The 72,089-nt window shown below is 47.2% G+C and overlaps 2 protein-coding genes across 2 annotated transcripts; one reads left to right on the forward strand and one right to left on the reverse strand.

The window, feature by feature from the left end:
• Positions 1-16,164: 16,164 nt before the first annotated feature.
• On the forward strand, positions 16,165-17,130 carry LOC309546045 (olfactory receptor 52Z1P-like; the record flags this gene model as incomplete). Its single annotated transcript, XM_082245523.1, has 1 exon — positions 16,165-17,130. The coding sequence occupies one exon, from the start codon at positions 16,165-16,167 to the stop codon at positions 17,128-17,130; it is 966 nt and encodes a 321-aa protein (XP_082101649.1).
• A 12,870-nt stretch (positions 17,131-30,000) lies between these two features.
• LOC309547885 (olfactory receptor 51D1-like) lies at positions 30,001-55,474 on the reverse strand (the record flags this gene model as incomplete). Its single annotated transcript, XM_082247887.1, has 2 exons — positions 30,001-30,974; positions 54,577-55,474. The coding sequence occupies 2 exons, from the start codon at positions 55,472-55,474 to the stop codon at positions 30,001-30,003; spliced, it is 1,872 nt and encodes a 623-aa protein (XP_082104013.1).
• Between the last annotated feature and the right edge of the window lie 16,615 nt (positions 55,475-72,089).

The following is a 72,089-nucleotide window of genomic DNA, read 5'->3' on the forward strand; positions in this document are numbered from 1 at the left end:
AACTACAATCGATATTGCTGTGTGGGGTCTGCACTTAATCCCGATCTATGATCTCTTCTCAATCCTGTTAGGGAGAGGCTGCTGCTGAATTTTAGGGAAACTGTGTTCTACAAACTACAATCGATATTGCTGTGTGGTGTGGGATAGGAGATAGGCAGGTGTCAGTGATCCACATCCATTTTTCTGTGTGTGGGCTGCAGTGAACACAATCTTTTTGGGGTGCAGTGAACGCAATCCTTTTGGGGTGCAGTGAACAAAATCTTTGTGGGGTACAGTGAACACAATCTTTGTGGGGTGCAGTGAAGACAATCCTTGTGGGGTGCAGTGAAGACAATCCTTGTGGGGTGCAGTGAACAAAATCTTTGGGGGGTACAGTGAACACAATCTTTGTGGGGTGCAGTGAAGACAATCCTTGTGGGGTGCAGTGAAGACAATCCTTGTGGGGTGCAGTGAACAAAATCTTTGGGGGGTACAGTGAACACAATCTTTGTGGGGTACAGTGAACACAATCTTTGTGGGGTGCAGTGAAGACAATCCTTTTGGGGTGCAGTGAACAAAATCTTTGGGGGGTACAGTGAACACAATCTTTGTGGGGTACAGTGAACACAATCTTTGTGGGGTGCAGTGAAGACAATCCTTTTGGGGTGCAGTGAACACAATCTTTGTGGGGTGCAGTGAACAAAATCTTTGTGGGGTACAGTGAACACAATCTTTGTGGGGTACAGTGAACACAATCTTTGTGGGGTGCAGTGAAGACAATCCTTGTGGGGTGCAGTGAACAAAATCTTTGGGGGGTACAGTGAACACAATCTTTGTGGGGTACAGTGAACACAATCTTTGTGGGGTGCAGTGAAGACAATCCTTGTGGGGTACAGTGAACACAATCTTTGTGGGGTGCAGTGAAGACAATCGTTTTGGGGTGCAGTGAACACAATCTTTGTGGGGTGCAGTTAACAAAATCTTTGTGGGGTACAGTGAACACAATCTTTGTGGGGTACAGTGAACACAATCTTTGTGGGGTGCAGTGAAGACAATCCTTGTGGGGTGCAGTGAACAAAATCTTTGCGGGGTACAGTGAACACAATCTTTGTGGGGTACAGTGAACACAATCTTTGTGGGGTGCAGTGAAGACAATCCTTTTGGGGTGCAGTGAACACAATCTTTGTGGGGTACAGTGAACACAATCTTTGTGGGGTGCAGTGAAGACAATCCTTGTGGGGTGCAGTGAACAAAATATTTGTGGGGTACAGTGAACACAATCTTTGTGGGGTACAGTGAACACAATCTTTGTGGATTACAGTGAACACAATCTTTGTGGGGTGCAGTGAAGACAATCCTTTTGGGGTGCAGTGAACACAATCTTTGTGGGGTACAGTGAACACAATCTCATACTTCTGAAGATTTGAGGGTGCTGCCTGTTTCATCCTCCTCCTCCTCATCCATCCTTTTAGGGGTACAAACAATAGTAATTGGGGCCTAGTGTGCTTCTGTATGTGTGAGATACATACACTTTTTTTGATCATATTTCCCATTCCGCTATTCAATAAAAACCTTTGGGGATCAATTAAATTGCGGAATAGTCTGTGTCGGTACGTGTGAGATCCACCTTTCCAAGTTTTAGGGGTTCATCTCATACTTCTGAAGATTTGAGGGTGCTGCCTGTTCCATACTCCTCTTCCTCATCCTCCCTTTAGGGTAGGAAAAAATTTAATCGGGGCCTAGTCTGTGTTTGTACGTGTGAGATACACAGTTTTTTATCCTATTCCGCTATTCAATACACACCCTTTTGGTGTAAAAAACATTAAATTGCGGCATAGTTTGCATATTTGACTGTGAGATACACCCGTGGGATACTGTTGTTCTTTTGTTCCGCTATTCAATAAACACCTTTCTAGGGCAAGATCTTAAATTTCAGAAATATGAGGAGAGCGTCAAATAGGGGCCGTGGCCTGGGTCGTGGTGGTGCTGCTGCTAGAGCTCCTGTTGCAAGGAGAGGACGTGGTCGATCTGTGCCAGCTACACGCACAAGTGAAACACCTTCCTCAAGTGTGAGTAGGCGACAGAACCTGCATCAGTATTTGGTAGGGCATCATACGCCTCTAGAAGTGATGAGGCCAGAACACAGAGAGGCGATAGTAGATTGGTTTGCTGCTGACAGTGCCTCCAGTTCCTTCACATTGTCTCCCACCCAGTCTACTGCAGAAAGGTCAGAGTTGGCACCTGCAGCCAATGTCCAACCGTCTTTCACCTCACCCCCTTGCAAATCAGGCAAGCAGTCTGAGCCCCAAGCCATAGAGCAGTCTCTTATTCTTTTTGAGGACTCTGTCAGCAGGGTTTCCCAGGGCCATCCACCTAGCCCTGCCCCAGAAGTGGAAGAGATTGAGTGCAGCGATGCCCAACCACTTATTTCTCAAGATGAGTACATGGAAGGACCATCACAGCACGTCTCCGATGATGACGAAACGCAGGTGCCAACTGCTGCGGCGTTCAGCATTGTGGAGACCGACAGGGAGGGCAGGGGTGAAGACTGGGTGGAAGATGATGTGGAGGACGATGAGGTCCTCGACCCCACATGGAATGAAGGTCATGCAGGTGACCTGAGTATTTTGGAGGAAGAGGCGGTGGTCGCACAGAGCCACCAGCACAGCAGAAGAGGGAGCAGGGTGCAGAAGCGGAGCGGCCGTGCCCTAGACACTACGCCTGCTACTGCCCAACGCAGCAAGGGAACGAGCGCACCAAAGTCAGCTCAAAAGAGTTCTCTAGCGTGGAAGTTCTTTAGAAAATGTGCTGATGACAGGACACGAGTGGTTTGCACCCTGTGCAATCAGAGCCTGAAGCGAGGCATAAACCTTCTCAACCTGAGCACAACCTGCATGATCAGGCATCTAAGTGCAAAGCACGAGCTGCAGTGGAGTACACACCTTCAAAACCAAGAAACGTCTCTGGCTCATCCTGCTTCCTCTTCTGCTGCAGTCTCGGCCGCTCCAGCCACCTCTGTAGTCATACCGGCACCTGCCACCCCGCAAACAGACGATCTGTCAGCAACACCACCACCTGGGTCACCAACAACCATCTCCACAATGTCCCGTGGAAGTGTTCAGCTTTCCATCTCCCAAACACTTGAGAGGAAGAGGAAGTACCCCCCTACCCACCCGTGATCCCTGGCCCTGAATGCCAGCATTTCACAATTATTGGCCTTTGAAATGCTGTCATTCCGTCTGGTGGAGACGCCCAGTTTTAAAAAGCTTATGTCGGTGGCTGTCCCACAGTACGTCGTGCCCAGCCGCCACTACTTTTCCAGGCAAGCCATCCCTTCCCTGCACAACCAAGTGGGGGAAAAAATCAGGTGTGCACTGCGCAACGCCATCTGTGCCAAGGTCCACCTAACTACCGATACGTGGACCAGTAAGCACGGTCAGGGGCATTATATCTCCCTAACGGCACACTGGGTAAATGCAGTGGCGGATGGGCCTGAGGCGGATAGCAATTTGGCGCATGTCCTTCCACCACCGAGGATTGCAGGGCGCTTGAGTTTGCCTCCTGTTCCTAACTCATCCTACTCCGCTACCTCATCCTCTACCGCCTCCTCATCCGGACAGCGTAATACCTTCACCACCAACTTCAGCACGGCCAGGGCTAAACGACAGCAGGCAGTTTTACAATTTGCCTGTTTGGGGGACAAACCACACACCGCGCAGGAATTGTGGAGGAGCATGGAACAGCAGACAAATGAGTGGTTGCTGCCAGCGAGCCTCAAGCCCGGCCTGGTGGTGTGCGATAACGGGCGAAATCTCATAGAAGCTCTGGGCCTAGCCGGTTTGACGCACATCCCTTGCCTGGCGCATGTGCTGAATTTGGTGGTGCAGAGGTTCCTTAAAAACTACCCCGATATGTCAGAGCTGCTGCAGAAAGTGCGGGCCGTCTGTGCGCACTTTCGGCGTTCTCACCCTGCTGCTGCTCGCCTGGCAGCGCTGCAGCGTAACTTCGGCCTTCCCGCTCACCGCCTCATATGTGACGTGCCCACAAGGTGGAACTCCACCTTGCACATGCTGCAAAGACTGTGCGAGCAGCAGCAGGCCATAGTGGAGTTTCAGCTGCAGCACGCACGCGTGAGTCGCTCTGCGGAACAGCACCACTTCACCACCAATAACTGGGCCTCCATGCGAGACCTGTGTGCCTTGTTGCGCTGTTTTGAGTACTCCACCAACATGGCCAGTGGCAATGACGCCGTTCTCAGCTTAACTATCCCACTTCTATGCCTCCTTGAAAAAACAATTCGGGCGATGATGGAAGAGGATGTGGCACAGGATGAGGAGGAGGAGGAGGAGGAGGATGAAGAGGTAACATTTCAAAGGCTTTCAGGGCAGTCATTCGCAAGGGGCTCCGAGGGTGGGTTCCTGCACACACAAATGCCAGGGACACAATTGTCCAGCAGGGGCACAGTTCTGGAGGATGAGGAGGAGGAGGAGCTGGAGGAGGAGCTGGAGGAGGAGATGGAACCATGTTCACAGCAGGGTGGCACCCAGGCCAGCTCATGGCCATCACTGGTGCGTGGCTGGGGGGATACAGAGGACACAGACAATACACCTCCCACAGAGGACAGCCTTTCGTCGCCTCTGGGCAGCCTGGCACACATGAGCGATTACATGCTGCAGTGTCTCCACAACGACCGCCGAGTTGCCCACATTCTAACTTGTGCTGATTACTGGGTGGCCACGCTGCTGGATCCCCGTTACAAGGACAACGTACCGTCCTTAATTCACTCACTGGAGCGCGATCGCAAGATGCGCGAGTACAAGCGCACGCTGGTAGATGCGATGCTGCTGGCATTCCCATCTGACAGCGGGGCCACAGTGGAAGCACAAGGCAGAGGAGGAGGAGGAGGTCGCCAACGCAACCAGGGCACCGCCAGCACCTCAGAAGGCAGGGTTAGCATGGCCGAAATGTGGAAAAGCTTTGTCAGCACGCCACAACAAACAGCAGCACCAGCAGCTCAGATGGAACGTCTTAGCAGGAGGCAGCATTTTACCAACATGGTGGAGCAGTATGTGTGCACACGCCTACATGTAGTGAATGAGGGGTCTGCCCCCTTCAACTTCTGGGTCTCCAAATTGGGCACATGGCCTGAGCTTGCCCTTTACGCCTTGGAGGTGCTGGCGTGCCCTGCAGCCAGTGTATTATCTGAACGGGTATTTAGCACGGCTGGGGGCGTTATAACAGACAAGCGCAGCCGCCTGTCCAGAGACAATGTGGACAAGCTCACGTTCATTTAAATGAACCAGGCATGGATCCCACGGGACTTTTCCGTACCTTGTGCAGAATAGCAATGGATACCGACCTTACCCACCCATTGTTCCATTTTTGCTCTTTCTCACTCTTTTGGGGTGTACCCTCATTTAAAATTTGTGAAAAGAAGCAGTGTTGGCTACCTCGTCCTCCTCCTCAGGGCCAGATTAACGTAGGGGCTATTGGAGCTGCAGCTCCATGCAGGCCCCTACCTTTTATATAGGCCCCGGGTTGGCCATATTCACTGTGACCGCTCTTCTGTCACTTGTAAACACAGAAGTCTGGCTTCTATGCTCGCTCTCCCAGGCAGCACCCTCAGAACCTCCCCACACAGCGCGAAGGCCTGACAAGGAGGGACAGTTGCCGATGCATGGATGTGTTTATGGGCTTCAGAGACAGCATCCCATGTTGAATTAGGCATGCATGGCTGCACCCTTCCTCCTCTGGGTGCATGCCAAGGCACGGCCCTTAAGGCCCTTCAAAATCCTCAGCACCAAGACCATGATGCTCTTAATCCGGCCCTGGTCCTCCTCCACCGCCGCTTCCACCTACACCGCCCATAGGTGTGCGCAGCCTATTGCATTAGGGTGTGCACCCCAAAGTTGAAATACACATGCATGTGTTTGCCTACATGTACATGGCCCCGATACATTACTCTCCCTGCTGGCAAAGAGAAATAGAGCAGAGCAGGTCCGAGGGAGATCTTTCCCATCTCCTCACTGGCAAACAGAGCGATAATGCTATGTGCCCTAGGTGATTAGGGTGTGCCCAGGTACACCCGGCACACCCTGTGCGCACGCCTATGACACCGCCACATCCACCACCACCTCAACCTCCCTCCTACTCCATATGGGCCTCGTCCTTCAGAGATGAAGAACATTGTTTTATTTTTCTGTTTTTTTTTGTTGTTTTAAGTTATTTCCCTATCCACATTTGTTTGCAGAGCACTTGCCATGCTCTTAACTACGTTTTGCTGCCATTTGCAGCACACTAGCCCTTTCCATTGGTGTTTTAGAGCCATTTTAGTGCCTTAAAGTTCGGGTCCCCATTGACTTCAATGGGGTTCGGTGTCCGGGAAAAGTTCGGTAAAAGTCCGGGACACGGACCCGGACTTTTTTTTAAAGTTCGGCCGAACCCGTCGAACACGGACATCTAGGTGTCCACTCAACCCTAATCATAACCCATTCCCATACCAGTATAGATCCTAACACATTACCCAGTCCATACCAGTATAGATCCTAACACATTACCCAGTCCATACCAGTATAGATCCTAACCCATTACCCAGTCCATACCAATATAGATCCTAACACATTACCCAGTCCAAACCAGTATAGGTCCTAACACATTACCCAGTCCATACCAGTATGGATCCTAATACATTACCCAGTCCATACCAGTATAGATCCTAACACATTACCCAGTCCTTACCAGTATAGATCCTTACACATTACCCAGTCCAAACCAGTATAGGTCCTAACACATTACCCAGTCCATACCAATATAGATCCTAACCCATTCCCCAGTCCATACCAGTATGGATCCTAATACATTACCCAGTCCATACCAGTATAGATCCTAACACATTACCCAGTCCTTACCAGTATAGATCCTAACACATTACCCAGTCCATACCAGTATAGATCCTAACACATTACCCAGTCCATACCAGTATAGATCCTAACACATTACCCAGTCCATACCAGTATAGATCCTAACACATTACCCAGTCCTTACCAGTATAGATCCTAACACATTACCCAGTCCATACCAGTATAGATCCTAACACATTACCCAGTCCATACCAGTATAGATCCTAACACATTACCCAGTCCATACCAGTATAGATCCTAACACATTACCCAGTCCATACCAGTATAGATCCTAACACATTACCCAGTCCATACCAGTATAGATCATAACCCATTCCCCAGTCCATACCAGTATAGATCCTAATACATTACCCAGTCCATACCAGTATAGATCCTAACACATTACCCAGTCCTTATCAGTATAGATCCGTACACATTACCCAGTCCATACCAGTATAGATCCTAACACATTACCCAGTCCATACCAGTATAGATCCTAACACATTACCCAGTCCATACCAGTATAGATCCTAACACATTACCCAGTCCATACCAGTATAGATCATAACCCATTCCCCAGTATATACCAGTATAGATCCTAATACATTACCCAGTCCATACCAGTATAGATCCTAACACATTACCCAGTCCTTACCAGTATAGATCCGTACACATTACCCAGTCCATACCAGTATAGATCCTAACACATTACCCAGTCCATACCAATATAGATCCTAACCCATTCCCCAGTCCATACCAGTATGGATCCTAATACATTACCCAGTCCATACCAGTATAGATCCTAACACATTACCCAGTCCTTACCAGTATAGATCCTAACACATTACCCAGTCCTTACCAGTATAGATCCTTACACATTACCCAGTCCATACCAGTAAAGATCCTAACACATTACCCAGTCCATACCAATATAGATCCTAACCCATTCCCCAGTCCATACCAGTATGGATCCTAATACATTACCCAGTCCATACCAGTATAGATCCTAACACATTACCCAGTCCTTACCAGTATAGATCCTAACACATTACCCAGTCCATACCAGTATAGATCCTAACACATTACCCAGTCCATACCAGTATAGATCCTAACACATTACCCAGTCCATACCAGTATAGATCCTAACCCATTCCCCAGTCCATACCAGTATAGATCCTAACACATCACCCAGTCCGTACCAGTATAGATCCTAACACATTACCCAGTCCATACCAGTATAGATCCTAACACATTACCCAGTCCATACCAGTATAGATCCTAACACATTACCCAGTCCATACCAGTATAGATCCTAACACATTACCCAGTCCATACCAGTATAGATCCTAACACATTACCCAGTCCATACCAGTATAGATCCTAACCCATTCCCCAGTCCATACCAGTATGGATCCTAACACATTACCCAGTCCATACCAGTATAGATCCTTACACATTCCCCAGTCCATACCAGTATAGATATCCAGCATGATGTTTTTCCCCATTGAGATCGGATGTGTTTTCAAAGTGTCCCTTTCAGTATTTGAGCCGTGTATTATAATAAATACATTTGGTCTCCATTATTATAGGGCCAGCTGACTTTTCAATGATATGGAAATTATTATAAACCTGACAACAAAGTGTTACTGGGATGACTGGTGAGGATTATCGGGAAGGGACACAATTATTATTATTAGAAGATAAGTGTGAGGAGGCCGTTCTCTCCCCTGGGGGGCGCTCCATCATGGGATGAGCAGAATCTGCTGTATATAAATGATGGGTTTCATTCTGAATCCATACAGACACCCGGCGTCTTCTCTGCCTCACACCGACTCCTGGTAAGAGACAACCTGGACCTCCTCCATCAACCAATCAGAACTTGCCCCTGCCTGATCACATTGCGGCCAGATTTCTTTCTGCTTGCTGTGTAATAATAAATAGTATTTGGAGTTTAGGGAACATTCACAAATATCTCTCACAGTTCATTCCCTTCATTTATAATGTCATCCCAACTCAGCGCACCTCCAATCCACAGGCATTGCAAGGTACCACAACGCATGGTATGGTACGGCTGGTATATGGTATGGTGCGGCTGGTATGACTGGCATTTTATGGTACAGCTGGGATGACTGGCATGGTATTGTATGACTGGTATGGTATGGCTGGTATGACTGGCATGGTATGGTACGGCTGGTATGACTGGTACGGTATGGTATTGCTGGTATGACATGGCTGGTATAACTGTCATGGTATGGTATGGCTGGTATGAATGGTATGGTATGGTACGGCTTGTATGGCTGGCATGGTATGGTACTGCTGGTATAACTGGTATGCTATAGTACGGCTGGTATGACTGGCATGGCATGATACAGCTGGTATGATATGGCTGGTATGACTGGCATTTTATGGTACTTCTGGTATGACTGTCATGGTATAGTACAGCTGGTATAACTGGTATGGTATGGCTGGTATGACTGGCATGGTATGGTACTGTTGGTATGACTGGCATGGTATGGTACGGCTGATATGATTGGCACAGTATGATACAGCTGGTATGACTGGCATTGTATGGTACGGCTGGTATGACTGGTATAGTATGGCTGATATGACTATTATGGTATGGTACTGCTGGTATAACTGGTATGGTATAGTACGGCTGGTATGACTGGCATGGCATGATACAGCTGGTATGATATGGCTGGTATGACTGGCATTTTATGGTACTGCTGGTATAACTGGTATGGTATAGTACGGCTGGTATGACTGGCATGGCATGATACAGCTGGTATGATATGGCTGGTATGACTGGCATTTTATGGTACTGCTGGTATGACTGGCATGGTATAGTACAGCTGGTATAACTGGTATGGTATGGCTGGTATGACTGGCATGGTATGGTACTGTTGGTATGACTGGCATGGTATGGTACGGCTGATATGATTGGCACAGTATGATACAGCTGGTATGACTGGCATTGTATGGTACGGCTGGTATGACTGGTATGGTATGGCTCATATGACTATTATGGTATGGTACGGTTGGTATGACTGGTATAGTATGATATGGTACGGCTTGTATGACTGGCACGGTATGGTATGGCTGGTATGACTGGTATGATATGATATGGTATGGCTTGCATGACTGGAATGGTACGGTATGGCAGGTATGACTGATATGATACGGCTGGTATGACTGGCATGGTATGGTACAGCTGGTATGACTGGCAAAGTAGGGTATAGCTGGTATGACTGGCATGGTATGGTACGGCTGGTATGACTGGCATGGTATAGCATGGTATGGATGGTATGACTGGCACGGAAATGCTCACTAACACAGTTTTAGACAGATTTGTGAAGAATATTGGAGAGAAATCGGCCTTTTGTAGATCTTTGAGTTCAGCTCATGAAAAATGGGGCAAAAACAAAAGTGTTTTTTAAAACATTATTTATCTATTTTTTTTTTTTACATTTTTTTTTTTTTTTACATCCTGTCATCAGAATATTTCATTGGCGCCATAGTGGCACTGTACTACTCTGGGAAGGTGAGGTGGGGAGGGTGATCAGGAATTATTTTTTTACAAATTAATTGTTGCAGTGATGGCCTGAGGACCTTCCTTGTTCTCAGCTCCCCTAGTCAGCAGGACCCAGAGCCCCAGCTCCACTCACTTTATAAAGGGACCCCAGAAGCCCTCCAGAGAAGGGAGGAGCAACCCTAGAAGGGGCCTAAGCTAAACCTCACTAGCCTGCATGAGGGTCAGATAAAGATGGTGATGGGGGATCCCGCGGAAAAAAAGGGTGGGGTTCTTCCTAAAAATACAAACCAGATATTAATCCTTTATGAGGGTCTGGTATGGATTTCATGGGGGACCCTATGCTAGAAGAAGCCAAAAAAGGAACCCAGTGTGAGGTTTCCCCAAATTATATGCCAGACACTTGGAGTCTAAAATGGAATTAAAGGGGAAACCCTATGCAAAAAACTAGAAAAAATGTGTGGAGTTCCCCAGGAAAATCCACAATAGACCCTGATCCAAGCATGCAGCATGGCAGGCTGGGAAACAGCATGGAGGAGTGTACATCCATCCCCCAACCCTGAATCATACCCGGCTACATGCCAACAAGGGGGGCATACCTCGGCAAGGAGTATCTCTCCGGAAAAGCACCTTACTGTATACCCATGTGTGACAGAACCCACTGTCACTGTGTGTTCCAATGTGACGGATCTTTGTACCCCAGCTGGGCACATCCGCCGAATCTGTGTCTCCTGTCCTCCAAACGCACCCACAGCCTGCAGAGAAGCCATACCCAGCCCTTAACTCCTCAATCACGAGACAATCCACACAGGTGTTGAGGGTTAACCATCCAGAGCTTAAACTGTTTATTACATTCCAAGACAACAGTTTTACATACAGTTAGGGAAACTCCCCTTAGCCTTTCCACAGAAGGGGGGGGGGAGGGAACCAACCAATGAGAACTGAACATTTGTACATTTGAAACATGCAGTCTTAATACACACCCCCTGCGGAGAGATGTCTCCAACTCAGACCATTGTCTGCCATGAATCCACTTAGACACAGAAACAGGAGGGGGGGGGTGGGTTGTAACATTACATTACATTAACTCAATGCCATGAGTCAGTTGTTCAGAGGATGAATAAAGGGAAAATAAAATGCAATGTCCCAAACTCATAAGAAAATGACACAAAGGGGTTTACAATCCAGGGACAGGGTGATCCGTCACCCATAGTGACGGCTAGTACCGTCACATCTCTTCCCCCCCAAAGGTAGACTAATCCAGGTACTAGACCTCCAACTGGTCTGTGCCTGAATTAGTCGGGTAACAAATCCCAAAAAGAGTCAATGTCTGTTTGCCTGGATAATTCGTCGGCGTTGCTTCCCAGGGCAGTAGTGGATGGTAAAGTCAAAAGGCTGCAGCGCCAAACTCCAGTATCTTCTGGCCCATAGTCTGTCGGTAGGAGGCTTGCGCACAGTCCCCTCCAAAACACACAGTGACAGTGGGTTCTGTCACATTTCTCCCCTTTTAAAAACAGGCTAACGAGGTTCCTGACCCTCAACTGGTCTGGACCTGCGTTAGTCACAAACTTCCACCCCAGGCAACCAGGAAAAGTAAAAGAACGACTCTGGCGCTGGGGAGCAACACCGCACATAGGGTCTCCCATGAATAAAAACAGCCGCTGCAGAGTGGGAACAGCTGTCTGCACTCCTCTGATCCAGGGCAGGGTTGCAGATATTGGGGGGAGCTGAATAATTCTCTGCCCTGATGCCAGCGCTTCCGCTGGTAGGGAATGTAGGCTGGTAGGGCTATGCATTTGGGGAGAAAAAGGTACTTGCTTTTCTCCTGGTGTAGTTACGAGCCGCTGAGACGGTATCTTGCAGGGACTGTCTCCCGGATTCTTCATCTCTGGTTCTGATGCTGGGCAGAGACCATCAGCGCTCTGTCCTGTAGCCAGCGCTTCTGCTGGGGGGATAAACACTGGGGTAGTGTCCAATTGCTGGGGAGGGAGAATTGCTTCCTCTACTCCCGGTGGGGATATCTGCTGTTGGGAAAACAGCTCACGCAGATCCTCTCTCAGACTCTCCGGATCCAACTCTTTTTCTGATGCTGGGCAGATGCCAGGGGCACTCTGCCCTGTAGCCAGCACTTCTGCTGGGGCGATAAACACTGGGGTAGTGTCCAAGTGCTGGGGAAACGGCTCACTGAGGTCACCCCTCGGACTCCCTGGATCTACCTCTGAGGGTGGGCAGAGGCCAGCGGCACTCTGCCCCGTAGCCAGCGCTTCTGCTGGGGGGATAACCACTGGGGTAGTGTCCAAGTGCTGGGGAAACGGCTCACTGAGGTCACCCCTCGGACTCCCTGGATCTACCTCTGAGAGTGGGCAGAGGTCAGCGGCACTCTGCCCCGTAGCCAGCGCTTCTGCTGGGGGGATAAACACTGGGGTAGTGTCCAATTGTTGGGGAGGGAGAATTGCTTCCTCTACTCCCGGTGGGGGTATCTGCTGTTGGGAAAACAGCTCACGCAGATCCTCTCTCAGACTCTCCGGATCCAACTCTTTTTCTGATGCTGGGCAGATGCCAGGGGCACTCTGCCCTGTAACCAATGCTTCTGCTGGGGCACCAGATGAGATACTCTGGACTTGCTGCTGATCACCATTTCCCAGCCTTCCAGCGCCTGTCTCAACTCCCCCTTCTGAGACCTTCATGCTATTAGCTTGTCTCGCTGCCTGGTGGACCTCCGGTGCGTTCCGGCATTCTAGCGCTCGCAGTGCCCTCTGTATCATCGCTGCTTCTTCCATTGCAGTTAGTACGGGAAAACGCAGGATCACCCCTGGCCCCATTTGCTTCCCATCTTCGTGACTGTCTGCTATTTCTCTCGGACAGTCCCAGGCAACGGGAGCCATGCCAGGCTGCTGATCACCGTCAAACAGCCGCTTGTAGGCAATCTCGAGCTCCCATTCCTGCTCAACCAGGAACTCCAATTCCTCCAGGTCACACGCCTCGTCGGGGAGGTCCAGCACCTCATCTCGGAAATCCAGAATGTGTTCCAGCCGCCACTCCTCATCGCTCCCAAAGTCTGGGTCTCCGTACATTTTTTGATGGAGCAGCCCCACGCCGCCATAGCCAACGCCTTCTGTTGGGCTGCCATCTGCTGTACCTGGCCACAGTTGAGCCGCGAACCACCGGAGGGCTCTGTAGCTGGCGTCCAGCCTCATTTCCTCCTGGACCAATCTTCCGAGCTCCGTCTTCCCTTCATCTCGTGGTCGTTCCCTCAGGAACACCTCTCGCGCACGGTACTGCTTCCGGTACATCTCTGTGGAGGAGGGAAGGATGTTCCCCTGATGGTGCCGCTCGTGGCTTAGCGCCTCATGCCAGAGTTGCCGGCGGATCACATCCTCCCAGCCGAGCCTGGTGTACTCTGTCGCTGGTCCCCGATGTTGCTTCCGCATGCCTTGCAGCCTCCTCCCGAACTCCGCTCTCATGCTGGCTGGTCCCCGTATCACTCCTCGGCAGCTGCCCAGATCTTGAATCCTGGTGGTGGTTTGGATGTCCTGGACTGCAGGAGACATCCCACCGCTGCCAACCAATGTGACGGATCTTTGTACCCCAGCTGGGCACATCCGCCGAATCTGTGTCTCCTGTCCTCCAAACGCACCCACAGCCTGCAGAGAAGCCATATCCAGCCCGTAACCCCTCAATCACGAGACAATCCACACAGGTGTTGAGGGTTAGCCATGCAGAGCTTAAACTGTTTATTACATTCCAAGACAACAGTTTTACATACAGTTAGGGAAACTCCCCTTAGCCTTTCCACAGAAGGGGGGGGGGAGGGAACCAACCAATGAGAACTGAACATTTGTACATTTGAAACATGCAGTCTTAATACACACCCCCTGCGGAGAGATGTCTCCAACTCAGACCATTGTCTGCCATGAATCCACACACTTAGACACAGAAACAGGAGGGGGGGTTGTAACATTACATTACATTAACTCAATGCCATGAGTCAGTTGTTCAGAGGATGAATAAAGGGAAAATAAAATGCAATGTCCCAAACTCATAAGAAAATGACACAAAGGGGTTTACAATCCAGGGACAGGGTGATCCGTCACCCATAGTGACGGCTAGTACCGTCACATCATGTTGATGAGGACAAAGGTCTCTTCCCACAACACTGGGCAGATGGTTGTGAGGGTCTATGGGGGAAGGATGCTATGATTAGTGGGTTGGATGAATGCACCTGGGTTCAGTTCAGGATTGGTTTGGTGGATATTACTAAGGCTATGTTCACACTGATCCAGCACAGAGGTCCCAAGACTTCTGATCCGACTTTCTGACTTCTATGTGACTTCCCAATTTAGATCCGATTTTGAGATGATTGCGACTTGTACTTTGACCAATCACACAATTCCTTTGGCTCTGTTATGGATGAAACCTCATGCCAAATTTATGGTAGAAAATAATGGTGTTCCCCCCCAAATCCATACCAGGCCCTCTGGGTCTGGTATGGATTCGGGGGGAACCTCTATGCCAAAATTTAAACAAAAAATGGAGTGGGGTCCCCCTTGAGAGCATGTCATGCAACTTGCTCTCGAAGTCTGAGCGCATGTCCAACCAGTGTGAGCTGGCCCTAAAGCTCACAGTGTGCAGTGAAATCAGAGTAAGCCATTTCAGTCCAGGAGAGGAGCCGGTAAAATCAAGCAAGACTGAAGGAGAGGCCGGAGGGAGAATGTAAAATATTCTCAAAAGTTCTAACCCTTCCCCAGTCTTTGGTGGTAGGCCTCCTCCTATTACTTTTTGTAACGACACCCCCAAAGTATGAAAGGGGTTACAGTCGTCCAGGATAATCCGCTCCAATCCGCCATACATGAAGCCCATACAAATAATCCCCCCCCAAGTACGAGACAAGGCTCTGTATTGAGGTCAAGTGAGAATAACTCTCTTCTTCTCCTTTATTGAAAGAAACACAGCATTTATACTTTGAGAATACCACATGAACAATGACTGTGTAATTACCTCCCTTAGTAGACAGCCAGGTGAGCTCATTAACATACTTATCAATAGTCTCAGACCCAATTAACATACTGTCCTATTTTAGACAAAAGCACTTAGTTAATCAGTAGACATTCTTTAGGAGGGGCTGCTGGAAACAATCCCCCCCCTCTCTCTGCAGCTAATACACATTGATTAGCAGACATGGTGTCTCTCATAGTTCCTGGACGCCCAAATTAGGAGTTGCACTTCCTGTGCCTTACAGTGTATACCTTAGGAATAAGGTAGATCTCCATATTTCCTGAGAGATATTGGTAATGCATATACTGTCCCATTTGAAGTAGTCCAAACCATATTCTCAGTGTACACCCCCCTCCCGGTCACCCTGCATCCATAAAAGATGCAGGGTGACTTAAACATAAATAAGCCACACAAGGCTGGACATGGTGCCTCCCAACCTCTTTAAAGGGATTTGGGGTCCACAACCCCCATGCCCAAACTGACTCCTGTCACACTTTCTACCCTGGCAGGAAATCAGGGATTATTTACCAACAGAAGCCTTCCAGAAAATATAAAGAGAGGAGCTAGGGATAAATCCAACCCTTCTGCACTCCAAATAAATAAATACATAATAAATAAAACATAAGTAAATAAGTAATTAATAAAAACATAAGTAAATATTTATTAGTATTTCTCCTAAATAACACAATTTTGTAAAAATATTTCAACTTTTGATGTTTTTCTCACTCAAGTAGATTGGCGGCTTACAAAATAAAGTTGAAAATGTCAAATTCCACCAGTTTCCACCCTGATTATTTCCTCCTGATGGCAATTCCTGGCCTGGAGGACTCACATCTCCTGATCTCCATCCCTTTCTCCATCATGTATGTTCTGTCACTTCTGGGAAACTCCGCCTTGGTCTTGGTTATCTCAGCCAATGAGAGTCTCCATCTACCCATGTATATCTTCCTCATGATGTTGGCAACCAGCGATGTCCTCTTGAGCTCTACCACCGTACCGAAGACCCTCAGCATCTTCTGGTTTGGTAATCATGGGATCTCTTTCATTGGATGCCTCACTGAAGTGTTCTTCATCCATTTCTTTTTTTGTACTGAATCTGCCATTTTGCTCTCCATGGCGTACGACCGTTACTGCGCCATCTGTCACCCTTTATCTTACACTTCAACTCTCACCAATTCATTCATACAGAAGACAGCCATGGTGGCCCTTTTCAGAAGTATCTTCGTAATTACGCCATTTGCTTTTCTTCTCAACAGATTACCATTCCATCGAAGCAACGTCATAGAACACACCTACTGTGAGCACATGTCTGTGGCTAGGTTGGCGACCTCTAACATAATGGTAAATGTGGTGTATGGACTGGTCATAGCCACCTGTTCCACCGGTGTGGACTTGATCCTCATTATAATTTCCTATTCTGCTATTATCTCAGCGGTTCTGAGGCTTTCATCTTCCGAGGCTCGTTTCAAGGCCTTCAATACATGCGTGTGTCACACCTGTGTCATCGTTCTCTTCTACATACCGGCATTTTTTAGCTTCATAGCTCACAGAGTCGGCCACAGACACATCTCTCAACAGTTCCACATCATCTTCGCCAACCTCTATGTCCTTGTCCCACCGATGATGAACCCGATCATCTATGGCGTTAAAACCAGAGAGATTCGCCAGAGGGCCTTGGCAATGCTTTGTAGAGGGACACCCTTTGTCTTTGGGGGAAAATGTTTTTAAGCTTTCATAGGTCAGGTGCTTGAATGTTTGTGTTTTATGCTGTCAGCGAAAGGCAAAAAACAGAAGAAAAAGTGACTTTCCATTAAGTCAGCCATAGATGGTTAGACTCTCGGCCAGTTCAGTAGGAACCGGCCAAGATGCAAACCATCTATGGGCAGATTAATCAAATTAGATACAACCAGCCTGCCGGATATTACATGTGATTATTGCATGCGGCTGTTATGTCTGCTAGCATTAATCACTGTCTTCCCCTGGTGGAGACGGCTTCCCCGCCCCCTGCCTAGAAAATAAAATGGCTCGACGGGCAACCCGTGGTTGAAAGAAAGAAATTTGGCCAGCCTTAGTCATGAATAGATACATATGGGAACCTAAGTATTTTATAAGTTTTAAGAGGTTGATGGAGACACAGATAAGAAATTCTTTGGTGGGTGGCCCATTCATAAATGATAATAATAGGCCCCAAAGGGAAAGGAGATGTAAATGGCCGGCTGGGCTTACAGGAAATGTGCAGAACATCAAAGTGTTTTTTTGTTTTCTACATAGGAAAGGAGGCGTAAGATATTTTTCCTGGAGTTTAAAGAATTGCCAGCACAAGGTTGCTGTCAAGCCTACTATGTGGAAGCATAGTGTAGGTGACAGGTTCTCTTTAACGATCTGTGGTTGTTACCCAGAAGATATTTAATTTACCTCAGACAATATTCGGGTTAAATGAGAGTTCTTTGACCATGAGTGAAAGCTTCAAAACCGCAATATTAGTTTTATTGGTATATAGCCTGAAAGCCTAAATTAATTTACAACAATCTATCTATAGTACATACAAAAATGGAAAATATTCCTAGTTTAACTGAACAAATATAGAGTATGATACTCATATACAAACACAGCACTACCAACACAAAGAGGACAAGCAATGTATACCTTAAAAGTCTATAGTTACCCTTCCCATGGGAGTTTCATAATGCAAGAGAGGAAGTTCCTCTCCCTTTACCTTCACTATTATAGATCTATATTGCATAGACTTGTATAGGGCTATTCTGATTGGTTCAGGTATCCTGCCCTGTTTCTCCGTCTGGGCGTATCTCGTTCAGGATTGGACAACTCCCTCCTCGCCTAGCTTAGCATAATTCTGCCCCTTGCTAACCCCTTCCTCTCTGTTGGAGGGAGAATTTAAAAATACCTCCTGGTTTCTTCTGAAATTGAAAATTAAGATATGCAAGGTTCATCTCCGGGGCACATTGTCCAACCCTTCAACAGATAGTCCATCTTCATTGCATATCTTAATGAGAGTTCTTTGATATGGAAACTGAAATAAGGGCGGACATGACATAGTCTATTCATCATATAGCATAGGCCCCAGGATGTCTGGCTCACCAGAATTTAATTACAGGGTGATACTATCAGTATGTGTTTAAATGTAAATAGCAGATGCCCCCTAGTAGCTCAGGCCTGCATTTTAAACTGATTTATTAGCCATTGATTACTAAATCCGGTCCGTCTGGCTTGGACTTGTTAATCAAATTACTATTGCTGGTCAGACTTAAAAGTCTACACTAATATTCATCTATGTGTTTGACATCAACACTCAATATCTTGAAAAATAAATATTTACATCCATTTATTTACAATTACTATAGGAGATTTATACATAACTCCTCCTCAGGCAACACAGTAATGGAGATTACACATAAACTCATGAGGCAACAGTGGTCTATTAGACCACTATGATCATCTCTGCACTCTGTTGATGCTGAGTGAGTAGAGTCTATGGTTTATTCTTCTCAGGCCAGAGTGGCTGGAGATTGACTGCTCTGAACCCAGAAGTGCTCACAGTGCTTCCAGGTTCATAATGCCCAGAGCAGATCAGTGAACAGATATGCACTGATCTCCTGTTGCTCTCTCTCCAACCATGAAGGTCCCAGGAACTCAGAAGGGACGGGTAAAGTCAGGACACATAAAGGGGGGGGGGGCGAGGGTGGGGGTGGGTTCCAGAGCACCTACAGTGCCTTGAAAAAGTATTCACACCCTTTGAAATTTTCCAAATTTTCTCATGTTACAACCAAAAATGTAAATGTATTTTATTGGGATTTTATGTGATAGACCGACACAAAGCGGCCATAATTGTGAAGTGGAAGGAAAATGATAAATTATACAAATAAATCTGTGTGGCTGCGTTTGTATTCACCCCCCTTCCCCCTGGAGTCAATACTTTGTAGAACTGCCTTTCCCTCCAATTACAGCTGCAAGTCTTTTTGGGGATGTCTCTACCAGCTTTGCACATCTAGAGAGGACATTTCTGCCCATTCTTCTCTGCAGAATATCTCATCTCTGTCAGATTGGATGGAGAGCGTCTGTGATCAGCAATTTTCAAGTCTTGCCACAGATTCTCAATGTGATTTAGGTCTAGACTGTGACTGGGCCATTCTAACACATGAAACCATTCCATTGTAGCTCTGGCTGGATGTTTCGGGTCGTTGTCCTGCTGGAAGGTGAACCTCCGCCCCAGTCTCAAGTCTTTTCTTCTAAGATTGTCCTGTATTTGTCTCCATCTATCTTCCCATCAACTCTGACCAGCTTCCCTGTCCCTGCTGAAGAAAAGCATCCCCACACCATGATGCTGCCACCACCATGTTTCACAGTGGGGATGGTGTGTTCAGGGTGATGTGCGATGTTAGTTTTCCCCCACACATAGAGTTTTACTTTTAGGCCAAAAATATCAATTTTGGTCTCCTCTGAGCAGAGCTCATTACCCCACATGGCTTCTCCCAAACTGCAAACAGGACTTCTTATGGCTTTCTTCCACCAATGGCTTTCAATGTTAAGGGAGAGCTCTATTGTTGATGGGGGTCAGTTGTTGCTGGGGATCTTCTGTTGAGGGAAAGCTCTATTATTGTTAGCTGCTGGAGGGCCTGTTGATGCTGGCTGCTCAAGGGTCTATTGTTGATGGAGGGGATCTATTTTTTGTGGTGGTCTATTGTTGCTTGTGGGGGTCTATTGTTGCTTGTGGGCCTTATGTTTCTGAGGATCAATTACTGCTGAGAGGGATCTGCTGTTAAGGGAGAGCTCTATTGTTGCTGGGGATCTTCTGTTGAGGGAAAGCTCCATTATTTCTGGCTGCTGGAGGGTCTGTTGATGCTGGCTGCTCAGAGGTCTATTGTTGATGAAGGGGATCTATTTTTTTGTGGTGGTCTATTGTTGTTTGTGGGAGTCTGTTGTTGCTAGCTGCTGGGGGCCTTATGTTTCTGAGGATCAATTGCTGCTGAGAGGGATCTACTGTTAAGGGAGAGCTCTATTGTTGCTGGGGATCTTCTGTTGAGGGAAAGCTCAATTATTGTTAGCTGCTGGAGGGCCTGTTGATGCTGGCTGCTCAAGGGTCTATTGTCAATGGAGGAGATCTATTTAAAGGGGTTGGTCTATTGTTTCTTGAGGGGGTCTATTGTTGTAAGTGGGTCTTATGTTGCTGAGGATCAGATGCTGCTGAGAGGGATCTACTGTTAAGGGAGAGCTCTATTGTTGCTAGGGGTCAGTGGTTCCTGGGTATCTTCTGTTGAGGGAGAGCTCTATTATAGCTGGCTGCTGGAGGGTCTATTGATGCTGGCTGCTGAGGGATCTATTGTCAAAGGATGGGATCTATTTTTTGTGGTGGTCTATTGTTACTTCTTGCGGTCTATTGTTGCTGGTGGGCCTTATGTTGCTGAGGATCAATTGCTGCTGAGAGGGATCTACTTTTAAGGGAGAGCTCTATTGTTGATGGTGGTCAGTTGTTTCTGGGAATCTTCTGTTGAGGGAGAGCTCTATTATTGCTGGCTGCTGGAGGGTCAGTTGATGCTGGCTGCTGGGGGATCTATTGTTGATGGAGGGGATTTATTTATATGTGGGGGTCTATTGTTGCTTGTGGGGGTCTGTTGTTTCTGGTAGGCCTTATGTTGCTTAGGATCAATTGTTGCTGAGAGGGATCTAATGTTAAGGGAGAACTCTATTTTTATTGGCTGCTGAAATGTTTATTGATGCTGGCTGCTTAAAGCGGAGTTCCACCCGAAATTTATACTTACCTCCATCTTCTCGCTCCCGGTCACCTGAAAAACAAATGGATAATCGCAATTTTTTTTTTTTTTCACTTACCTTTTAGAGAAAATATACTCACCTTACTTCCTTCTTCCTCCCCTCGGCGGCCACGGCGATTCGTCACTTCCTGGCTTTTGCAATGATTCCTGGGAGCTGAACGTCATAGCTCCCAGGAATCATTGCGCCTGCACCGGCCCCGACGTCAGTTCCGGGGCGCGCGCGTCATCCCCTTCTAAACAGCTTCTGGGCATGCCCAGAAGCTGTGGAGGGATGACGCGCGCGACCCGGAAGTGACGTCGGGGCCGGTGCAGTGCATCGTGGGACCGAAGAAGGAGGAAGAGGACCGAAGAGGACGCGGAAGAGGATCGTGCTGGCTTCAAGCTGCCCACACCTGAGATGGCAGCGCTGGAGAAGACAATTTCAAGGTAAGTATATCTCCTGAAAGGTAAGTGCAACCCGGGACAGATCAGAGGCTAGCCATTGTGGAATGTGCTAGCCCTGACTGTCCCGGGGGTATTTTTGTAAAAAAATGTATAACCAGGGTGGAACTCCGCTTTAAAGATCTGTTGTTGCTGCGGGGGTCTTTGCTGTGTGTAGGATCTGTTGTTGCTGGTGGGGGTCTACTGTTGTGTGTGGAATCTACTGTTGCTGGGGGATCTATTGTTTTTAAAAATCTATGGATTTTGAGGGGAAACCCACCCCATAATTAAGAACAATGGTGTGGAAGTCCACCCCAAAATCTTTATCAGACCCTTATCTGAGCATGCAGCCTGGCAGGCTAGGAAAGGGGGGGAACAAGCGAGAGCCCCCCTGAACTATTGCAGGCCACATGCCCTCAACAGGGCTCCCATATCCCGCCCCCACATGTGATGGGGTATTCTTTCACCAAAAAAAGTGTAAAAAAGTAAGTAAAAACTCACAAAGTTTTTGAATATTCCCTTATTAAAAAAAAAAAAAAAACATGTCCCCCAAAGTAAATTTTAGCGTTGATCATGATGAACATCACCACCGACCCGAAAACAAAAAAAGTCAACACCCAACGCTGGCTCCCACCATCTGACAGCTCCGCCACATCCTGCTGTAAAATAAAATAAGGGGCGGGGTCACCTGGTGACATCACTCTTGATGTCATCAACCCAACATACCCAACTGTTCACATTCTCCACTGCAGGGGGCTCGGGTCCAGAACAGAAATGCAGCTGGAGGAGGGAGTCCACAGAAACTGGGTTTCTCTATGATATCCTCGGTCTCCACCTCGGTTGGCTATGCTGGGTCCTGTAGACCATCTTGGGTCAAGTAGAGTCTTTTTAAGTCCCCGGGTTTTTGTGTGCATTTCGCGAGTGGCTAGTGTAGGGACAGGATATCCGCCTGTCAGGGACAGCACTAGCGGTAGGCAGAGGTTCCGGAGGAGTAGGGAAACAACTTGTTAGGCCTGGACTGACTTGACCAGTCACTGGTCATGGGTGGGTGTTACGTACATGGTGGAGATGGAGATTGAGAGGGGGCTTCTCTTGCACCTTTTGTCCAACGCCCCTGGAAGTGATGACAGGAGGTGTGAAGACACAGAGTGGTATGAGGGTCAGTGTAACAGGCAGCGCCAGATGAGGTGGCTATGCTGGGTCCTGTAGACCATCTTGGGTCACAAAGGGTCTTTTTAAGTACCAGGATTTTGGTGCACTTTTCGTGAGTGGCTAGTGTAGGGACAGGATATGCGTCTGTCAGGGACAGCACTAGCGGTAGACAGAGGTTCTGGAGGAGAAGGGAAGTAACTTGTTAGGAATGGACTGACTTGACCAGTCACTAGTCATGGGTGGGTGTTACGTACATGGTGGAGATGGAGATGGAGATGGAGAGGGGGCTTCTCTTGCACCTCCTGTCCAACACCCGTGGTAGTGCTGACAGGAGGTGTGAAGACACAGAGTGGTATGAGGATCAGTATAACAGGCAGCGCCAGATGAGGTGGCTATGCTGGGTCCTGTAGACCATCTTGGGTCACGAAGGGTCTTTTTAAGTCCCCGGGTTTTGGTGTGCATTTTGCAAGTGGCTAGTGTAGGGACGGGATATGCGCCTGTCAGGGACAGCAGTAGCGGTAGGCAGAGGTTCCCGGAGGAGTAGGGAAGTGACTTGTTAGGGCTGGACTGACTTGACCAGTCACTGGAGCTGGAGAGGGGGCTTCTCTTGCACCTCTTGTCCAACACCCCTGGTAGTGCTGACAGGAGGTGTGAGGACATAGAGTGGTAAGAGGGCCAGTATAACAGGCAGCGCCAGATGAGGTTTGCAGGAAACAGATGACCGTGGATCACCAGATGGGAACCAGGAACTGGAACACGATAAAGGTGGATCAGCAGGTAGGAGCGTAGCCAGGACACAAGCCAAGAGGTCATCAGCAGCCGCGCAGCGAAGGTACAGAAACATAAGACAGAAGCAGATTTAGGATACAGGCCAGAATCGGTACACAGTCAGGCAGCAAGGCACAGAAGCACAAGACAGGAGCAGAGTCAGAGTACAAGCCGAGGTCACAATAGGCAGGCGGGAATTTCAGAGATAGGTCAAGGGCAAGCATGGGTAGGCAGATATCGCAGGTCAAGGCACAGGTAAACAGGAACTAGCTGAAGACCACTCAGCAATCTGTTCATGCCATAGTTCATAGTACAGCTTAAATAGGCCGTTTGGCACCAGTGAGTGCACGTTTGCACGTGCTCGTGCGCATGCGCATATGCACGTTTCTTGTGCACACACTAATACGTTTGTGTGCATTCCCGCCAATGCCCATTCTGTATTGAGCCTTTGCCCATAATTATGAGCATGAACATGGCCATCTGGTTTCCAACTGAGCTTCTCTTACAGTGGGCGAGCAGGAAGAAGTCCCTTCCGATGGTTTGCTCCCAGTTTGTGGATGGCGCTGGTGGGCCTTTTTGGGGTTTGGTCTGATGCCTTTTAATATGACCTTAAGGTTGTTTCTGCATGTAGACTTGGAAAAGTAGGAGGAGAAAGGAGCGCCTTGTGTCCAATAATATACAAGTTGAAAGGTGAGTTAGAGAAAGGGGAGTTGAGAAAATAGAAACAACTGCATCGAACCAACGCGTTTCAGGGGAACAAGGACTCCTCTTTCTTTAGGGCTTAAAATAAACATTGAGGTCTACAGAAAAAGCTGGCTATTCTCTTTCCAATTAAAGTGTTCCAAACGAATAATTACCTGCTGGATCATTTTCCGAAGGAGCCCCCCCCCCCTCCTCCCACTGCTAGCTGGTGTTTCTCAGGCTTACCGCTTTTACTGGTCCAAAAAAGTCCAAAAAAGATCTGACAGTAGAGGTTACCAGAGGCCAGTTTCTGATCGCCTCTATGGCCTTGGAGGACTAGAGTGACATCATGGTGTCACTTCCGGTCTAGGGCGGAGGTAAACCCAAGATCTCTCCATAAAGAGGAATTGCCATCTCATAGTACAGTAGGCAAGCACACTTGGATGGAGAGAAGCTACACCTCCTGACCTTTGACCTGTGGGAGGTCTCTAACCCTATCCCTAAGTCCTGACATTGACCTTCAAGGGAAAACCCTAACCCTATTCATAATTCTAACTCTAACCCCAAACCTTAACCCCAACCCTAACCCTAATCCTGATTCTAACCTCAAACCCTAACCCCTTAACCCTAGCCACAGCCCTAACCCTAACTCTAACCCCAAACCCTGGACCTAACTCTAACCCCAACTCTAACCCCTAACCCTAGCCCTAACCCTAACTCTAACCCCAAACCCTAACCCCAACACCAACCCTAATCCTGACTCTAACCCCAAACCCTAACCCTAACCCTAACCCTAATTCTGACTAACCTCAAACCCTAACCCCTTAACCCTAGCCCTAACCCTAACTCTAACCTCAAACCTTGACCCTAACTCTAACCCCAACTCTAACCCCTAACCCTAACTCCAACCCCAAACTCTAACCGCCAACCCTAACCCTAGCCCTAATCCTGAATCTAACCTCAAACCCTAACCCCTTAACCCTAGCCCCAGCCCTAACTCTAACCCCAAACCCTGGCCCTAACTCTAACCCCTAATCCCAACTCTAACCCCTAACTCTAACCCCTAACCCTAACCCCAAACCCTAAGCCCAACTCTAACCCCTAACCCTACCCTAAGCCTAACTCTAACCCCAAACCATAACTCTAACCCCTAATCCCAAACCCTGAACCTGACCCTAGCCCTAATCCTAACCCTAATCCAAAACCCTAACTCTAACCCCTAACCCTGGCCCCCACCCCCAACCCTAACTTGAACCCCTAACCCTAAACTCAAACCCTAATCCCCAACCCTAACTCTAACCCCAAATACTAAATCTAACCCCTAACCCCAAACCCTAACTCTAAACCCCAAACCCTAATCCTAGCCCTAATCCTGACTCTAGCCTCAAACCCTATCCCCCTAGCCTCAGCCCTAACCCTAACTCTAACCCCAAACCCTAACTCTAACCCTAACCCTAGCCCTAATCCTGAATTTAACCTCAAACCCTAACCCCTTAACCCTAGCCCCAGCCCTAACTCTAACCCCAAACCCTGGCCCTAACTCTAACCCCTAGCCCCAACTCTAACCCCTTACCCTAGCCCTAACACTAACCCCAAACCCTAACCCCAACCCTATCCCCTAACGCTAGCCCCAGCCCTAACTCTAACCCAAAACCCTAAACCCAACCCTAACCCCTAACCCTACCCAAAGCCTTAAGCCTAACTCTAACCCCAAACCGTAACTCTAACCCCTAATCCCAAACCCTGAACCTAACCCTAGCCCTAATCCTAACTCTAATCCAAAACCCTAACTCTAACCCCTAACCCTGGCCCCCAACCCTAACTCTAACCCCTAACCTCAAACCCTAATCCCCAACCCTAACCCCAAATACTAAATCTAACCCCATCCCTAACTCTAACCCCTAACCCCCAACCCTAACTCTAAACCCCAAACCCTAAACCTAACCCTAGCCCTAATCCTGACTCTAACCTTAAACCCTATCCCCCTAGCCCCAGCCCTAACCCTAACTCTAACCACAAACCCTGACTCTAACCCTAACTCTGACCCCTAACCCTAACTCTAACCCCTAACCCCAACTCTAACCCCTAGCCCTAACCCTAACTCTAACCCCAAACCCCAACCCTAATCCCTAACCCTAGCCCTAACTCTAACCCCAACCCTAACCCTAGCCCCAGCCCTAACTCTAACCCCAAACCCTAACCCCTACTGTTAACTCTAACCCAAACCCTAACCCCTAGCCCTAACTCTAACCCCAAACCCCAACTCTAACCCCTAAACCCTAACTCTAACCCCAAACCCTAAGCCCAACCCTAGCCCTAGCCCTAAACCAAGCTCTAACCCCAAACCGTATCTCAAACCTCTAACCCTAGCCCTAACTCTAACCCCTAACCCCAAACCCTAACCCTAGCCCTAATCCTGACTCTAGCCTCAAACACTACCCCCCTAGCCCCAGCCCTAACCCTAACTAACCCCAAACCCTGACTCTAACCCTAACTCTGACCCCTAACCCCAACTCTAACCCCTAACCCCAACTCTAACCCCTAACCCTAGCCCTAACCCTAACTCTAACCCCAAACCCCAACCCTAATCCCTAACCCTAGACCCAGCCCTAACTCTAACCCCAACCCTAACTCTAACCCCTAATCCCAAACCCTGAACCTGACCCTAGCCCTAATCCTAACTCTAATCCCCAACCCTAACTCTAACCCCAAATACTAAACCTAACCCCATCCCTAACTCTAACCCCTAACCCCAAACCCTAACTCTAAACCATTCTGGATGTGTGATCAGAGTGGAGGAATCTAGAGGGGGTAAAAGTCTACAGGTTAGGGGACACAGATGACTTGCCTTGGCCCAGGCACTGAAAACTGACGCTACGCCAGTATTTCCATGGTCTATTCTTTAATGCTCATGAGGCGCCCCCTGGAGGAGCATGTCAGTGACAGGTGGGATAGCAGGAAATGAGTAGAAGGACAAAGTGTAGTTCTGCCTTGAAGAGGATCTCCAGGACTGGACAGAGGAGGAAGTAGGGGACACTTTCACCTGAGCATGGAGAAATTGGGATTTTTTTTTTATAATGAAGATTTTTTTCCTGGAGTCCATAGAGCGGGTGCCAGGTCCTCTTCAACTAATTGATCTCTGGAAGGATTCCCCCCATGACCAGGACATATTTTGCTATTCAGCACTGGGCTACTTTAACTGGTAATTGTGCAGTTATACAAAGCTGTACCCAAATGACATTTACATCATTTTTTCACACAAATAAAGCTTTCTTTTCGTGGTATTTGATCACCTCTGTGGGTTTTAATTTTTTTTTTTATATACAAATGGAAAAAAGACTAGAAATTATGAAAATAAAACAATATTTTCTACTTTCTGTTATAAAACATATCCAATAAAATTACATTTCTTTATACATTTTGGACAAAATGTATTCTGTTACATGTCTTTGGTAAAACAAAACAAAAAAATCCCAATAAATGTATATTGATTGGTGTGTGTGAAAGTTATAAAGTCTCCAAACTATGGGATATTAATCTAAGAAATGATCAATCCTGATGTAACAACGGACTATCTCATTTTTTGAGACCCTAAAATGCCAGGACGGTACAAATACCTCCCAAAATCACCACTTTTTGCAAATAAGACAAAGGCATAACAGTTGTGGTAATTTTTTGTGACATTAAAAAATTAAATACAATTTTTTTTTTTTTTTTTACATACTGTCATTAGATTAATCATATAACTGGTGTAATAAACACAGACTGAGATAATAATGACAATAACTGAATATTATCGCAATCACCCCGCGCTCAGGAAAAAATAAACATAAAACAATATGCCAGATATAAATACGTTAACCGGGCATATAGCTGCTGCTTTAAAATAATCAAAATGGTAAAAACATGTGCTTAATCCTCTTAAAAGTCAGAAAGTATGAAGAGTTCAACACATAAGCAGCGCTCAGCAAACCCAATAAAAGAGTCCACATATAGAGTCCACCTTTGTGAATGAGACAAAATCCACAGGAGAATAATATCCACGGATGAAGACACAAGAAAAGACTTCCACCACACCACGTGTCCCCCTTAGGTATTGCTCACTCACCAGAACTCTTTGTAAGGAGAGCCTTTAAATATCCTCCAGATACACCGGATGCCGACCACTTTGCGATCCTCAGGCACAGAATCTCCCCAATCTGCATACCATACACTAAGCGATCCACATACTCCAGCACAATCCAGTATATCGGCAGTAAATACATAAGTAAAAGAAGGGGCTCATAGGGCAGTATGTCAACATAAATTTTATTGTTAAAAAATCCACCCTAACCCTCAATCTATGCACTTACAGCAATCTAAAACAAAACTCTCATAGTACAAACAAATCAGCTGATCGAGACCTCACCGCTCCGCTCCTCTGTAACACTGTACCGATCTCAGTCCTCAGACCTCCGTAGAAGCCAGTGTAATGGCGAAACATGTCAGGGCTTGAGCATGCAGACACCCAGACAACATCACTGATTAGCTGCAAGAGACGCACCTCCACGTCCTGCCGATTGTAAGCTGAGGGCTGAGATCGGTACAGTGTTACAGAGGAGCGGAGCGGTGAGGTCTCGATCAGCTGATTTGTTTGTACTATGAGAGTTTTGTTTTAGATTGCTGTAAGTGCATAGATTGAGGGTTAGGGTGGATTTTTTAACAATAAAATTTATGTTGACATACTGCCCTATGAGCCCCTTCTTTTACTTATGTATTTACTGCCGATATACTGGATTGTGCTGGAGTATGTGGATCGCTTAGTGTATGGTATGCAGATTGGGGAGATTCTGTGCCTGAGGATCGCAAAGTGGTCGGCATCCGGTGTATCTGGAGGATATTTAAAGGCTCTCCTTACAAAGAGTTCTGGTGAGTGAGCAATACCTAAGGGGGACACGTGGTGTGGTGGAAGTCTTTTCTTGTGTCTTCATCCGTGGATATTATTCTCCTGTGGATTTTGTCTCATTCACAAAGGTGGACTCTATATGTGGACTCTTTTATTGGGTTTGCTGAGCGCTGCTTATGTGTTGAACTCTTCATACTTTCTGACTTTTAAGAGGATTAAGCACATGTTTTTACCATATCACTGGTGTAGCAGTGATCAGGGACACTGACTGGTGACAGTATATAGAAAAAAAAAATAGGTTAAATTACATTTTTCAAACATCTTTTTTTTTTCCTTTCTTTAATATTTTATTTTCTTTTTTATTATTATTATTATTTTTTTTTTACATTCTGTCCTCAGAGTAGCTCAGCGCCACCATAATTCAGTATAGATCAGGGATTTTTGTTTTTGATAATCACTGTATAAGCAATCGTTTTAATCTGTCATGAATGGGTTACCCATTCACGTACAGCTTTCTTATGGTTGTGATCTGTGATTGGCTACAGCTAATCACATGGTAGAGGTCGCCAGGTACCATGTGATTGCTGTGAGCCAATCGCAGATCACAACTGTAAGCAAGCTGTTTATGAATGGAAAGCCATTCATGACAGGTTGTTTACATTGTAACAACAATATTTTAGGGTGACTCTTACATGGGTGTGGTCCACTTTTCTCACCAATTAAAAAACCCGTCTTGAGGGTGTGGGCTACAAAAAAAAAAAAAGGAGAAAAAAATATAAATTATTTTGGAAATGCCCTTTATGACACCCGGTGCACTGTGCAACCCTAAATGTCATAATGTTAGAGAGATTACATCTCCTCCATCTATCACCCTGAGATAGTCTCAAAGCCGGCAGGGACCGCCTAGACTTTCAGAACGGCAATTCTATTATCCAGAGTTCTGATTTTCTGGCGATTGAAGACCTTAGCAATCTTCTGTCGGATCGGTTTGGTCTTTATACTATAGATGACCGGGTTGATCACTGGAGGAACTAGAAGGTATACATCTGCCATCAGGATGGGTAAGAGGTGGGAAGAGTTCTTCCCAAACCGATGGACTACCGAGAGCCCAATGAGAGGGATATAGAATAGGAGCACGGCACAAATATGGCAAACACAAGTGCTGAAGGCCTTCAGACGAGCTGAGTTGGCTTTAATGTCCAGAACGGCTTTGAGAATCAGTATATAAGAGATGACGATAAACATGGAGTCCACCCCCTTGGTCATGAGGACGGCCACTAGACCGTAGATGCTGTTGACTGTGGTATCTGCTCCTGCCACCCTGATGACGTCTTGGTGGAGACAATATGAATGGGACAAGAAGTGACTCCTATTGAATGGAAACCGTCTGGTAAGGAATGGAATCGGAAAAACCACACAGAGACCCCGCAAAACAATCCCAAGTCCAATTTTGCCTATGAGTGGATTGGTTAAGATAGCGGAATACCTCAAAGGGTCCCATATGGCGATGAGCCTGTCTACTGCCATGACCACCAGGACTCCAGACTCCATGGCGGCAAATGTATGAAGAAAATACATCTGAGTGAGGCAAGAGTCCAGATTGATCTGGTAATAGTCAAACCAGAAGATGCCGAGGACTGTGGGCAGCGTGGTGAGGGACACCCCAATGTCCGTCATAGCCAACATGGCCAATAATATGTACATTGGCTGGTGGAAGCTGTCTTCTGTCCTAATAATGACCAAGATGGTGAGATTGCCCATTAATGCCACAACATAGAGGAGACAGAGAGGAAAGGCAAGAAAGTTCTGATGATCTTCAAGCTCTGGAATCCCACTCAGGATAAAGATCCTGGAGACATTAGCGGGAGCCGCCATTCACTCTACAGACGTCTGAAATACAGAAACATAATCATAATTAGAAAGGGGGGATGGGTCAGATGTCTTGGATCTGTTTTATTTTCTGTACCTTCCTGCCCTGGGAATACCTGTTCTGTTTCAAGCACTACTTTAAACATTGATGTTCTGCCTTTAGACCTTGGTCCATCCAGCCAGTATGATCACCTGCTGAAAAAGGAACACCCTCCACCGACAGCTTAACTCTCCAATAAGACCCCGCAGTTTAATCCAAATGCAATACAAGGGACTTCACCGGTCAAATCAACGTATAAAGGGACAATGATCTTCTATGAATTGTACCCACTATGAAGGCTGGTACCTTACTGAGGGAACATGAGGAAAAACGGAAGAGTCTAGCTAAGGACTAAACCAACCAACCCCAACATGCAAGGAATCTGGATTGTACCATTTTACAGACTCAAAATTACAAGTTCTAGTTACACCTAATGCCACTAGATGTCAGCACAAACGTATCATACATTACATACTGAGTCCAAAGCCAAGTAATGGAGACATGGTAAGTGTTCCAGAACAATGACCACTCACCCCATTTCCTATACAGAGGTTGCAGGAAGTAAGTGACATGCTGCCCAATCACAGACAATGATAGCCTGATGGAAATGTTGCATCTCCCCCTACTCTAGCCAAAACTAGATTGAGTTAGACTTGTACATGGGGCCATCCAGTGGCAGTGCATCCCACCTGGTGTATTAGTGAACCTTGTGGGATGGGGGAGGGACATGTTCGGCATCTAGCCCCAGTGCAGTCAGCCTATCAAAGTTGAGTTTGTGGCAGGAGGGGGTTGAACCCTGTACAGAGTGGCATCATTGTTTAGGGCCCTGTATGTTCATGGGTGACAGTCTAGAATGCAGGTCTTCTGGATGATGCACTCAAGGCTGGGACAGGGGGTGGGGGGGGGTGGTTGCGAGTAGACAACTGCCCCAGGCACTGTGTTGACAAGGGGTGCTGCTGAGTTGGCCGCTTGTTCCGCTCCTTACTGACAGGGTGAGTGCAGTGTCACTCCTGTCAGAAGGAGCAGTGGCTGATAGTTGCGGCTATAGGGAGAATTCAGCTTTCTCCTCTCTCCAGCCTGCATGGGATGGAAAAGAGCCGGCACTGAGACTCAGAACTGTCCTCAGTTTTAGCTCTGCACTGCTGAGGAAGGAGGGAGGCTCTGTCCTTCCACTCTCCCTCTGTCATATGACTTGTCACATGACTGGAGAAAGGAAGGACTTCTCCTCTCTCCAGTCTGCATGGCATGGAAAAGAACCGGTGTAACGTGAGAATTACCTACCCCGTGAGAAAAACCTACCCTCGTCACTTCCGGACAGGAACAGCTGAGCAGCGCAGCAGTGCGCATGCTCACAGCCCGGGAAACGTAATGTAAGAGCTGAGGAGCAGACTAGTGCGCATGCGCACTAGTATGAAATTGTAACTGTGTTCCGTGAAAAAAACCTAGCGAGCGGCGGTTACATTAAAACATCTCGGGTGCAATACGAGTCATCTCCGCTCCTTTCCCTGTGACTTCTCTCATCTCGGCTAGTAAATATAAAAGCGGCGGCGGGTGTATGAAAAGATAAATCACGGAGGCGAGAGCCGCTTTTATATTTACTAGCCGAGATGAGAGAAGTCACAGGGAAAGGAGTGGAGATGACTCGTATTGCAGCACAGCTGTTTTAATGTAACCGCCGCATTACACACAGTGCCGTGCAACCGGAAGTGACGAGGGTAGGTTTTTCTCACGGGTAGGTAATTCTCACGGAACACCGGCACTGAGACTGAGAACTGTCCTCAGTCTCAGCTCTGCACTGCTGAGGACGGAGGGAGGCTGTGACCTTCCACTCTCCCTCTGTCATATGACTTGTCACATGACCAGAGAAAGGAAGGACTTCTCCTCTCTCCAGCCTGCCTGGGATGGAAAAGAACCGGTGCTGAGACTGAGAACTGTCCTCAGTCTCAGCTCTGCACTGCTGAGGAAGGAGGGAGGCTGTGTCCTTCCACTCTCCCTCTGTCATATGACTTGTCACATGACTGGAGAAAGGAAGGACACGCTGTATATACCAATCTTCTAGTACAAGGAGGAAATGGTGGGGCAACAACTCAGGAGCATGGAGACATCTGATGTAAAGGGGGACTCTACTGCAGACTCCATCTGGTAGTGAGGGGGAGGTGCTGGATGACCTTGTCCAAACATCGGCTGCACTTGTCCCTCCTGGGCACACTAAGCTCTGGGAAGGATGAACTATAGCTAAAACAACCCTGTGTGAGAGTGGCCTAAAAGTCATAGAAGGATAATGTAAGGGATGTCAGGTACCCATAAAAAAAAACACATTTCCGTTTTATGGCATTTCTATTAATTTACCAGTAGATGGCAGCACAAAGCATAAAGTTCAACTGCAAGCAAGGCATGGGAGGAACAAAAAGTTAGATCTTTTGTTCCTGGGGGACAGAATAGCTGTGCTGTGTCCCTCAGAATAAAAAGGTCATCATACCTCACTCATGTCCTTGTAATTGCAGGTAAGAAGGAGTATATTTATGGTTATAAACAGGGCGAAATTAATTTAATTTACATCCCTGTGATCAGCAAAGGCTCCTGTCACTACTGTGTGATAGAATAACATACTGCACAAATGTTAGTGGGTCACACTGTAGCATCACATGACTACAGTGTACCAGGAATGTGGGTATTATAGTGTTATGTGTTTATATCTTATATTAGATTGTATTATGAGACCACTGTAATGCAGAAGGAGTAACAACATATAAGCACATGTTTAATTGGTTATTATTTTCTATGAGGACTTTATTCCTATATATGAGAATGTTGATATTATATATATATATATATATATATATATATATATATATATATGTATAGATATGTAATAGTATGTATGAACAGAATAGCTGTGCTGTGTCCCTCAGAATGAAAAGGTCATCATACCTCACTCATGTCCTTGTAATTGCAGAAACGTTTTCAATAAAAATAATTCTGGTTTCACCCGGTCCGATCCCTTCGCACATTGGAATTATTGACCATACTTTCAGCATATGTGCAACAATAACATGGAAAGATCATCGTGTGTAGATGCCAACTATCCCAGATTTTTCGGGGCGGTCCCAATGATGCTGTGTCCCGGGCAATATCTCAGGATCACAGGATCCTTCTTATCGGAGTTACATTGCACACACCATAACTCCATGAGGTATTCCCTGCAGTGATCAGGGGCTGGGAGTGGGTGGTCCCCACATATTTAGAGGTGGTGTTTCAGTGGGTCGCTCACCTAAGTCAGTGGGGTCCAGGTAGGGCATTCCGGTAAGTTGTTGGGGTCTAAGTGGGCCTCCAGGAATGAAACCAGAGAGCGGGAATGAAACATTGGTAAGTATGAACGTATCATTCCACTGGAAAAGAGGCTCAATGTGGAAGATTGGAAGGTGTCTGAATATCTCTGTTGAGATCCCCCCCCCAACCTTCCATAGAGATCTGGTGAAGGCTGGGGAGGCTGGCAGTTCCCTCTGCCTGTAGCCTATTTCTATTGTTCCTGAAGCCTCCACATGACGTCCTGACCTCCCTACCCTCAGAGGGGGCCACAGAGATGTCAGGGATAAGGAGTCCAAGAAAGTAAGTGGGGGGGGGGGATATTTTTGGCAGTACGAAGTATGATGGCGGCATGCAAAGCGCATCACCCAGAGCCAGTACAAAGTGTGATAACGGCATGCAAAGCGCATCACCCAAAGCCAGTACAAAGTGTGATAACGGCATGCAAAGCGCATCACCCAAAGCCAGTGCACAGTGTGATAACGGCATGCAAAGTGCATCACCCAAAGCCAGTGCACAGTGTGATAACGGCATGCAAAGTGCATCACCCAAAGCCAGTGCACAGTGTGATAACGGCATGCAAAGTGCATCACCCAAAGCCAGTACAAAGTGTGATAATGGCATGCAAAGCGCATCACCCAAAGCCAGTGCACAGTGTGATAACGGCATGCAAAGTGCATCACCCAAAGCCAGTGCACAGTGTGATAACGGCATGCAAAGTGCATCACCCAAAGCCAGTGCACAGTGTGATAACGGCATGCAAAGTGCATCACCCAAAGCCAGTACAAAGTGTGATAACGGCATGCAAAGCGCATCACCCAGAGTCAGTACACAGTGTGATGACGGCATGCAGAGCGCATCACCCAAAGCCAGTGCACAGTGTAAGAACGGCATGCAAAGTGCATCATCCAGAATGCAGTACACAGTGTGATGATGGCATGCAAAGTGCATTACCCAGATGAAAGTACACAGTGCAAAGATGGAATGCAAAGTTCATATTCCGGCTGCAGCACACAGTGTGATGACGGCATGCAAAGCGCATCACCCAAAGCCAGTGCACAGTGTGATAACAGCATGCAAAGCGCATCACCCAGATGACAGTATACAGTGTGATGATGGCAAGCAAAGTGCATTACCCTGGCTGCAGTACCCAGTGTGAGAACAGCATGCAAAGCGCATTACCCAAAGCCAGTACACAGTGTGAGAGCGGCATGCAAAGTGCATTACCCAGATGAAAGTACACAATGCAATGATGAAATGCAAAGTTCATATTCCAGCTGCAGCACACAGTGTGATGACGGCATGCAAAATGCATCATCCAGATGACAGTATACAGTGTGATGACGGCATGCAAAGTGCATTACCCTGGCTGCAGTACACAGTGTGAGAACGGCATGCAAAGTGCATTACCCTGGCTGCAGTACACAGTGATATGACGGCATGCAAAGTGCATTACCCTGGCTGCATTACATAGTGTGAGAACTGCATGAAAAGCGCATCATCAGGATGACAGTTTACAGTGTGATGATGGCATGAAAAGTGCATCACCCAGAGAACTGCATGCAAAGTGCATCATCCAGCAGCCTTACAGATAGGAAATGGTGCTGATATGGGGACACACAACCCGAGCACTGCCCCATACAGATCACACCTCACAGCCCTGAGAAGGTTTTATTTAGGACAATGCAGTAAAGTGTGACACTCATGTGACAGTATAAAATCAGTAAAATCCCAAAGAATCAGAACTTGGGAACAATTATTGTATTTCTTTGTCAGGCCAAAAGGTGGCAATAAAGATCTGTAAAATCTCCAATCTGGGGGGAGGGGGGGACTCTGTATGGAGGGGATCGTCAGCTTTATCTAGTGGCCACAATGTATCATTTCCCTCTCTTATGGAGAGATTTGAGACCCATTAGACCCTGAATCTCTCCTCTGCCCTCAAAAGCATCGGATCAGTCTGAGACCGGTGTGATCAGTCTGAGACCGGTGTGATCAGTCTGAGATCGGTGTGATCAGTCTGAGACCGGTGTGATCAGTCTGAGACCGGTGTGATCAGTCTGAGACCGGTGTGATCAGTCTGAGATCGGTGTGATCAGTCTGAGATCGGTGTGATCAGTCTGAGACCGGTGTGATCAGTCTGAGACCGGTGTGATCAGTCTGAGATTGGTGTGATCAGTCTGAGACCGGTGTGATCAGTCTGAGATTGGTGTGATCAGTCTGAGACCGGTGTGATCAGTCTGAGACCGGTGTGATCAGTCTGAGACCGGTGTGATCAGTCTGAGACCGGTGTGATCAGTCTGAGATTGGTGTGATCAGTCTGAGACCGGTGTGATCAGTCTGAGACCAGTGTGATCAGTCTGAGACCGGTGTGATCAGTCTGAGATCGGTGTGATCAGTCTGAGACCGGTGTGATCAGTCTGAGACCGGTGTGATCAGTCTGAGATCGGTGTGATCAGTCTGAGACCGGTGTGATCAGTCTGAGACCGGTGTGATCAGTCTGAGATCGGTGTGATCAGTCTGAGACCGGTGTGATCAGTCTGAGATTGGTGTGATCAGTCTGAGACTGGTGTGATCCGATTTGGGTTCAAGCAACAAACAAACCCAAACAAAGTGACAAAATCCTTGATGCTTCCTTTCATATATCATGGGGGGCATGGAGGACATACCTTCCTCCTAGGGTTGTCACCTCATCCCTTTACACATATAATTACATGGGTTCTGGGGCTGATAAGGTGCTAATTAAACACACTTGGATTCCCTTGCCGCACCCTGTGGAAGGGATTGGGTGGCTGTAGAGCTGCACTGATCACTTCTACATGAAACTCCATCACCGGCTGGGATTTGTGGCCCCTGCCAGCTGCATGGATCACCCCAGTACAGCCACTTCAACCAGCAGACATACAGGGAGGTCCTAAGAGGCCGAAATACCAAATCCATCTGGTGAAATATTCTGAAGGTGATTTTCTCCTAGGATGACAAGTCAGGGAATGTTACATTTACCCCATGAGGGGCAACAGATAGAAGCTGACATTTCACACCGATTACAGACATTACCGGGAATATCAGTGACTATTGCACAGTAAGTGTTATAAATCCTCCCCACATTCTTCCCGGGGTATTTATCGTACATCACACCCGCCCTGGCATATCCTCTTACCCGTCTCTCCATCCTGCGCTGTGTGGATCTGACTGACTCCTCTACAGGGGACCGGCCGGCTTTATAATCAGCACAACGAGTGGAAAATCCGAGAGGAGAATTCACCAATGCTGCAGGGGCCGTGTGTACTCAGAGGGGCCCAGGTGCTTAGAGAGGGCCCCATGTGGTCAGAGGAGCCCCATGTGCTTAGAGAGGGCCCCATGTGCTTAGAGGGACGTGCTCAGAGGGGCCCAGGTGCTTAGAGGAGCCCCATGTGCTCAGAGGGTCCTCGTGTGCTCATTGGGGCCCCATTTGCTTAGAGGAGCCCCATGTGGTCAGAGGAGCATGCTCGGAGGGGCCCCATGTGTTCAGAAGGACCCCATCTGCTCAGAGGAGCCCCATCTGCTCAGAAGGACAAGCTGTAATTAGAGTTTAACCACTTGAAGACTTTTTCTGCCACTTTTTGTTCACATCTAACAATATTTCTTTAGTTAGAAAAATTACTTAGAACCCCCCAAACATAATATATATATTTTTAAAGCAGAGGCCCTAGAGAATAAATTGGTGGGTGTTGCCATTTTTTACGTCACACAGTAATTGCACAGTGGTTTTTTAAACACATTTTTGGGGGAAAAAATACACTTGAATGCAAAAAAAAAAAAAAAATAAAAAGAAACCACAATACATAACCCATTTTTTTGTAGGATATAAAAGATGATGTCACTCCAAGTACAGAGATACCTAACGTGTCACACTGTAAAATTGAGCACACCGTGTGACGGTGACAAATTACGTCACTTTTACTATTCATCCACTTCAAAGCCTTCACAGCTCACCACTGTAGAAGTACAGAGGAGCTCTGCTGATAGAATTATTGGTCTGATGTTCGTGGTGATATTTCACTAGAAAAAGTTTGGCCTGAACACCCGAATTGGCAGGATGTTTGGTGGGTGTTCGCCTCGCCTCGCCTCGCCAAAAGCCCTGCAATGCACTGAGTGCTGCACAATGCATTCTGAGCCCTGATTGGACAGGCTTTGCCCAATCAGGACACAGTGAATAGCTGGTGGTTATGGAGCGGGGATGGGAAGCCGACGGCGGCATCCAAAACAACCAATGAATCATCGTCAGTGGGCTTCCCTGCTGACAGCTGAAAAAAAAAAAAAACATTGCTGGCAATCAGGACCGGTGCTAGACAATTTTGCGCCCCAGGCAATACCACCCACTTGCACCCCCCCCCAAAAAAAAACTGTACACATTGCCCCCCTTCCTGCACATAATGACACCCCCCTTCCTGTACACACTGCCCCCCATCCTTCACACACTCCCCCTCTTTAACTCTACACCCCCTTCCTATACACACTGCCCCCCTTTATCCCTACACCCCCTTCCTGTACACACTGCCCCCCATCCTTCACACACTCCCCCTCTTTAACTCTACACCCCCTTCCTATACACACTGCCCCCCTTTATCCCTACACCCCCTTCCTGTACACACTGCCCCCCCATCCTTCACACACTCCCCCCTTTAACTCTACACCCCCTCCCTATACACACTGCTCCCATTTATCCCTACACCCCACCTTCTGTACACACTGCCCCCAATCCTTCACTCACACCCCCCCTTTAACTATACACCCCTTTCCTATACACACTGCTCCCATTTATCCCTACACACCCCCTTTTGTACACACTGCCCCCCATCCTTCACACACTCCCCCCTTTAACTCTACACCCCCTTCCTATACACACTGCTCCCATTTATCTCTACACCCCCCTTCTGTACACACTGCCCCCCATCCTTCACACACTCCCCCCCTTAACACTACATCCCATTCCTGCACGCACTGCCCCCCTTTAACTCTACACCCCCTTCCTATACACAATGCTCCCATTTATCCCTACACCCCCCTTCTGTACACACTGCCCCCCATCCTTCACACACTCCCCCCCCTTAACACTACATCCCCTTCCTATACACACTGCTCCCATTTATCCCTACACATCCCCCCCTTCTGTACACACTGCCCCTCATCCTTCACACACTCCCCCCTTTAACTCTACACCCCCTTCCTATACACACTGCTCCCATTTATCTCTACACCCCCCTTCTGTACACACTGCCCCCCATCCTTCACACACTCCCCCCCTTAACACTACATCCCATTCCTGCACGCACTGCCCCCCTTTAACTCTACACCCCCTTCCTATACACAATGCTCCCATTTATCCCTACACCCCCCTTCTGTACACACTGCCCCCCATCCTTCACACACTCCCCCCCCTTAACACTACATCCCCTTCCTATACACACTGCTCCCATTTATCCCTACACATCCCCCCCTTCTGTACACACTGCCCCTCATCCTTCACACACTCCCCCTCTTTAACTATACACCCCCTTCCTAAACACACTGCTCCCATTTATCCCTACACCCCCCCTTCTGTACACACTGCCCCCCATCCTTCACACACTCCTCCCCCCTTTAAATCTACACCCCCTTCCTATACACACTGCTCCCATTTATCTCTACACCCCCCTTCTGTACACACTGCCCCCCATCCTTCACACACTCATCCCCCCCTTTAACTCTACACCCCCTTTCTATACACACTGCTCCCATTTATCTCTACACCCCCCTTCTGTACATACTGCCCCCCATCCTTCACACACTCCCCCCTTTAACGCTACACCCCTTCCTGCATGCACTGCCCCCCTTTAACTCTACACCCCCTTCCTATACACACTGCTCCCGTTAACCCTACACCCCCTTCCTATACACACTGCCCCCCATCCTTCACACACCCCCCCCTTTAACACTACGCCCCCCTTCCTGCATGCACTGCCCTCCATCCTTCACTCATACTCCTCCCCTTAACACCACGCCCCCTTCCTATACACACTGCCCTTATTTAACCCCCCTTCCTTTGCACACTGCACCCCATCCTTCACTCACACCCCCCCTTTAACACTACGCCCCCCTTCCTACATGCACTGCCCTCCTTTAATGCTACACCCCCCTTCTTTTACACACTGCCCCCATTTAAACCTACACCCCCTTCCTCTTCCTGTAAACACTGCCCCCCCCCCCCCCGTCTACAGGTGACATCCACCAGCGATGAGGAAGTGACAGGAGAGGAATGTGGCAAAAAAAAACAAAATGGCATGGGGTCCCCCCCCAGTCCATACCATGCCCATCGGGTCTGGTATTGATTAGAAAAATTAGTAAAAAAAAAAAAATATTTAGAAAAATTTAGAAAAAAAATTAGAAAACAAAGAGATGTGGGGTCCCCCCCAAAATTCATACCAGACCCTTATCTGAGCATGCAGCCTGGCAGGTCAGGAAAGAAGGGGGTACAAGTGAGCACCACCTCCCTCCTGAACCACATCAGGCCACATGCTCCAAACATGGGGGAGTGGGTGCTCTGGGCCGGGGGGGGGGGGGGAGACTCTGCCCCAAAACCACCTCAAAGCACCTAGTCCACATGGTCCATATCAGGCAAAAATTTTAAAATAAAATGGCGTGGGGCCATACCCGACCCTTATCCGAGCACCCACCCTGGCATGATGCCCCCAACGTGGGGGGGTGGATGCTTTGGAGCGGGTGGGGGCTCTGCCCCACAACTATGTTGATGAGGACAAGGGCCTGGGCGGTGGTTGTGGGGGTCTGCAGGCAAGGGTCAGAACATTTTCCCTGTTCGGGAGTTCTACCGAGAACTGAACTGAGGGGTGTTCGGCCCATCTCTATACATATATGTGTGAGACGAGGGCTGCCTGTGTGCATGCAGGACTGACCCATGTCTTTCCCTTTGTGTGCTCCCATATTTAGTTTTTTGCTGTTGCTTTACATTTTTTTTCATCACTTTTTTTGCTGTTACAATGAATATAAACATTCCTTGTGAAAGCAAGTCCTCGGCCAGCTCTGTGGTAAGCCAGTGCCGCCGGTGGATCGGATCTCTGGCTCTCCAATGTCTGGGGAGAAACCAGGGAGATGCCAACGGGTGGTGGAGGGGGGGGGGGGGGATTTTTTACACATTATGATTGCTTTTTACTTCATTGGTAAAAGCAACCATTTTTTCTGAATGAAACTGATTCATTCTGTGTATATTGTTGTGATAAGCTTTGATTGGCCACAGCTAATCACATGGTAAATATGGGTTGTGATTGGCCCTGTTTGTACCATTTGATCACTGTGACCAATCACAGCTATCAACACAATTGTATTTAATGGACGTCATGAAAGAAAACCATCCATTGTTGACATTTGCCATGTTATCTGTTGTGATTGGTCGAAGAAATCACATGGTAAATATGGGCTGTGATTGGCCCTGTCTGTACCATGTGATCACTGTGATCGATCACAGATGGCAACACAATTGTATATAATGGATGGCATGAAAGGAAGCCATGAATTGTTTACAACTGTCATGTTATCTGCTGTGATTGGCCAAAGCTAATCACATGTTAAAAATGGGCTGTGATTGTCCCTGTCTGTACCATGTGATCACTGTGACCAATCACAGCTAGCTACACAATTGTATACAATGGACGGCATGTTGGGAAGCCATCCATTGTGTACAAAAGTTGTGTTATCTGCTGTGATTGGTCACAACAATCACATGGTAAATATGAGCTGTGATTGGCCCTTTCTGTACCATGTGATCACTGTGACCAATCACAGCTAGCTACACAATTGTATACAATGGATGGCATAAAAGGAAGCCATCCATTTTTTACAACCGTAATGTTATCTGCTGTGATTGGTCACAGAAATCCCATGCTAAATATGAGCTGTGATTGGCCCTGTCTGTATCATGTGATTACTGTGACCAATCACAGCTAGCAACACAATTGTATACAATGGATGGCATGAAAGGAAGCCATCCATTGTTTACAACTGTAATGTTATCTGCTGTGATTGGTCACAGTGATCACATGATACTGGCAGTGGGCCAGTAAAGTGATCAGTCACCGGCTGTGTCTGATGGATACAGCTGGTCACAGATTGCAGCACTGCGCAGCCCCACGGTCACTCAGGCGTTGCCTTCTAAGAGGAAATCCTATGACATCCACTCAGAAGGACGAAGAGCCCGCCCAGCCATTAATCTGGTATAGGCCGGACAGGACGGGGTTTAAAAAAACAATTAATCAAAACCTCCATGCAGTCCAGAGATGTGAGGAGGTTTTAATTGACAGAAAATAACATTTCCCTCCCGACTTTATTTAAACAAAAAAAAGACAAATTGGCAGATTGACCCCAGAGGTCCCCCAAAATTCATAGCAGACCTCTAAAAGTCTGGTATGGAAAACCTTCAGAGGTCCCTTTATAAACCTTCCCCGGCACAGTCCTCGGAGTTCTCCATTTCTCATCTCCGTCTTTGTCAGATCTGAAATGACTTCAAATAAAATTCCGTGTTTATTTATAGCAGACAGAAAATATTTCCCTCAGATCTGAGAGACGTCGCTGCCAAAGTTTGATCGTTCTTCAAAGTGTTACCAGGAGATCAAACTGAAAATTCTGCTTCAACTTTCATTCTGATGAATTTCTGAACATTCCCGGGAATTCTCCACCGATTCCAAGCCATACTCAGACTTTTACCCCCCTTTAAATGTCTTTAAATATTAAAGAATAGAGTTATGAAGGATTGTGTGCTGGAGATACGTGCTGGGTACTCGGCTTCCTTCTCAGGGGTGCGGATCCTTATTCCTCTCTGCTCTCACCCCTATCGCCATGCTGTATTTTGGCCTAGGCTGACAAGGCCCAGGCCTAGGGCGGCACTTTGCAGGGGGGCATCAAAATAGCCACCCCGCCTCCATCTGAGACTTTATTAGCTCTCCAACCCCCCTCTCCCTCTGTTTCCCGCCTCCTCTCCCTCTCTCTCCCACCCCCTCTTCCTCTCTATCCAACCACCCCTCCCTCTCTCTCTCTCCCACCACCCTCCTCTCTCTCTCTCCCACCACCCCCTCTCTCTCTCTATTCCCTCTCTCTCTCTCCCACCCCTGCTCTCTCACCCCACTCCCTCTCTCTCACCCCCGCCCTCTCTCTCACCCCCTCTCCCTCTCCCTCTCTCACCCTCCTTTCTCTCCCATCTCATCCTCTCTCTTCCACCCACCCCTCTCTCTCTCTTTCTCACCCCCCTCTCTCTCTCACCCCCCCTCTCTCTCTCTCTTTCATCCCCCCTCTCTCACCCCCCTCCCTCTCTCTCACCCCCTCTACCTCTCCCTCTCTCACCCTCTTCTCTCTCTCATCCCCTCCTCTCTCCTTCTCTCATCCCTTCCTCTCTCTCTTCCCCCCCTCTCTTTCTCTCTCTTCCACCCACCCCACTCTCTCTCTTTCTCATCCCCTCTCTCTCTCTTTCTCTCTCTCTCTTTCTCTCACCCCTCTCTCTCTCTCATCCTCTCTCTCATCCCCCTCCTCTCGCTCCTCCATCTCTCTCATCCTACCTCTCTGTCTCTTCCCCCCTCTCTCTCATCCCCCTCTCCTTCTCTCATCCCTCTCTCTCTCTCACCCCCCTCTCTCTCATCCCCCCTCTCTCTCATCCCTCTCTCTCTCTCTCATCCCCCCTCTCTCTCTCATCCCCTCTCTCTCTCATCCCCTCTCTCTCAACACACCCCCCTCTCTCTCTCTCTCTATTGCTATCTCCCAACACCCTCTCTCTCTATCTCCAACACCCTCTCTCTCTATCTCCAACACCCTCTCTCTCTATCTCCCAACATTCTCTCTCTCTCTCTCTATCCCTCTCTCTCACCCCCCTCTCTTTCTATCACCCCCTCTCTCTCATCCCTCTCTCTCTCTCTCTCACCCCCCCTCTCTCTCATCCCCTCTCTCTCTCATCCCCTCTCTCTCAACACACCCCCCTCTCTCTCTCTCTATTGCTATCTCCCAACACCCTCTCTCTCTATCTCCAACACCCTCTCTCTCTATCTCCCAACATTCTCTCTCTCTCTCTCTATCCCTCTCTCTCACCCCCCTCTCTTTCTCTCACCCCCTCTCTCTCATCCCTCTCTCTCTCTCTCACCCCCCTCTCTCTCATCCCCCTCTCTCTCTCACCCCCCTCTCTCAACACCCCCCCTCTCTCTCTCTCTCTTGCTGTCTCCCAACACCCTCTCTTTCTGTAATGCAAGTTGAGGTTCACAGACCTGAGGATTACAAAGGCGTTGCTTCAAGTCACGTAAAAGTCTTGTGGCAAATTCACGCGACTTTCAGGCCGTAAAAAAGTAAAAGGGGGCTGAAGTGTATATTGATTGGTGTGCATTAACATTATGGAGGCTACAAATTATGGTATTTATACAGATTTTTTTTTATACTAGTAATGGTGGTGATCAGAAACTTATAGTGGGACTGCAATAGTGAGGCAGGCAATCTGACACTAACTGCCCCTGGGGGGGGGGGGCTGTCTAACTGCCACTGAAATCACCAGTGACACAGTGATGAGTAATAATACTATGCACTGTCACTGTACTAATAACACCGGCTGGGAAGGGGGGGTAACATCTAGGGGCAATCACAGGGTTAGCTGTGTGCCTTACAATGAGTAATGTGTGTATTATGTGCAGATTATTACTGATAATAATCTCTTTGTTTCCTCTCCCTGCATAGAGATCATTCCCTCTGTACAGAACTCTGTGCTGACTGTGAACACAGAGCTCTGGGCTCTGATTGGACACAGCTGATCAGCAGGTCCCAGCCATGACCATGGAGGTCACTAGCCAGAACCTCCTGACAGACTCACAGTGGGAGAGTGTGCCAGGAAGAGGCCTGAGCAATGTTTATAAACAATGTTACTTTGTATCTCTCTCATCTGATCAATGTTTATAAACAATGTTACTTTGTATCTCTCTATTTCCTGTCTGATCAATGTTTATAAACAATGTTACTTTGTATCTCTCTATTTCCTGTCTGATCAATGTTTATAAACAATGTTACTTTGTATCTCTCTATCTCCTGTCTGATCAATGTTTATAAACAATGTTACTTTGTATCTCTCGTCTGATCAATGTTTATAAACAATGTTACTTTGTATCTCTCTATCTCCCGTCTGATCAATGTTTATAAACAATGTTACTTTGTATCTCTCTCTATCTCCCGTCTGATCAATGTTTATAAACAATGTTACTTTGTATATTTCTATCTCCCGTCTGATCAATGTTTATAAACAATGTTACTCTGTATCTATCTCCTGTCTGATCAATGTTTATAAACAATGTTAATTTGTATCTCTCTATCTCCCATCTGATCAATGTTTATAAACAATGTTACTTTGTATCTCTCGATCGCTGTCTAATCAATGTTTATAAACAATGTTACTTTGTATCTCCCTATCTCCTGTCTGATCAATGTTTATAAACAATGTTACTTTGTATCTCTCTCTCTCCTGTCTGAGCAATGTTTATAAACAATGTTACTTTGTATCTCTCTATCTTCTGTCTGATCAATGTTTATAAACAATGTTACTTTGTATCTCTCTATCTCCTGTCTGAGCAATGTTTATAAACAATGTTACTTTGTATCTCTCTATCTCCTGTCTGATCAATGTTTATAAACAATGTTACTTTGTATCTCTCTATCTCCTGTCTGATCAATGTTTATAAACAATGTTACTTTGTATCTCTCTATCTCCTGTCTGAGCAATGTTTATAAACAATGTTACTTTGTATCTCTCTATCTCCTGTCTGAGCAATGTTTATAAACAATGTTACTTTGTATCTCTCTATCTCCTGTCTGATCAATGTTTATAAACAATGTTACTTTGTATCTCTATGTTTATGAACAATGTGATCTTTGTTCATGCTTTCAGTCCCGTTCTGGGTGCACATTGGGGGGGGGGGGGGATTATTTTCTATGGGAGAAGTGTTAGTAAAGTATTCAGCCTCAGCCAACATTCATGTATTTTCTGTGTTTGGAGATAGTAGGCGATGCCGTCCCAGCTCCTCGGTGATATATGTTCTCAGTGACCATCTGGTTTCTGTAAGATGAGAGGATTTCTCCCGCTCTTCCTGGCATTCATCCCAACACATCTGAGCGGGAGAGCGATGAGGAGAGGACAGAGAATTCTAGGAACACGGCGAGGAATACCGAGATACCGGCAGGGGGTGAAGATGACTCATCTAAGGTGGGGGAGGGGGGGGGGCCTCAATGTTACACATTAAAAACATAAAACCCCCAAATTAGGTGTTCTGCTCATAGCCGGGCCTTTCACAGAAATCCCCTTTATACAATCACTACAGAGGGGTGACCGGCCCCTCAATACATCACTACAGAGGGGTGACAGGCCCCTCAATACATCACTACAGAGGTGTGACCGGCCCCTCAATACATCCCTACAGAGGGGTGACCGGCCCCTCAATACATCACTACAGAGGTGTGACCGGCCCCTCAATACATCACTACAGAGGGGTGACCGGCCCCTCAATACATCCCTACAGAGGTGTGACTGAGCCCTCAATACATCACTATAGAGGGGTGACCGGCCCCTCAATACATCACTATAGAGGGGTGACCGGCCCCTCAATACATCACTACAGAGGGGTGACCGCCCCCTCAATACATTACTACAGAGGGGTGAACGGCCCCTCCATAAATCACTACAGAGGTGTGACCGGCCCCTCAATACATCCCTACAGAGGGGTGACCGGCCCCTCAATACATCACTACAGAGGTGTGACCGGCCCCTCAATACATCCCTACAGAGGTGTGACTGAGCCCTCAATACATCACTATAGAGGGGTGACCGGCCCTCAATACATCACTACAGAGGTGTGACCGGCCCCTCAATACATCCCTACAGAGGGGTGACCGGCCCCTCAATACATCACTACAGAGGTGTGACCGGCCCCTCAATACATCCCTACAGAGGTGTGACTGAGCCCTCAATACATCACTATAGAGGGGTGACCGGCCCTCAATACATCACTATAGAGGGGTGACCGGCCCCTCAATACATCACTACAGAAGGGCGAACGGCCCCTCAATACATCACTACAGAGGTGTGACCGGCCCCTCAATACATCACTACAGAGGTGTGACCGGCCCCTCAATACATCACTACAGAGGGGTGACCGGCCCCTCATTACATCCCTACAGAGGTGTGACCGGCCCCTCAATACATCACTACAGAGGGGTGACGGCCCCTCAATACATCACTACAGAGGTGTGACCGGCCCCTCAATACATCCCTACAGAGGGGTGACCGGCCCCTCAATACATCACTACAGAGAGGTGTGACCGGCCCCTCAATACATCACTATAGAGGGGTGAATGGGCCCTCAATACATCACTACAGAGGTGTGACCGACCCCTCAATACATCACTATAGAGGGGTGAATGGGCCCTCAATACATCACTACAGAGGTGTGACCGGCCCCTCAATACATCACTACAGAGGGGTGACCGGCCCCTCAATACATCACTACAGAGGTGTGACCGGCCCCTCAATACATCACTACAGAGGTGTGACCGGCCCCTCAATACATCACTATGGAGGTGTAGTCTATGTGGGAAGATCTATCGACGTGTTGACGTCACTGTGACAGGCGAGTATAATGTACTAGACGGCCAGCTGTGCTGTTTTCACGCACCACTGTTACTGCAATCTTTTTTATTAGCGATTAAAGTTTGAATCTTTTTACACTATGGTGAGTTTTTTGTTGCTGATATGGGGAGTGTCACTTCATGAGATGTTCTGAAGTCGGACCATTTGCCGTCCGGTTTCAAGGGAGATCTATTCATTATCGGTATTCCCTCTGGAGACACAAGGCCCTGGCTGGGTTAAGCCACAAGCGCTGTTGACCTTGGTATGAGGTCTAAATTATCTGGTAAGCAGGCGTTCCTGCTTTGGTGGAGGATATCAGATTTTGGGTTGTGGAAGGTGTTACCTTGTAGAAGATCTATCCGGAATATCGTGTTTGGACACTATTCTTGTTAAATATTTGTGCACTGGTGTCAGATCACTGGTGTGGAAGGACTCTTTTTCTATCTTTCTTTTTGTTTTCAATATTGTTCATTGAGCAACGTAGGAGAGAGACTTCCTTGGAGATGCATTGCATTTAATGGTCTAGATGGTGCCTAAGGTTACCAGAAGGAGGAATATCTTCAAGCTCTTGGAAGCAAGAAGAAATAACACTATCCCAACCTTCAAACTGGTATGGGCTCCCTGGGTCCACTTAGATACCCCTCTATACCATGTATATTGAGATTCCAATTTAGAAGTTTACGCAGGTGTCAGGGCCGAGGTCTGAACCCACAACCTCTGCTGTATCCAACAGTAGCTCTTCTAGCTGAACCACCTGAGATGCTGGACAGGTCCCTGTCTGATCTCTTAGAGCAATCTTGCCTTGTCACTTGTTTCTGGTGAGCTCTTTGCTCCTCACAGGAACTTCCCATTTAAGCCACACCTTTGCATTTCCTGTTTGCCAGATTATTGTGCTCTCTCCAGCAAATATCTTGCTCCTTTCCTGTACGTGAAGTTGTTCTTATCTCCACTACCACTCGTTACCGATCTTTGGCTTGTTACTTAACTACACTTCCACTTAAACCCAAACTGCAACCACCTGCAACCGATCTTTGTCTTTTTCCCCAACTACGCTTCTGCTTGATCCCAATCTGCAACCAATCATTACTGATCTTTGGCTTGTTCCTCAACCATGCTTCCACTTGATCACAACCTGCAACCACTCATTACCCATCTTTAGCTAGTTCCTTGACTACACTGCTGCTTGATCCCAACCTGCAACTACTTGTCACTGATCCTTGGCTTTTTCCTCAACTACGCTTCTGCTTGGTTCCAACCTGCAACCACTTGTTACAGATTTTTGACTTGTTCCTTAACTATGCTTCTGTTTGATCCCAACCTGTGACCACTTGTTACTGATCTTAGGTTTCTTCCTCGACTATGCTTCTACTTGATCCCAACCTGCAAACACCTGTTACCAATCTTTGGCTTGTTCCTCGACTGCTCTTCTGCTTGATCCCAACCTGCAACCACTTGCTACCAACCTTTGGTTTGTATATTGACTACACTTCCACTTGATCCCAACCTGCGACCACTCGTCACCGATCTTTGGTTTATTCCTCAGCCATAATTCCGCTTGATCCCAACCTGCAACCCCTCGTTACCTATCTTTAGCTTGTTCCTTGACTGATCTTCTGCTTGATCCCAACCTGCTGCAACCACTCATTACCTATGTTTAGCTTGTTCCTTGATTGCTCTTCTGCTTGATCCCAACCTGAAACCCCTTGCTACCGACCTTTGGTTTGTTTACTGACTACACTTTCACTTGATCCCATCCTGCAACCTCTTGTCACTAACCTTTGGCTTGTATCTCAGCTATACTTCCGCTTGATCCCAACCTGCAACTCCTCGTTACCTATCTTTGGCTTGTTCCTTGACTGCTCTTCTGCTTGATCCCAACCTGCAACCACTTGCTACCGACCTTTAGTTTGTTTACTGACTAAACTTCCACTTGATCCCAACCTGCAACCACTCGTCACCGACCTTTGGCTTGTCGCTTAGCTATACTTCCGCTTGATCCGAACCCCTTATTACCTATCTTTGGCTTGTTCCTCGACTGCTCTTCTACTTGATCTCTACCTGCAACCACTTGCTACCAACCTTTGGTTTGTTTACTGACTACACTTCCACTTGATCCCAACCTGCAACCACTCATCACCGATCTTTGGCTTGTAGCTCAGCTTTACTTCCGCTTGATCCCAACCTGCAACCCCTCGTTACTTATCTTTGGCTTGTTCCTTGACTGCTCTTCTGCTTGATCTCTACCTGCAACCACTTTCTACCAACCTTTGGTTTGTTTACTGACTGCACTTACACTTGATCCCAACCTGCAACCACTCATCACTGATCTTTGGCTTGTATCTCAGCTATACTTCCGCTTGATCCTAACCTGCAACCCTTCACTACCTATCTTTGGCTTGTTCCTTGACTGCTCTTCTACTTGATCCCAACCTGCAACCCCTCGTTACTTATCTTTGGCTTGTTCCTTGACTGCTCTTCTGCTTGATCTCAACCTGCAACCCCTCGTTACTTATCTTTGGCTTGTTCCTTGACTGCTCTTCTACTTGATCCCAACCTGCAAACACCTGTTACCAATCTTTGGCTTGTTCCTCGGCTGCTCTTCTGCTTGATCCCAACCTGCAACCACTTTCTACCAACCTTTGGTTTGTTTACTGACTGCATTTCCACTTGATCCCAACCTGCAACCACTCATCACTGATCTTTGGCTTGTATCTCAGCTATACTTCCGCTTGATCCTAACCTGCAACCCTTCACTACCTATCTTTGGCTTGTTCCTTGACTGCTCTTCTACTTGATCCCAACCTGCAACCCCTCGTTACTTATCTTTGGCTTGTTCCTTGACTGCTCTTCTGCATGATCTCAACCTGCAACCCCTTGTTACTTATCTTTGGCTTGTTCCTTGACTGCTCTTCTACTTGATCCCAAACTGCAAACACCTGTTACCAATCTTTGGCTTGTTCCTCGACTTCTCTTCTGCTTGATCCCAACCTGCAACCACTTTCTACCAACCTTTGGTTTGTTTACTGACTGCATTTCCACTTGATCCCAACCTGCAACCACTCATCACTGATCTTTGGCTTGTATCTCAGCTATACTTCCGCTTGATCCTAACCTGCAACACCTCACTACCTATCTTTGGCTTGTTCCTTGACTGCTCTTCTGCTTGATCCCAACCTGCAATCACTCGTTACCTATCTTTGGCTTCTTTCTTGACTGCTCTTCTGCTTGATCCCAACCTGCAATCACTCGTTACCTATCTTTGGCTTCTTTCTTGACTGCTCTTCTGCTTGATCCCAACCTGCAATCATTTGCTGCTAATCTATGGTTTGTTTACTGACTACACTTCTGCTCAATCCCAACCTGCTAAATCTGCTACTGGACCCCGGCTTGTTCACCTCCTGCTATGGGGATCCTAAGGAACCGTGACTTGGTACTAACATGCAGCAAAAAACATCTCCACTATCAGGAGCTCTGGTGAATACCAGTCAGTACTTAGACCAGGCACCTCAGATAAGCCCGTGTTATCCACCAGGGTGACCTGCTTGCATACCTATCCTGCAAGTCAGTGGGGGCATCTCTACTGCTATAGCTACTGGTCTCTGAGCTTGACCCTTGACCATGACACCGGGCTAACTCTTGGGCTCTCTCCCATTCCTTTACTACCCATCCCCCTTCTGGTGACATCAGGAGCCACAGTTGACATCCACTACATCATGAAAGTTGACAACCATTGCATTATATAAAAATGGGATAATAATTACATATTTTTATTAAAAAAAATATTTACCAGTCCCATATAATTTAACAATTATTAGGCCTTTATTTAATGACTTCATACATAATACTCTGATTTAAGTCAAAAGTAAGAAAATAAATTTGAAATAAACATGAAATAAAGTTTTAAAATTTTGTATGACTTTTTTTTTTTTTTAACACACTGTGACCAGAGCAATATGATTTTTACCATAGTAACATTGTACTACTTTGAGTACTTTGAGGAAGTGATCAAATTTTTATTTTTTTGTATTATTATTTTTTTTATGATTTTTTTTTTAAACACACTGTGGCCAGAGCAATATAATTGTTACCATAGTAACATTGTACTACTTTGAGGAAGTGATCAGGATTTTTAAAATATTTTTTTACGATTTTTATTTTTTTAAACATGCTGTGACCAGAACAATATAATTTTTACCATTGTAACATTGTACTACTTTGAGTACTTTGAGGAAGTGATCAAACTTTTTTTTTTGTATTATTATTTTTTTTACGATTTTTTTTTTTTTTAAACACACTGTGACCAGAGCAATATGATTGTTACCATAGTAACATTGTACTACTTTGAGGAAGTGATCAGGTTTTTTTAAATATTTTTTTACGATTTTTTTTTTTTTTTTTTTTAAACACGCTGTGACCAGAACAATATAATTTTTACCATGGTAACATTGTACTACTTTGAGTACTTTGAGGAAGTGAACGGAATTTTTTATTTTTTTGTATTATTATTTTTTTATGATTTTGGTTTTTTTTTAAAACACACTGTAGCCAGAGCAATATGTTTTTTACCATAGAAACATTGTACTACTATGAAGAAGTGATCGGGATTCTTTTTTTTTATTATTATTTTTTTTTTTTTTTTAACACACTGTGACCAGAGCAATATGATTTTTACCATAGTAACATTGTACTACTTTGAGTACTTTGAGGAAGTGAGCAGAATTTTTTTTTTTTTGTATTATTATTTTTTTTATTATTATTATTATTTTTTTTTTACACACTGTCACCAGAGCAATATAATTGTTACCATAGTAACATTGTACTACTCTGAGGAAGTGATCTGGATTTTTTTTAACACATTATGATTGCTTATAGCAGTGAATTTCATTTTACTAAATACAATTGATCCATTTAGTGTGTTTTGTTGTGATTAGCTGTGATTGGCCCTGTCTGTACCATGTGATCACTGTGACCAATCACAGCTAACAACACAATTGTAACAAGGAATGGCATGAATCGAATTGATTGATTCATTGTTACAATTGTCATGTGATCTGCTGTGATTGGTCACATACAGTATGATGTCCACCTCAATGAAAGTCCCAATTGCGAGAGGCTGGGTGGGAACTGGTTGAACATCATGTGAGCACCGATATCCAAAGAGGAAGGACCCTGGCCCCGATCCCCCAGGGTGAAGGCATCTGACAGGGACTGGAGGTACTCATGGTCCACCGAGCCGAAACCACGTGGTCCCCATTCTTCGGGAAGCCTGCTGGATCAAGGCCTATCTAATTTATACTAGGCGTGGGTTAAAAAAAAAAATGCATGAATAAAGCTGTTTTTTTTAAATGCATGAATAAAACTGTTAAAAAATAAAAACATAAAATGCTTGAATAAAACCAGAGTTTACAATTAAAAAAAAACAAACAAAAAAAAGGCTTAAAAAAATGTTTTTTTTTCTTCAAATATGCTTGGATAAAACAGTTTTTTTTTAATGCTTGAATAAAACTGTTAAAAAAAAAAAAAAAAAAACATAAAATGCTTGAATACAACTGGGGTTAAGAAAAGGCTTAAAATTAATGAGGTTTAAAAAAATGCTTGAATAAAACTGTTAAAAAATAAAAACATAAAATGCTTGAATAAAACCAGAGTTTACAATTAAAAAAAAAACAAACCAAAAAAAAAAAAAAGGCTTGACTAAAATTGGAGTTTAAAGAAAAAAAAAAAAACATAAAATGCTTAAAAAAAATGTTTTTTTTTTTTTCCAAATAAAAAAACAATTTGCTTGAATAAAAATGGGTTAAAAAAATGCTTGCCTAAAACTGGGTTTTAAAAAAAACAAATGCTTGTATAAAATTTGTTTTTTTTAAAAAAAATGCTTGAATAAAACAGGTTTTTTTTTTTTTTTTTAATGCTTGAATAAAACTGTTAAAAAAAAAACATAAAATGCTTGAATAAAACTGGGGTTAAAAAAAGGCTTAAAATGAATGAGGTTTAAAAAAATGCTTGAATAAAACTGTTAAAAAATAAAAACATAAAATGCTTGAATAAAACCAGAGTTTACAATAAAAAAAAACAAAACAAAAAAAAAAAAGCTTGACTAAAATTGGAGTTTAAAAAAAAATTAAAATGCTTAAAAAAATGTTTTTTTTTTCCAAATAAAAAAAAGATTTGCTTGAATAAAAATGGGTTAAAAAAATGCTTGCCTAAAACTGGGTTTTAAAAAAAACAAATGCTTGTATAAAATTGGAGATTTTTTTTTTAAAAAAGCTTGAATAAAACAGTTTTTTTTTTAATGCTTGAATAAAACTGTTAAAAAAAATGCTTGAATAAAACTAGGGTTTAAAAAACAAAACACAGTTTTTGAAAAAAACAAATAAACAAAAAACAAAAAAAACAAAATGCTTGAATAAAATTAGGGTTAAAAACAAAAACAAAAACATAAAATGCCTAAATAAAGCTGAGTTTTTTTCAAATAATAAAACAAAAAATGCTTTATTAAGAACAGATACTGCGCTTGATTTTAGCCAATAGGCTGAGAAGGTTCTCTCCCGTTAAGGATGCCTTGGTCCTCATTGGAGAGTCTGAAGTAAGGCCTCACGGATTTGTTTGCTCTTGGCGCTGTAGATGATGGGGTTAAGCATGGATGGAAGAAACAAATACGCATTGGCCATGAGGCTCAGAAATAATGGTGAGACCTCTTTTCCGAACCTATGTACCACGGACAGCGCCACCATGGGGGCATAGAACAGAAACACAGCACAGAGGTGGGACACGCAGGTGTTAAATAACTTATAACGGTCCATTTTGGTGACGTGAAGGACGGCTCGGACTATCAGAATGTAAGACAAGACAATAAGGACGACATCCAGTGTAACCGTGCAAAGGATAACCGCAAGACCATACATGATGTTGAAGGCATTGGTTCCATGACAAGCCAACTTCATAACGTCCTGGTGCAAGCAGTACGAATGGGATAGGGCATTACCCTTGCAGTAGGGCAGAAATTTCAGGCTGGACACTGGTGGGATATGGAGAAGGGTTCCCCGGAGGGCAGAGACAAGACCAATCTTGGCCACGGCAGAGCCGGTAAGAATGGACGTGTATCTTAAAGGATGACAAATGGCGACGTATCGATCAAAGGCCATGGCCACCAGGAGTGAAGACTCAGCGATGGAGAGGGAATGGATGAAGAACATTTGTAGGAGGCACAGTTGAGATTTGATGACCTCGTAGTCAAACAGGAAAACAGCTAGGACTGAAGGACTGGTGACCAGGGTGAAGAGAAGGTCAGTGACGGCCAGCATGGAGAGAAGGAAGAACATGGGTTGGTGGAGTTTGTAATCTTTGATGATCACAAGAAGGATTAGACCGTTCCCAATGACGGATGTGAAGAACATGAAGCAGAATGGAAGTGAGATCCAGCCGTAGAGTGACTCCAGCCCCGGCATGCCAGTCAGGAGGAACGTGGCCGGGATTTGGCTCTTGTTTGGCAACATCATGAAAATCTGTCGGGAAAGAAATGGTGATAATTATGGAGACGAACCCAATCACCCAACCACCAACATCTCCTAGCAGTCCTCTCTAAAGGCCTTATATTCTACCGAAACACCAAACTGGATCCTTTAACCGCTTTCCATCCCTACATTTACTGCAGGCCTGAAGCCTGGTACCCCGGACCCGGGCAACATCGGCCAAATCAATATAAAACTGACTGACATTCGACCCGTGTGAATGGCAGCCGGTCCAACAGCAGACGGCTGTTTGGCCGGCTTCTGTCAGACAAGCATGCTGGAAAACCAGGCTGAGAGCACTTACCGGAGTGGCTGAGAGCGCTGAGGGGAGTGCTTCGGTGGTGGGACCCATCCCCGTGTCAGAACACATAAGAATGGTGGGGGAGATCGCTGTACTAACGTCAGATTGTTAGTACAGCGGCTCTGACCAGAGCTGTGGGTGTACCAGGCTTAAGCATCCTACTGATAGATCATTCAGAACCTGCGCACTGGTGGGTACCCCGGGGGGCATGCAGAGGTGCTAACCCATGACCACTGTGTCCATGGGGGGAGGAGTATCATGTGATCTCTAGGAATAGTCACATGGATATCACATGGAAGCCATTCATGACAGCTTGCTTACTATTGTGATCCTGTGTCAGGACTTCAGCCCCTGGGACCTCTCAGCACCGAGAGATCTTCTTAGGATCCTTGTTCTGTCAGAAGACACTTCAGACCTGAGAAGAAGCCTACAAAGAACTTCCATGGGCACTGGGACAGTACCGTTACTATAACCATCCAGCCGTCGGGGGAGATCCTGGCTGCCACAGTGCAGGCGATCGCTGCACAGGAGACCGAACTACTCTGATGACAGTATATAATAATAAAATAAAAATGTAGTAAAAAAAAGAATAAAATATACATTTATATATATCTATATATATACAGTATCTGACAAAAGTAAGTACACCCCTCACATTCTTTCTTTTCATGTGACAACACTGAAGAAATGAGACTTTGCTACAATGTAAAGTAGTGAGTGTACAGCTTGTATAACAGTGTAAATTTACTGTCCCCTCAAAATAACTCAACACACAGCCATTAATGTCTAAACCGCTGGCAACAAAAGTCAGTACACCCCTACCCCTAATTCCTTTGAAAATGTTATGTGTAATGAAACGCGTTAGGATTGTCAAGAGTGCCAAATTATATTGAATGCTTCTTACCATCTGACCCATTGTAAGTGCATTACTTTCTTTGCTTTAATAAACCATTTAAACGGTATCACGCTAGGGTGTCTTTTCGATTTATCCCACGTACACCTTTCTGAGTGGGGATTTCCAGATATCCATATGTGTACCATCCTTGAGTGACCTTCCAATATCCACCATTTGGAGGAGAGTTTGTGGAAGTCTCTGCCATCTGTTCCAAGGAGATCATCACTTTCAGCCTGAGTGACCCAATTGCTGTAAGGTACTTTGGGTCCATGCCATCTGGTGAGCGAATTATATTCTCTTTTTGGTGTGGGATTTATCACAAGTATTCACTCTTCTATGTGGGATCGGTTACCTTCCTTTTTTGTCTTATTTTGAATATTGGACTATTTTTGCATTTCAGTGTTTATCCCATTGTACTCACTTTAACATTTGAGCTCTGCACAATTTATGTTATATTTGGTTGCCATCACAGTCTGTTGGAGTGTCAGCGGCTATTTGTTCACTATTTTTGTTAGCGCAGTATTTTTTACCACAATTTATATAACCAATTTGTCAGAGTATAAAATTGTATGTGCTAGTAGCAAGAGTAATGACATAATCAGAGGATAATGTGTATCAAAGTATGTCCAGGTGGTGCAAGTATGAGAACCCAGAAAATTAAATGAATGGTGGGAAATCCCAGGATTGGGGTGTTATGACGGTGTAGGTGGAAGCGGCGGTGGAGGACGAGGCCCATATGGAGTAGGAGGTTGAGGTGGCGGTGGATGTGGCGGTGTAGGTGGAAGCGGTGGTGGAGGAGGAGGACAAGGCCCATATGGAGTAGGAGGTGGCGGTGGATGTGGCAGTGTAGGTGGAAGCGGCAGTGGAGGAGGACGAGGCCCATATGGAGTAGGAGGTGGCGGTGGATGTGGCAGTGTAGGTGGAAGCGGCAGTGGAGGAGGACGAGGCCCATATGGAGTAGGAGGGAGGTTGAGGTGGTGGTGGATGTGGCGGTGTAGGTGGAAGCGGCAGTGGAGGAGGACGAGGCCCATATGGAGTAGGAGGGAGGTTGAGGTGGGGGTGGATGTGGCGGTGTAGGTGGAAGTGGCAGTGGAGGAGGACGACGTAGCCAACACTGGATTTTGTTTTTCATTTTATTTCTTTTTAAATTAGAGTACACCCCAAAAGAGTGAGAAAGATCAAATACAACAATGGCTGGGTAAGGTCGGTATCCATCTCTATTCTGCACAAGGTACGGAAAAGTCCTGTGGGATCCATGCCTGGTTCATTTAAATGAACGTGAGCTTGTCCACATTGGCTCTGGACAGGCAGCTGCGGTTGTCTGTGATAACGCCCCCAGCCATGCTAAATACCCATTCAGATAATACACTGGCTGCAGGGCACGTTAGCACCTCAAAGGCGTAAAGGGCAAGCTCAGGCCATGTGCCCAATTTGGAGACCCAGAAGTTGAAGGGGGTAGACCCGTCATTCAGTAAGTGTATAGTACGTAAGGAACGGTAAGGAACTGTATATGGTATATGGTAAGGAACGGAGATGGCGGCGGGGGGGGGGGGGGCTTTTTTCCCCCTTCTGGGTTGAGTCTGGCCTTGGAAAAGGTATGTGTCCCTGGTTGTGGGCCGGGCTCTCCCAAAGCTGTCTAAGTTCTGAGGCCTTCTGGTAGGGACGGGGCTGCACTGGTCTTGCCAGGGACCGGGATTCTGAAAAGCCTGTGGTGTATGTGCCCCTGGAGTGGCAGTCCAGGGGTGCCATAATTCACCGTAGATGGCAACACTATGAGTATGGCATCAAGGACTCTGCACTTCCTACACACGTTTTTCACACCTGCCCCTAGGGCCGGGCCTTTTGGTCAGGAGTCAGGGCCAGAGGAATTTTTTATCCCTGGCCCGAAGGGCCTGCCATAGTATTGCAACGTGGCACTAACCTTGCATTTCTCCACTATCCCTTTCCCAACTTTTATGTGTTGTGGGTCTCACGTTTTGTGTTTTTTATTGTGGCGGTACACTTTATTTTGCACAGCGTGATTAGTAGGGTGTAGGTCCTTGGGCCTGTCCCTGAAAGTCTTGGGAGGGGGTGGATATGGCCTTCTGGCTTGGTTTGCCCTCTCTCATGGGGTCTCTCTTCGGGAGAGCCCCACCTAGTACTTGGGGTCGTCTGTTTCAGCAGACCTGCCTGGTTTTGGCCAGGTTAGCCAGTGTAAGTACCCCAGTCCCTGTCAGGAGCCTTGCGCCCCAGGGGATCAGGGTCAATGACCATGTGTACACTTTTTATGCATCCACCGGGTGATAGTCTGAGTGTGTTCACACACCAGGGGCTTAAAAAAAACAAAAAAAAACAGCTGGTGGTCCTGGTTGTTGTGGCGTGCCGACAAAGCTTTTCCACATTTCATACATGCTAACCCTGCCTTCTGAGGTGCTGGCGGTGCCCTGGCTGCATTGGCGACCTCCTCCTCTGCCTTCGCCTTGTGCTTCCACTGTGCCCCAGCTGTCAGGTGGGAATGCCACCAGCATCGCTTCTCGACCTTTTGCCTAAGATCAAGTGTGGTATCTGTTGTTATCATTTATCTGGGTGCCACCCTGCTGTGAACATAGTTCCTCCTCCTCCATCTCCTCCTCATCCTCCATCTCGTCATCCTCCAGAACTGTGCCCTTGCTGCCGTTTGTGGGTGCAGGAACCCACCCTCTGAGCCACTTGTGAATGACTGCCCTGAAAGCCTTGGAAATGATCACTGCTCCGGATGCGGAGGCGGTAGAGGATGAGGATGAGGAAGCGGAGTAGGAGGAGTTAGCAACAGGAGGCAAACTGAAGCGCCCTGCAATCCTCGGTGGTGGAAGGAGATCCGCCAAACAAATTTAAAGGGTGTATCTCACAGTAAGATAATCAGCAAACGCTGCAAAATTATAAATTTTACCCTAAATTGGTGTTTATTGAATAGCAGAATAGAACAACAGTATCCAACGAGTGTATCTCACACGTACAGATACAGACTAAGCCGCAATTTAATATCTTTCTGACCCCTAAATGGGTGTTTATTGAATAGCAGAATACAACAACAGTATCCAAAGGGTGTATCTCACATGTACAGATTCAGACTAGGCCGCAATTTATTTATTTTTCCCTAAATATGTGTTTATTGAATAGCGGAATAGAACAACCGTATACAATGGGTGTATCTCACTGTAACATATGCAGACTAGCCTGCAATTTATTTTTTTTCCCCTAAATGGGTTTTTATTGCAATGCGCAACACAACAGTATGCAATGGGTGTATCTCACTGTACCATATGCAGACTAAGCCGCAATTAACTTTTTTCCCCCTAAATGGGTTTTTATTGCAAAGCAGAATACAACAGTATGCAAAGGGTGTATCTCACTGTAACGTATGAATGAAAATCTGAGAAATAATTATCCCCTTAATTGGTGCTTGTTGAATAGCAGATTTGAAATGCAGTGTCTGTCTAAACGCTGTAAGTCACAGTAAAATATGAAGGAAAAAAGCCAGCCTGACCCTACAGTAATCTCCTATATCTCCCTCGGCAGTAGTCAGAAACCTCTCCCTAGTATAGTTATAGCAGAGTGACGCGCGGCGCTGTGTGACTCCAGCTTATATAGAGGCTGGGTCACATGCTGCACTGGCCTATCACAGCCATGCCATTAGTAGGCATGGCTGTGATGGCTTCTAGGGCACACTAGTTAAAGACTTGCTGATTGGCTGCCTTGTACCTGTTGAAACCGTGCCATTAAAACCGCACCAAAACATAAAATAACATTACCGAACAACGGACAGTATCCCGAACATACAGTGAAATGTCCGGGTCTGTGTCCGGGTACCGAATACCCAAAAGTCCGGTACGATCCCGAACAATACAGTCCAGGTTTGCTCAACCCTAGTGGTGAATAATTACCAACAAAAACAAATTTGTTGGTATTTATGTGAAAAAAATATATATAATTTTAGTTTGGGTACAGTTTTGCATGACTGCAGAATTAGTTGAATTGAAAAGAAATAAAAAATAGTGGTGAATAATTACTAACAAAACAAATTTGGTGGTATTTATGTAAAAAATATATATATATAATTTTAGTTTGGGTACAGTGTTGCATAGAAACATAGAAACATAGAATGTGTCGGCAGATAAGAACCATTTGGCCCATCTAGTCTGCCCAGTATATCTGAATCCTATGAATAGTCCCTGGCCCTATCTTATATGAAGGATAGCCTTATGCCTATCCCATGCATGCGTAAACTCCTTCACTGTATTTGCAGCTACCACTTCTGCAGGAAGGTTATTCCATGCATCCACTACTCTCTCAGTAAAGTAATACTTCCTCATATTACTTTTAAACCTTTGCCCCTCTAATTTAAAACTGTGTCCTCTTGTGGTAGTTTTTCTTCTTTTGAATATGCTCTCCTCCTTTACCGAGTTGATTCCCTTTATGTATTTAAAAGTTTCTATCATATCCCCTCTGTCTCTTCTTTCTTCCAAGCTATACATGTTAAGGTCCTTTAACCTTTCCTGGTAAGTTTTTTCCTGCAATCCATGGACTAGTTTAGTAGCTCTTCTCTGAACTCTCTCTAGAGTATCTATATCCTTCTGGAGATATGGCCTCCAGTACTGCGCACAATACTCCAAGTGAGGTCTCACCAGTGTTCTGTACAGCGGCATAAGCACTTCTCTCTTTCTACTGCTTATACCTCTCCCTATACATCCAAGCATTCTGCTGGCATTTCGTGCTGCTCTATTACATTGTCCTCCCACCTTTAAGTCTTCTGAAATAATTACTCCTAAATCCCTTTCCTCAGATACTGAGGTCAGGACTGTGTCAAATATTCTATATTCTGCCCTTGGGTTTTTACGCCCCAGGTGCATTATCTTGCACTTATCCACATTAAATTTCAGTTGCCAGAGTTCTGACCATTCTTCTAGTTTTCCTAAATCCTTTTCCATTTGGCATTTCCCTCCAGGAACATCAACCCTGTTACATATCTTTGTGTCATCAGCAAAAAGACAAACCTTTCCATCGAGGCCTTTTGCAATATCACTTATGAAGATATTAAACAAAATTGGTCCCAGTACAGATCCCTGAGGTACCCCACTGGTAACATGACCTTGTTCTGAATGTTCTCCATTGACTACAACCCTCTGTTGTCTGTCACTCAGCCACTGCCTAATCCACTCAACAATATGGGAGTCCATGTTCAATGACTGTAGTTTATTGATAAGTCTTCTATGTGGGACAGTGTCAAAAGCCTTACTAAAATCTAGCATGACTGCACAATTATCAGGTAAATAAAAAAAAAAAAAATTAAATATTGGTGAATAATTACAAACAAAACACATTTGGTGGTATTTATGTAAAATATATATATATATATATAATTTTAGTGTGGGTACAATGTTGCATGACTGCACAATTATCAGTTAATTTAGGGCAGTACTAGATCGAAAAAAATAGCCTGGTCATGAAGGGGGGGACCTTCCGGAGGTAAAGTGGTTAAAGTTAGAGTACTGCCTGGACCTTAGAAGAAGGGGACTCTCCAAATTCTTGTTCTGAAAATTTGGATGTTAGCAGAAATAAAATAAAGTGTCACGGACAGTACTCAGTGCCCAGGATGTTACGAGGAGCTGCCATATTGATTATGATATGTTGGTTAGGAGGAGACCACGGTGATTCTCTGAAATAGTTTTTTATGGATAAGAATTGTTTTTTCCTCACCTTATGTGTACGGAGGAGGTAGGAAGGGGTCAGGATGGACAGACAGAAGGGTCTGGTGATGGACAGACAGAAGGGTCTGGTGATGGACAGACGGAAGGGTCTGGTGATGGACAGACGGAAGGGTCTGGTGATGGACAGACGGAAGGGTCTGGTGATGGACAGACGGAAGGGTCTGGTGATGGACAGACGGAAGGGTCTGGTGATGGACAGATGGAAGGGTCTGGTGATGGACAGACGGAAGGGTCTGGTGATGGACAGATTCTGAGAGGGCTTCCATCTATGACTTTCATCCAGGATCTCCTCTGATCGGTGTGCAGCTCCATTTATATCTCCTCTCCTCATCCTCAGGGTGAATTATCTGCTGAGCTTTGTCTCTGAAGATCTCAGATGACTTCTTGTTTAATTATAAAACACACAGAGAGAATTATACTCCGGGGCTCAAATCTCAGGGAATTCCCAGCCAACTTTAATCTTCCCAAAGTATCAGGAGATCAGGAGAGAGAACTTCAATATGTAATAACAACTTCTACTCTGTACTGGACTGATGACAAGACCTGCAGATTGAGGCGGCTCTAGGCTTTGTGAGGCCTAAGGCAAAACTTGGACATGAGGCCCCACTCATGCCCATAATGGGAAAAATAATTCAAGCGATAAAAATTAACTGTATAAATTGCAAATATTAAGAGCCTTAACCTTTGTACTATGAATTCACAGTTTCTAGAATTTTCTCTAACCAATTCTTCTTTAATCAAAGATCATTAAACATCGGGTATGTATGTACCGTATTTTCCGGCGTATAAGTGTAACGCTCCTGCGTTTTATGTATGATGTGGATTTTCAGCTGCAGAAATATTCCACTTCAGTAGTCATGTAGAGAAACGCTGAGACACCAATCCCAACTCCCAATGACTCATCATGTGTGGATGATCTCAATTCAGCAAGTAAATACACACACTCAATAAGATGTTTCCTAGAGTGACTTATGTATATAGTAACACAGTGATGATAGGCTGAAGAGACAGATTGGGTAGAGATGGTAGATGACAGACACTTGAAAGGAAATGTTCTTGAAAGTAAGATAGTAGCAGATGGGATGCAGATAGGTTTAGCAATCATGTATGGTAGCAGATGACAGAGTAGCAGGTGGACATACAAGAGAGATCAACCCAGTGCAAGAACAGGTGGTAGTAGGCTCAAGAGCTAGCAATCTTAGATAATGCAGATGTAGTAATAGTCCTTAGTATGCAGAGCTAGATAGTGTAAGCTTTAGTATGAAGGTTATAGAGGTTTCCCCTGTGGGGTACTTATCACTAATAGCAATGTAGCAGAGGAGAGGTTCGGCAAGAGCGGATGATCCGGTAGCGGGATACAGGGATCAGCGCAGCGTGGTTCCGACAGCGAGGTATGCTTGCAAGCATGAGAGCTTCAAGACAGGTTAGCATCAAGGCACAAAGCAGTTTGAACGAACACATGTGAGTGAGAGCCGGCGATCTAAATAGCCATCCAGTCCGGCGCTCAGTGATGACAGCATCAGTCTTAAAGGTGTATGCGCACCTTACCAAAAGAGAATGGTGGGGCGCATACACTTATGAAAGAGTAATTAGGGTACCCAAAGGTACCAGAATATTACAATAAGACGACCCCCCTAATTTTCATCTACTGGTTATACTTATACTTAGGTTACCTTGGAAATATTATACTCGGCGTATAAGATGACCCCCCATTTTTGGGGGATTTTTTTGAGGTTCAAAAGTAGTCTTATACGCCAGAAAATACAGTATATATATATATATACTCACAGAACCGGCCCCTAGACTTAGGTCTGTACTCACAGTAGCCAGGAACAGATCCTGCTAGGTGTGTCTCCCTCCCATTCAGCTCTACAAGACCTCTGGGCAGTGGCGGCTGGTGTATTGAGGGTGCAGGGGTGCCGCCCCCCCATCCATGCGTCCGGCCCCCTAATCTGCATGCAGGGGCGCCGGACGCATGGAGCTTAATGGTTTTTTTTTTTAATCACCTGATTAGAGCCAGAGGCTCTAATAGGGTGATGCAAAGGGTGGAGCCGGGGTGCAGAGCAGTGCGTCCCGAGCCCACCCATTGTGTGACAATAGCGAATGAAATTTCGCTATTGTCGGGGGGGCGCATGCACGGTGCGAAACTGGACGATCGCATGTAACAGACGCTCCGAGCTCGGCTGAGCCTTCTCATCACTCCCCGTGGCCTTTGGACGTGGAATTTTTTTCTTCTGTTTGCCTGATCCCCCCCCCGTGGGACCTTACATTGTATGCCTACCCCCAAGAGCCGCAAGAAAAAGCCCATACAGCGGTCCCTGACGACTTACCTTCTCCGTGTCAGGGAGCAGACCATGGCCCAAAATGGCGCCCGCAGCCCGCAGGCCTCGGCTGAAGCTGCGGAGAAAACTGCCTCCTCTCCTGTCTCCTCGGATCGCAGTGAGTACACACCGCAATTGACTAAGGCAGACCTAGAGGACAGTCTCTCCATGATGTACAATAAGATCGCCAGGAAATTCCAGGCTGAACTCCATAAATCGACTAACACGCTCACTGCTGAAATTGCTGCATTGGGAGGCAGGACCGATATGTTAGAGACCAAACATGACGAACTGGTTCTGGCTCATCCGGATCTCCGTAAGGAGCACGAGACTCTTTCTGACACGGTTGTCCAGCTCCAATCCCACCTGGAAGACCTGGACAACCGCAACAGACGTAATAACCTTCGGGTTCGGGGGGTACCGGAGACCACCACGGATCTGGCTGCGGCGATGCAGAAGCTTTTTGGCTCCCTCCTCCCTGATCATCCTGCCTCGTCCTTTGCGTGTGACAGGCTTCATAGAGCCATTAGGCCTAAGCCCACGCCTGATAAGCCCCCACGGGATATTGTGATGTGCCTTAAGGACTATGTGGTGAAGGAGGACATCCTTAGGGCTGCACGCAACTCGCCTCATATCCAACTAGAGGGGGTTACTATCCAAATCTATCCCGACATCTCCCAGACAACATTGGATAAAAGGAGGAAGATGAAAGAGGTCACCTCGATACGGTATAGATGGGGATTTCCATTCAAACTTACAGTACCCCACAATGGCTCCACTTATACAGTGTTCAACGTTATGGAAGGCAAAGATCTCCTGGTGAAGCTAGGACTGATGGAACCCCAGAATAACCCTGGCCTCCCGTTCACCCCTCACCCTTCTGCGATTTGGGCGATGCCATCGCCGCGGAGAGACCGCAGGAACAGGCCCCGGCCTAGGGATCGTGCCGTCTAGTCGTTCTCACCGCAGTTGTGTACAGGGACTGAACTCACCCTAGTTGGCACCCCCTTGATCGCTTTAATTTTACCTGTTAGTTTTGCTGCACCGAACAGAGGGGGTGGGAGGGGCCCCACGGTCCCCTTAGCAAGGCCCGAAGCGAAAAAAAAAAAAAAATAGCGCAGGGCAGACATGGCCATGTGAAGAGGGGAGACAGGGCAGGTGTGGGTTAAAATAAATTGTTTTGATTTGGGGGTATTCAGGGATTGGTGTATCAAGTTTGGGAGGGGTTGAGGTACAGTTAGGAGGGGTGGCCCCTAAGATTTGGAGGTCAGTGGAAGTTCAACGGACGAAGAAAGAAAAAGCTTGGTCACCCACCTTTTGCACTGCAGAGCATCTCACCTCGGCTTCTCTGGTTCGGCTGCGATGGCGGAGTTGGACGTTTTGCTGGAGCAAATCAAGGCCGCTGCCGCGGTGAAGGGGACTGAGTGGCTCCGGGCCCAGGTCTCCACGTTGATGGGGGTTCAGGACTCTGCCCAGGAACCAGAGGGGCTTGCGGTCCCGCGGGCTCGGCGGTCACGGCCTCCGGAGCGTTTTTCACGGGACCCTTCCCCTCGAGCTCAGCGTCATCCTAGGAGCCCCGACAGGGACCCTTCAGGGCCGCCGGCTAAGCGTGCCTCTGCTGCAGCCGTGCGCGCCTCTGGGAGGAATCCTCTGCAGGGACGGAGCTCTGGGGGTGGTGGGAGAAGGCGGCCTTCGGTCTCTCCCCGTCCCTCTCGCCGAGGAGCAACTGGACTGGCGGGCTCCCCTACTGGCGATGCTCCGGTCGGTGGGGAGCCTCGGCGTGGGAGTGGCTTCATGGCGGTCGGTGGCAGCAGGGATCGGCGGGACTCGGAGTCGGCCTCGGCTGTGCGCAGAGAGATGACGCGGCGGGGCAAGTCAGGTGGCCGGGTCATCGAGAGTTCAGCTGGATCACGGAGGTCTCTGTCGGGCGGAGCTGGAGTAAGGGGGCGGGGACGCCTGTCGCTCGGCTCTACAGCTTCCGGGAGTGCACCACCTGGTGGACGGATGCCAGCAGTGTCCGGGGACGATCGTTCGGAAGGCGAGGTGTCCGGATCGGATGCTGAAGAGGATGTCGGTGTTCGGTCGGCGACGAGGGAGGCTGGATCGGCGGCTGGGGGCGCCCCCCCTGGGCAGACAGGTGAGGTCACAGTTCCTTCTCTGGCTTTGACTGATTTGAGGGGCTTGTTTGATGTGGGGGGTGGGAGTCCTGGGGTGGCTCGAGTGGGAGGGGCGTCCCGGCCGGTGGTGGTGGGGACCCCGGATGGGGGTGCTGATGGGGGCTTGGGGGGCTTCCTCCTGGGTCTACGGGACCTCTTGGGGCGTTTGGCCCCGGGGGGCGGGGGGCGCTTGTCTCCTGCGGCGGCTTGGGTTCCTCCGGCGGGGGGCTCAGGCACGGAGCCTGTGGGGGCTTCCGCGGGGCAAGTTGCGGGGGTGGCTGCGGCCCCCCCAGTTGTTGGTGCGCCTGCGGTGGCGGCAGTGACGGCTGGGGCTGCGGGGGACAAGACCGGGACGGCGAAGGAGGGGAAGGCGGACGCGGTTCGCCTGGACGATTCAGCAAAAGGTGAGGTATATGTTTGTTTTGAGGGCCCATTGGGGACACATTTGAAACAGGAAGTCCGTGAGAAGATCTGGAAGGGTGAGTACGTGGAAATCTTCACGCTGTTGCCCCTCGAGAAGTTCAACCTGGACAGGGTTAAACCGGAGGAGCGCAAGGAGGACGAGGAAGCGCGACGCTATCGGCTTATCCCGCGGACGTTCACCAATTGGCTGCAGGCCTTTGCCATTCTGGCAGGCGTCATAGGGGAAAAGGCGCCGGAAAACTGCTCGGCCCTTTTCTGTTACATGGACGCTATAGGGGAGGCCTATCGGGTTTATGGGGGGTCGGCCTGGCTGCGGTACGACGAACAGTTCCGGCAGCGGAAGGCAGTTAGGCCGTCATTACGGTGGGACCACAAGGACATCAGCCTGTGGATGCGGCTCATGTCTTCTGCGAAGGCTCCGAATCAGTTTTTTCCAGGGGGGGCCGGTGGTTCTGCGACCCCGGGACAGCCGGCCGCAAAGAAGAGGGGTTTCTGCTGGCAATTTAATGAGGGTTCCTGTAAGTTCGGTGGCACCTGTCGCTTCAAGCATGAATGCTCCGGTTGCGGAGGTTCCCATTCCTTGTCCCGGTGTTTTAAGTCCGGTAAGGGGCGGTCCAGAGAGCCTTCGCAAAAAGGGGACGACGCCGGTGAGGGTGGAAAGTCTACGGCCTTTTCTAGATAGGTACCCCGATAGGGCGGCTGCCCGACTTCTGGGGGAGGGTTTTGCGGTGGGTTTTCGTATCCCTTGCTCTTTGGCCTCGGTGCCTCCGGTGGGGAGGAATTTGCGTTCGGCATTGCGCCACCCTTTGGTGGTGTCGGATAAGTTGAACAAGGAAGTGGCTCTCGGTCGCATGGCGGGTCCGTTCTCTGAGGTGCCGGTGCGAGACTTGGTGGTTTCGCCGTTGGGGGTGGTTCCCAAAAAGGAACCCAATAAGTTTCGCCTCATTCACCACCTCTCCTTCCCAAAGGGTGGGTCCGTGAATGACGCCATCGACCCGGATGCCTGTACGGTGTCTTACATTTCCTTTGACACCGCGGTGGCCTGGGTGCGTCATTATGGGCGGGGGGCCTTGATGGCCAAATCTGACATAGAGGCGGCATTCAGGTTGCTCCCGGTTCACCCGGATAGTTTTCGGTTGCTGGGCTGCTGGTGGCAAGGGGCGTATTATGTGGATCGCTGCCTTCCTATGGGCTGCTCCATATCTTGCGCGTTGTTTGAGACCTTCAGTTCCTTTGTGGAGTGGGTGGTTCGGGATGTTTCCGGTGTGAATTCGGTGATCCACTATTTGGACGACTTTCTGTGTGTGGGCCCGCCCTCTTCCAACGGGTGTGCGATCCTGCTTGCCACTTTGCAGCAGGTGGCGGGGAGTTTCGGCATTCCTTTGGCCCCGGACAAGACGGAAGGCGTATTGCAAGGTATGGTTGGAGTGGCTGGAGGTGTTATGGGTGGCATCGGTGGATCCCCTGGGTCCGGAGGTCAGGTGGGTGTTACTTTCTTTTGTTTCTGATCATTTTGAGAGGGGCTCGTCGGCTTCCGCTGTGGCACGCAAGTTGTCCGGCTTGGCCTTTCTGTTTAAATTTCTGGGTTGTCAGGACTTCACGAAGGACTTCTTGGTGAGACAGGCGTTGAAAGGCTATTCCAGGGCTCATCGGAGGAGGGACTCTAGGCGCCCGGTGTCCTTCGCTCTTTTACAGGACGTTTGCATGCAATTGGGGGTGCACTGCGCCTCGTGTTACGAGGTGGTGTTGTTTAAGGTGGCCTTTTCTCTCGCTTTTTTCTGGGCTTTCCGGATTGGGGAATTGGTCAGCTCCTCCCGGGCGGTGCCGGGGGGCTTATTGGTTCAGGATGTCTCTGCAGGTGGGGAGGGGGTTACTATCCTCCTTCGCCGGTCCAAAATGGACCAGAGTGGCAAGGGGGTCCGTGTCCGGTTGTTCACCGTGCCGTCTTCGCCGCTGTGCCCGGTGGGGGCAGTTCAGGCTTACTGGGCAATCCGCCCTCCGCGGCCCGGTTCATTTTTGATGCACGCGGACGGGTCGTCGTTATCTCGTTTTCAATTCATATCGGTGTTCAGAAAGTGTGTGCGCTCTTTGGGTTTGGATGCCAGTAAGTTTGCATCTCATTCCTTTCGGATCGGGGCGGCCACGGAGGCTGCGCGCTGGGGTTGAACGAGGATGCGGTGAAACGCATTGGGCGCTGGGAGTCTAGGAGGTTCTTGTTGTACGTACGTCCGCAGCTGTTGGTGTAATGTATGTGCGGGTGTTGGTTTTATCGCTGGGGGGGGGGGGTGGGGGGCCCGGCTGGTTGTCTGATTATTGGTTGGTGTTTTTTGTCCCCTTTTTTTGTAGGTTTGGACCCCTGCCTCGTTTGGATCTTGGGACACTCATATGTTTTCTGGGGGGCCCGGAGAGCTGATGTGCGTCCTAATGGTAGACAACTTGGTTTTTCTCGGCAGGAGGCTTGTGTCAGGTGGATGGGGGTGCCAGGGCTTACTTGGGGCAGGGTCCTTCCGGAGGTGCATCGTTTCGCCCGGTTAGACAGGCAGCCAGATGTTTTGGTGCTGCATGCCGGGGGCAACGATTTGGGGGCCAGGTCCGCGCGGGCCTTGATCAGAGACATCAAGTTGGATTTCCTGCGGCTGCGCACGGCTTTTCCGGCGCTGCTTATAGTTTGGTCGGATATGGTGGCCCGCACGTCCTGGCGCATGGCCAGGTCGGTCGCGCGGCTTAATAAGGCTCGGATTAAGTTGAACAAGGAAGTGGGGCGCTTTGTGTGTCGGAATGGTGGGTTGGTGGTTCGCCACTTGGAGTTGGAAGTGGACACATGGCGGTATCTGCGGGGTGACGGAGTTCACCTCAATGCGGTGGGTATAGATTTGTGGGCTCTGGGATTCCAGGATGGGATCCAGCGAGCCTTGAGGGTTTGGAGGGGCACGCAAGGGTAAGGTGTCACCCTTGGGTGCTGGTGGCGTTTTGTTGGTCTTTGCTGGCGGGGGAGGTGAACAGTTTAGGATAAGGGTATGGTTGGGACTCATCGTTGGTATGGGTCCCTATGGTGCATTCCATTTAATGTCAGTTTAAATGGAATTCAAAATGGTGGCACTGCGGGGAGTGGTTTGTCTCCGAGCCGGTGACGCGGCTGGAGGCCTATCAGGGCACAGGTCCCGCAGTGCAGGATTTGGAATTATTTGGAGGTGCCTCAAAGACCAACAGGCTTAATGACTGATTTGTTTTATGTTTTTAAGGAATGTTTTTTCTCCTTATGTTAATTTTAAGGTAAAAGGGTTAATAAAATGGCTGCAGTGGCCAATTAACTCCAAGCACGGTGTGGTCTCATTTATTTAGGTAAAGGGAAAGGTTTATGGGATGGGGGTGGAGCCTTTGGCGTTAAGCAGCCTAAGAGTTTGGGGGGACATCTATTCTACATTGGTCATGTGTTTTTTCTTTCTATATCAGTATTTTGTGGGCATTTTTTTTTTGGGGGGGGGGGGGGTTTATTCTTGTTGGGTTTTTTGGGGAGGCAATACAGAAGGCTCTCTGTGCCCGTCCGTTTGTTTCCCCCACTCTACAGAACTTGTTGTGGTTTTTCGCGATTTCCCTGCATGATATTTGCAGCAGGGAAGGCTGTGGAACACTGCTTGATGCTGCAGGATCGGTACATCTCCCAAAGAGTGTAGGACAGTTTAGTCCTTAGTTGACTTTTGGAACCGGGGGCCTTTCCCCCGAAGTTCCCCAGTGGCTAAATCTTGCAGGAGATTTGATCGCTCTCGCCCTCTTTGGGGGGCTGGACTTTCAGGTCTCCTGTTTCTTCGTTGTTCTTTTTTATTTCAAATCTTTCTTTTTTTTTTGTGTTTCTCCTTGTTTATAGACCACCGAGTGCTGATTGGGCTCCAGAATTGGGATCCCCGGGTTACTCCCAGCCTGTTTGTATACATTACCGTTTGCACTATTTAATTTCCCTTTGTGTAGACAGTTCTCTCTAGACACCTGTGTGACATCCTCCTGCTCTACGTCTAGGTATGGGGTTACTTATACTCTCGCATTCCGCTCCTATAAACACCTAGGTGCCGACGTTATTATGCTGCAAGAGACTCACTTCTCTTCCTTGAATCACCCTACATTTTTTGACAAAACGTATAAACAGGTTTTACCACGTACACATCCAAGACCAGAGGTGTTATGATCCTGGTACGTGGCTCTCTGCTCTTTGATGTCCAACATGTGTATAGGGACCCTGATAGCAGGTTCCTAATACAAGGTACTATTCAGGGTAAGACAATCACAATCGCTAATCTCTATGCCCCTAATGTCTCACAAAGCTCTTTTTTTCGCCATTTCTTCCAGGTTTTGGAAAGATATTCCTCTGCACATGTCCTGGTTGGGGGCGATTTCAACCTGGTGGCACATTCCACTCTGGACAGGAGTCGAGCGGTGAGCATGGCCAATGCCTTTCCTAGATCGTTAAATAAATCACTGACAGACTTTCAACTGCTGGATTCGTGGCGGGCCCTGACAGCCATGCCAGGTTGGATTATGTATTCAGCACTCCGTTTCTTTTGGCTAATTCCTCCTCGGCCAGTATTCATATCTGCCCATGGTCTGACCATCATATTGTGTCATTTACTACAGATCACGTTGGTCTCCCGTTCTCTGCATCCAACTGGAGATGACTCCATCTTTTCTGATCTGGAGACATTCACCGCAGTTGTTGGACACCTTCGAGAATATTTTGCCTTCAACGATAATGACGAAGTATCTCCGCCTATGGTGTGGGCCGCCCA

The sequence above is a fragment of the Pelophylax lessonae genome (assembly GCF_965119305.1).
Source record: "Pelophylax lessonae genome assembly, chromosome: 2".
Classification (NCBI taxonomy): Eukaryota; Metazoa; Chordata; class Amphibia; order Anura; family Ranidae; genus Pelophylax; species Pelophylax lessonae.